At 52.6% G+C, this 56,904-nt stretch overlaps 1 protein-coding gene and 1 pseudogene across 1 annotated transcript; both read right to left on the reverse strand.

The window, feature by feature from the left end:
• Positions 1–206: 206 nt before the first annotated feature.
• Positions 207–1,353, reverse strand: LOC127491485 (glycogen synthase kinase-3 alpha pseudogene; annotated as a pseudogene).
• A 20,098-nt stretch (positions 1,354–21,451) lies between these two features.
• Positions 21,452–42,120, reverse strand: ADAMTS8 (ADAM metallopeptidase with thrombospondin type 1 motif 8). Its single transcript, XM_008259140.5, has 9 exons — positions 40,987–42,120; positions 33,082–33,321; positions 32,100–32,235; positions 31,245–31,412; positions 29,684–29,985; positions 28,177–28,360; positions 25,127–25,299; positions 24,846–25,021; positions 21,452–22,672 (listed from the first exon to the last, which is right to left on the reverse strand). The coding sequence occupies exons 1-9, from the start codon at positions 42,112–42,114 to the stop codon at positions 22,102–22,104; spliced, it is 3,078 nt and encodes a 1,025-aa protein (XP_008257362.4). The 5' UTR covers positions 42,115–42,120; the 3' UTR covers positions 21,452–22,101.
• Positions 42,121–56,904: the final 14,784 nt, after the last annotated feature.

The raw sequence follows: 56,904 nt of genomic DNA on the forward strand, positions 1-56,904 counted from the left end.
GTTTAGGGGCACAGCCAAGCCAGGAGTTTGATGGACTATGCTCTCCCCTCCCCTGCTTCAGGGCCCCACTTGGGGGTCCCAAATGGAAGTGGAAAGCTGGCTGGAGGGGCTCTCGGGAAGAGTTCACGGGGGCAGGCCTGAGCTGATCTGAGCCTCTGGTAAAGCCTGGGAGGATTGGGAGAGAGTAGTAAAGTGCACCAGGAACCTCAAGTGAGGAGAGAGCTACACATAGGGCACTGGCTTGTACCAGCGTTAGAGAGCCTGGAGCCCAGCGCGATGGCCTTGGGTGGTGTTTGAGAATGGAACACCTTTGTCCAGAGATGAACTTTTGAAGTCCGTGTAGTTGGGGTTCTTCTCTCGAGTTTGTTCCCAAGTTGGAGTTCCCAGCACACTGATGATCTCCGTGAGCTGTTCCATCCCACTGTTGCCAGGGAAGATGAGCTGGCCAAGCAGGAGCCCAGTCAACATGCAGGCAGCTGACTGCACGTCAGTGGATGGAGGTGTAGTCAGTGGCTCCGAAGATGAGCCTTGGGGCCTGATAGCAGCGAGAACAGGTGTAGGAGCCATTGGCTTCCCTGGGGACCAACTGCTTTGCATGGCCAGAATTGCACACCTTGAGGGCAGTGGTATCTGGGTCCACCAGCAGGCTCTGGGGAAACACATCCTGGGAGTGGATGTAGGCCAAGCCCCGGAAGAGCATGTACTTGCACGCCTTGACATAGATGGCAGCGATGGGCCATTTGGCTTTGGTGAAAGGACAGGCCACCCATGACACTGTCTCGGGCACTGCTTCCAGCCCCAAATTTAGGTGAAGCTCATCCCTCTTCTTCCCACTGAGTAGTAACAGTATCTCAGCCTCATAGTATTGCAGTGGTCCCGTTTATGCATATGTGCAGCTCTAGGTTCTTCAACCTCTTGTCCTGGAGAAACTTCCTTGGTCTCTGCCATCCTGCCTGGTCTATAACCCGCAAAAGAACCATTGCTAATCACTTTGATGTCTGTGTGAGCCACCTCTTGGGAGCGCTCCAGGCCTTGGCCTAGGGTGCTACCATTGTGGTTACCTTTCCCTCTGTCATCACTCAGTTCCATTCTGGGTGGCAGGAAGCTAGTATCCCTGCCGCTCTGCCATTGCCTCCTCCACTGTAGCTGCTGCTTCTGGGACCACCCCCAGAATGAGGGGCTCCCATGTCCACCCTGGCCCAGGCCTCCCCACTGCTGGTGCCACCTGGGCTGGAGGCCAAACCCCCAGAGGCCACCTCTGCCTCTGCATTGGCCACCTGGCTCTGTGAAGCAGCTGGTCTGTGCCTGGCCTGAGCCTCCAGGGCTGCCTCCTGAAGGCCCACGGCAGCTCATGGCTCCAAGGTCAGGTCCAGGCCAAGGGCTTGGGCTGCCCAGGCTACCTCAGCTGCAGGCTGCTCCTTCAGGCTCTGCCTACAATACCAGACAATGCTGTTTTTCTTTTTTTTCTTTTCTTTCTTTCTTTCTTTCTTTCTTTCTTTCTTTCTTTCTTTCTTTCTTTCTTTCTTTCTTTGACAGGCAGAGTGGACAGCGAGAGAGAGACAGAGAGAAAGGTCTTCCTTTTCCGTTGGTGCTGTTTTAAGTCCTGGCTGCTCCACTTCCCATCCAGCTCCTTTCTAATGCACCTGGGAAGCAATGGATTTGACCCAAGTGTTTGGGTCCCAGCATCCACTTGGGGGACCCTAATGGAGTTATAGACTCCTGGCTTTGGCCTAACCCAGCCCTGGTCATTGTGGCAATTTGGGGAGTGAACCAGCAGATGGAAGACTCTCTGTCTCTGTCTCTCTGTCTCTGTCTCCCCCCTAATCCCCGCCGCCTTTCTGTAACCCTGCCTTAAAAAAAAAAAAAAAAAAAAAAAAAAAAAAGGATATCCTAAAGCAGACTCTAAATGCCATTTCCTTGGGTGAAATGCTGATTCCAGGTTTGGGGCAAGAAATTCATGAATCAATTTTAATGACTTGTTTTGCCAGGAAGCAAGGAATTGGCAAGACAATTTGAGTCATGTCTCAATGACACAAGAAACACTTTGAAAGGGTATCCACTGGTCAAATGGAGTAATTAAGATAGTAGTATGATGGATTATGCCCTACCAAATATATAAAACTCATGAGTGCACGATGATACTGTAAACACCCCCAAACAATCTTCCTGGTTTATCATGGGAGATTGCTAGGGTGAGAATTTATTGTTATGAAAATGGAAAAAATAATGAGAAAGCATTCATTTTACCTTTCCTATACTGACTATATTTTAGGATAATTAAGTAGTAGAAGAATTCCAACTAATAAATGTAGACAGAATGATAGAACTTTTAAAAACTCTCCATTTTAAATCTCTAGTAATTGGTCTGTGTAGCATACATTAGTGAGGCTAAAACTGTTGGGTGGAATATCAATGGGGAATATTATAATAGCTCAATCTTGGCCTCACTACATGCAGGACTACCTAATACTACGTGTCTCGTAGCTTGATGCAATGGAAAGTGTCACTTATAATATCTTCTTGCCTAGAAATTGCACCTTAGAACTTGCTTCTGGTTTACAAGAAGTATGAAGGATAGAAGATCAGCTTAAATGGCAAGGATTCAGGGCCGGGATTGTGACACAGCCAGTTAGGCTGCTCCATGTAACTCCCAGGATCACATATGGACGCTGGGTTGGGTCCTGACAGTTCTGATTCCAATCCAGCTCCCTGCTAATGTGCCTGGGAAGTCAGAGGAAGATGGCCCAGGTGCTTGTGCCCCTGCCATCCATGTGGGGGACTCGGATGGAATCTCTGACTCCTGGCTTCGACCTGGCCCAGCTTTGGACTTTGCAACCATTTGGGGAGAGAACAAGGGGATGGAAAATTCTCTCTCTCTCTCTCTCTCTCTCTAACTCTGCCTTTCAAATAAGTAAGTAAACAAATAAATCTTTTTAAAAATGACAAAGACACAAATTAGCTAGATCCAAAAAGGTAGGACATTCTATAGGAAAAGATAATTCAGTTTCTCCATCAAATATGCATTATCCTCCAATCAAAATGCTAGTAGAGAAAAAGGGAGGGTGAATTATTATAAAATAAGAAATTGAGAAGATATAGCAAGTAAATGCGATGTGAAACCTTTGCTTGGACCTGATTCAGACAAATTAATAATAAAAAGATGTTTGAGGGCCCAGTGTCATGCACAGTGGGTTAAGCCACTCCCTGTGACACTGGCATCCCATATGGGTGCCAGTTTCAAGTCCTGGCTGCTCCACCTCTGATCCAGTTCCCTGCTAGTGTGCCTGGGAGGGCAGTGGAGCATGGCCCAGGTGTTTGGGCCCCTGCACCCACATGGGAGGCCCTGAAGAAGCTCCTGCATCCTTTGGGCTGGCCCAGCTCTGGCCATTGCAACCATCTGGGGAGTGAGCCAAAGGATGGAAGATCTCTCTCTTCCTCTGTCTCTCTGTCTCTCCTTCCCTCTCTGTAATGCTGCCTTTCAATAAATAAATAAATCTTAAAATTAAAAAAGACATTTGAGAAAATCAAGAAAGTATATATAGGATTGGTATTTGAGGACATCGATGAATTATGATTACTTCTGGTTAATAAGATTAGTGCATGGTGATTGTTTTTTAAAATGCCTTCCTTAGGACATTATCCTTGAGACGGAGTGCAACATGGAAAATTGCTGTTTGAATGGTCTTATGCCAACCTTTCAGCAAAGCTTAATGATCTACAGGAATCAATCAGAACCCTCACTCAAGGTCTAATATGAGTTCCTACTCCAAACCCTAGGAACAGAATGCCTCACAAACTGGGAGGAGCAGATTTCCTGCGCTGAAATGAGGTCTAGCAGCATACCAGGGCCCAGGGTAGGGGCAGCACTAGGTCAGTGCAGCCAGGAGGAGAGCACAGTGTCTGGGGGGGCATTTGGGGAGGGTTCTCACAGAGCTTCCAGAACCCCCAGTGGATGCAAAGGGGCTCCTGCAACCTGCAAGGCAGGCCATGGGTCAGGTACCTACCAGTGAGGACTGAGTCTCAGGTTAGGGTCCCCCTTCCAGGCTGATGTGGCCTGAGAACATTTGGTCTACACTTGTAAAAAGGATAGTTTATACACAAACACAACGGCCCTCACACTGGAGAAGCCCCTGCTTCACAGTCAGCAAAACAGAGGCACAAAGCCATTTAGCTTTTTACCTCCTAAAAAGGCAGGGGGAAAACGACCTGTCACCAGCCTGCACCTCTTTCTGAGTTTCTGCACACCTCTGTCTAACAGGCAGGGAGGCTGTCCAAAGAACTGCAGGGCTCAGCCCCAGAGGTGTTAATAGCTCCTATCTTCTTCCTGAGCTGCTATCAGGAACTGCTGTTCTCACAAGTCCAGTTGTGAAAACATTTGCTAGAGATTCCCCTGGGGCAGGCCTCCAACTCTCCCTGCTGGATCAGAATTAGCCTGGTTAGTGGTGGTCATTGCTCTGCTGGGGGCCTGGGCCACCACCCAGGCTGGGTCCTCTCTGTCCCTAGATGCTGCCAATCTGTTCTTCCCATCTGATGTCTGCTTCTCCAGTGCAGCCCAGGAGGTTATAATACGTCCTTGGCAGTCGACCAGCAGCCGGAAGATAAAGCTTGCCTTGAGACTTTTCTGTTTGTAGGCTCCAAACCATGTGCCAAGGAGGCCCTGGTGTTGTGGCTAAAGGAGATAGGAACCCTTGCAGGCGGCTGTTTTCCTGGCCCTGCCTGTTGATGAGGCCTTGGGATGGATAGATGTCTCACATGCCTTACAGTTCAAGTGTTTCTTTCTTTCGACAAGAGTTCCTTTCTTGCGACGCCCAAAGACTCTGATCTGGGAGTTAATGTGTTAAAAGATGCATTTTACTTATTTGAAAGGTAGAGCTATCCTCCATCTGTTGGTTCAGTCCCCCAAATGGCCACAATAGCCAGGGTTGGGCCAGGCTGAAGCCAGGAGCCTGGAACTCCATCTGGGTAACAGGGACCCAAGTAATTGAACCATCTTCTGCTGCCTTCCCAGGTGCATTAGCAGGGAGCTGAATTGGAATTGAAGCAGCCAGGACGCGAACCAATGCTCCTACACGCACGCAGTAGCTTATCCCGCTGTCCCACGATGGCGCCCCCTGGGAATTATTCTTGATCTTGAGAAACATTTGCTTTCTTGACCTATTTAGACCATGCCTGCCTTGTATATAATGAGCTGGACATCTTCCTGTTATTATAGAGCTCATCTGCACCTTCTATGAAGGCACGGAATTAAGAAGGGGTTAATAAGAAGAGAATGAGAAGAAGTAGGGTATTTATTCCTGGCCTTCCTGAAGGCAATCCCGTGACATATGTGCATGACATTTGAAAAAAGCAAAACAAACCACAAAGCAAAAACCTAAGGCCAGCACGGAGCAGAATGGTAAGGACTGATGAGTTCTCCCTGGGAGTCCTGCGTGTCACTTGAAGGCAGCATTCTGCCTGCTTTTGCCTCTGTTGCTTCGTCTGTGAAATGAGGTGAGAGGTTCAGTGCCTAGACTGATCACCTTCTTTCTTAAATCCGGGTAATGTTCCCAGCCTCCAACGACTCAGGATTGCTGTGTCCTCTCGTTGCACAAATACTCACTGAGGATATATTACAGGAAAGCTAACAATGAATGATACTCAGAGGGAGAAGGTGACAGCTGCTGCCCTCAGGAATTTCCATTTTAACGGGAGCAAGAAGACAGGTGAACAGAAATCTGGGATGCAGAGTATGCTGACTGTAGTAAGAAAGGCACTGAGCGCTATGAGAGTTCAGGAAAAGAGACATTTATTCCAGAAGGGAGTTTCAGGAAAGACCCAATGAAGCTGGGTTTGGGAGAATTAAATAGAACTTAGCCAGGCAGATATGGGGAAAAAAACTTCCACTGGCAGAGGAGGCGCCTGGAACAGAGACCTGGAGGTGGAACTGTAGGAGCTACAATTGGAAACCTGTAACACATCTGGACAAAAAGTGAAACTGCTGAAATTTTTGTGAGGAAGACTAATCAATCAAGAGGCACCCACTACAGTCCAAGGGACATGTGGTGAGCATCTGAACACCAGGGTGGGACAGGCGGGAGAGTGAGGCTTGGCCGGAAGTGGCTCGGGGAGAGCACAGGAAGGGATGTGGGGGAGGAAGCTGGGGGGAGACGCCTCACACTTGGCTCTTCCTTAAGGTGAGTGTTGGCCTCCCCCAGGCCCGCTGCTGCTCCCCTTTTTATTTGAATAGCGTTGGTTTTAGTACCCAGTCATTTCTTCAGAGAGAGTCAGAGTGTGGCCAAAAAAATGACACTACCATACTCTCCCTGTGTTTGCTATTTCACTTTTTCTTTATATATATATATACATATATATATGTGTATATATATAATCATATATATATTTTATATTTACTTGAGGAGTAGAGTTACAGACAGATAGAAAGTTCTTCCAACCACTGGTTCACTCACCAAATGGTGCAAGGTCCGGAGCTAGGCTGATCTGAAGCCAGCAGCCAGGATCTTCTAGGTCTCCCACGCGAAAGCAGGGACCCAAGCAGTTGGGCCATCCTCTGCTCCTTTCCCAGGCCATATTGGAGAGCTGGATCGGAAGTGGAGCAGCTGGGACTACAACTGGCACCCATATGGGATGCTGGCATTGCAGGTGGCGTCCTTACAGGCTAAGCCAAGGCACAGGGCCCAGCTATTTCACTTTTTGCAGTTCCAGTTGCCCATAGTCAACCGCCGTCTGGAAATATTTAATAGAAACTTCCAGAAATTTGTAACTTTTGACTAACATGCTGTTCTGGTACCATGAAGAAATCCTGCGCTGTCCTGTTGTGTCCTGCCTGGGACATGAATCATCCCCTTGTCTAGTGTATTCACGATGTATACACTACCCACCCGTTAGTCACTTAGCAGGTACCTCAGTTGCCAGATTGACATCCATGGTGTCCCAGTGTCCCAGTGCTTATGTCCAGTGGACCCTTACAGGGTAGCCTAATGCTACATTACAATGTCTATGTCACTCACCTCAGCTTACCTCATCTCATCCCAGGAATTGTACCTTGGCACATCATCACAAGAAGAAGGTTGAGTACAGTACAACAAGATATTTTGGGAGAGAGGGAGAGGAAGAGGAGGGGAGAGAGGGAGAACAGAGAGAGAGAGAGAGACAGAGAATAATCACATAACTTTTATTGCAATGTATTGTTGTGATTGTTCTATTTTATTATTAGTTATTGGCATTAATCTCTTAGTGTGCTAATTTATAAATTAAACTGTCATAGGTATGGATGTGTAGGAAAAACAGCATATACAGGGTTTGGTACTATCCACAATTCCAGGCATCCACTGGGGGCTCTTAGAATGTGCCCACAGCACATGGTGGGGACTCCTGTATTTGCATCATGAAATTCTCTTTGTGTGATGTCTGTGTTTTGCCGAAGTATGCCGTCTTGCTGTAAGACTCAGAGAGTGAGTTAACAACATTTATTGAAAACCCATGGAGGTTCTACAATTTGCATGCATTTTCAATGAGTCTACTGGGCTGTGTGTGATGTCTGAGGTCATATGGGAGGAGGGATGTGATGAGTGGGGGAAAGCTGTGTATGGGAATTGTTAGAGAAAACGGCAAATGTGAAAAGTACCCTTTGACGAGGAAAAGTTCAAAAGACGAAGCATTCTGTTCTTTAAAAACAAACTTATTAATGTTCTCTATTTGGGAGAAGTTGGGGAGGACTCTCCCATTTGCTGGTTCATTCCCCAAATGCCCACCAGAGGCAGGGCCAGGCTAAAGCCAGGAACTGGGAACTTGATCCAGGTCTCCCACGATGGAGGCAGGGAGCCGTCACCTGCTGTTCCTAGGGTTATGCATTAGCAGGAAGCTGGAACCAGGAGTGGAGTTGGGACTTGAACCCAGGCACTCTGATACGAGATGTGGGTGTCCCAAACAGCATCTTAACCACTTCGCTAAATACCAGCCCTGGAAATACTCAAGTCTAGTAACATGGGAAAGCAGTGGGAAGGAGGTGGCCAAGGTAAGAAGGTGTAGGTTTGTGTAGAACTGCTCAAGAGCATGGCAAAGCAGGAGGCACCAGAGGTTGGTGCTGTGAGCTACAGATCTATGTAGCAGGGAAAAGCTGCCCACCAGTTGTCCCTGTGCAACATTTTAAACTTAGCAAGTTGCCATACAACCAACCAGGTTGATTTCTGCAGACTGCTTTCCTTTGGGTAGAAACTGGCTTCGTCTCCCAAAAAGGACCACTGTAGGATGTGCCCAGTGAATTGGGGAATGAAGTGAGTTTAAACTTGGTGGTCTCCCAAGGGCAAGATTTTGGACACGATTGAAGTTTGACGATGATGCTAATATGAAGGCAGGCAGGTGGTGCCCGATGCCTTCCTGTCCTTTAAGATTGGTGTAGCCTGTTCAACATTCCACCTACCAGGTTTACCAGGACTAGCCCTGCACACACTGGGAACAGATTTCTCTCTGTGGTCTGTTCGGCCACGGCGTGGCTTCCCCTACTGGATTCCTTCTTGTGGTTGGAGGTCAAACCCTTTCTTGCCTGCTGCTTCCAGGAATGCACGGCGTGTGTCTCAGCACGCCGCACAGGAGGGTTTTATTTTACCTCCCTTGAATGGAGTGGCAGTCGTCCAGCAGGCCTGGGTGCGTGTATAAATAGAGGGACATGTAAGCCTGCATTTAATATCTAGAACATAAACCAGCCACCCTGTGTGCTACACTGTCATGTTTTGATTAAAGGCTGCTGACAGCACCACAGACCACGCCATGGGGCCCAGCAAACCACCTAATCCCACTGCTTTATCCTAGGCCTAGATGTGGTAGGGTTCACTGCCAGGAGTGCTTGCTTTCCAGCCACCAGCAGCTCTGCCGTTCCTCCTCCTTTCCCTCCCTCAGCTGCCCGTTGCTGATGACCTGTGGTCAGAGGCCAGGGTGGACACGGGAGACTGAAGTGCACAGCTAATCCCCGAGTCGTCATCTTTTTCCTCCTCCCGCCTCTTTGTCTTCTTCCAAAAGGCTCAAGATGTAGATGTGCTGCCCTGCGAATCCCTTTGCCCACGGAACTGATGTCGACGAGACCCGTTGAAAGGTCAGCATTACTGTGTCCCTTGCCCAGCTTCCCATGGTGTGCCACACTTCCTGCCCTACACAGGATAAAGTAGAATAAAGTCTGTTATTCAGAAGCTTCACCATCTGGTCCCAAACTACCTCTCTGATCTAATAGCCACTACACCCCTGCTTCAGCTTCTGTGTCGCTGACTTGGCCCACTTCTGTTCTCCAAGACTACTGTACCAAATGCTGTCATTGTCGTGGTCGCTCCTAGAATGGCTGCTTCCTCCTCTGCCTAGTGGAAGACTTTACATCCATTAAGGCTGAGTTTAGTTCCAGGCCTCCATAACCACTCCCATTCACAGGTGTCTTACTGTCTGAAGCCCCTGTCATTTCTGCTGTCTAATCAATGAGTGATTGTAGTACTTATGATATTCTTTTAAAAAATTATTTCAGAGAGAGAGAGAGAGAGAGAAAGAATCTTCTGTCCACTGGTTCATTCCCCAAATGCCCACAGCAGCTAGGCCTGGGCCAGGTTGAAGCCAGGAACCTGGAAGTCAATCTGGGTCTCCCACATGGGTGGCAGAAATCTAGCTACTTGAGCCATCATCTGCCACCCCCTAGAGCGCATATCAATAGGAAGTTGGAATCAAGAGTGAAGCTAGGATTTGAACCCAGAAAGTCCAATATGGGATTGGGGGTCCCTAGTGGTGTCTTAACCACTATTACAAACACCCACCCTACTAGATTCTTTCTTTTCTTTTCTTTTTTAAAAAAAGATTTATTGATTTATTTGAAAGGCAGAGTTAGAGAGAGAGAGAGAGAGAAAGAGAGAGAGATTTCATCTGCTGGTTCACTCCCCAAATGGCTGCAACAGCCAAGACAGATCAAAGGTGAAGCCAGAAGCCTGTGGCTTCCTCCAGGTCCCCCACGTCAGTGCAGGGCCCCAAGGACTTGGGCCATCCTCCATTGCTTTCCCAGGCACAGTAGCAGGGAGCTGGACTGGAAGTGGAGCAGCAGGGACCTGAACCAGTGCCCATATGGGATGCTGGTGCTGCAGGCCAGGGCTTTAACTTGCTGAGCCACAGCACCAGCCCTGATATGTTCTTTCTTATCTTGATTTCAACCTACAGATTTTAGATTAGAATCCGAGTCTAGTCTTCCCTGGACCGTTGATCATCTTCGTAACTCCTGTAGGGTTGGGTACTATGTGCTGTACGTGACAGGGGCCTGAAAGTGCTTGTTGATTAAATGAATAATCCATGCTTGAAAAAGCACGGAGTTGGCAGCATTTATTAGTGAATCCGATGACCTTTCAAGGACATTCTTTGGTTAAGACTGGAAAATTGGAATGAAGTAATAATCCAAGTTATTCTCAAGTCCAGAAAGGAGACCAGAGAACATCATGCCACTGAAATCCCCTGAAGCCATCCACAGTGTCAGCTTTACTGAGCGCCCAGCTTGAGTTGTTTCCAAAGTCCCAGGTTTCTTGTGATTCTGTCACAGACTCAGAAGATCTGATCTTTACAATCTGCAGCCCTCAACGGCTTTTATATTCAACAAGTACTTGACAGTTTGAATTAAATAAACAATAATGTGCCTAACTTTTTATAATTAGAGATTTGGGAATATCTGGGATATGCACGTAAGTTATAAATGCTTTTTACACAAAATTTAATTTTTGGACAATGCCCTTGGAATTCTCTGATTAGTCAGTGGTCACAAACCTTTTTTCTTTAAACAATAGGTTTGACTTTTAGAAGCATTGAAATTCATTTTTAGCCACATCTGATTAGTCAAATGGAGACACAAGTCTGCTAATATGACTTCAGCACGAAACAAGGGATTACAAAAAGAAAAAAAAAAAAGACAAACTGTCTCCCACTGCATAATTTTTATGTGTGGCTTATAAAAGAGCTGTGAAAGTAATTCCACAAGAGAACTTTCAGAAATGGATTAAACTTTAGAAGCGTTCCGGTAATCTCTGACCAAGAATTTCTTGTGAGTCATGAAGTATGTGATATTCAGAATATCATTTAGTTTCCTAGAAGCAAACTTGGGGCAGCCCATCGCACAACCCTGGGGACTGTCACTTACCTTCTGTTCACAGCAAGTTTAAGTTTAAACAGTTTTTAATGACAGATTTCTAGCAGTTGTCAGTAATGTATCATGAGGAAGGGGGTCTTTTTCGAATTTACAGTGACTCGAACTCTGGTCCAATGCTCTGTGGTCACAGGTATAAAATAGGGTTCCTGGACTGGAGAAACTGAGAATCTTGGGAAGCTTCTAGATGAGCCGTGTTGGAACTGACACATGAGAGTACTTAGGGTCTGACATGATACATCGGTTGCCTGTCATCACGGCACTGCCTTTCTTCTGTCTGTGGAGTATTCTCTCCCCGACTCCTTAGGTGTTGGTTTAATGGAGCAATGACTGGTGTCTGTGGGAGGCGCTCTGATAGGCAGCAGACCGAGGAGCAAGGATGGGGAATAGGAGCCGGAGGATAGAGGGGCATGGAGTGACCTGGGGGCGGAATTCAGCAGGGGACACGGACATGAGTAAGAGCTGGCCTTGACCTCAATTTACAAACTGTGAGTATTCCGTGGTGGGATGGGAGAAGGATGTAAACAGAATCCTGCGGGTAAACACAGGACAGTTCCCCATGTCTGGGCAAGCTGAAGAAGCCTTCCTGGAGGAGGTGACATTTAAGCTAAGGCTTGAAGCATTGTCAGGCCCTGACACACGGAGAAGGGGGAAGTCATGAGATGAAAGTGGCCTAAGGGCTGTCATGAGAGAGGTGACCCCTTGCTCCGGGCTTCCTCCAGTCCTCAGCCACTGCCCGCGTTTCCTGGGATGCTTTGGGTAAGGGGGAGCTCATGCTGTTGGTTCTCCCCATGGACGTCTGGGTCAGGTGTTTTGTTCATATTCTACCACGTGATCAGGGAGTAAATTGTTGTCACGGTCCATGGATCGAAAACTCCAGAAAGCTCAGGAATCACAGAGTTGGGGTAGGAAGCCTATAGAAGGAGCGATGGGACATGTGTCACAGCTCAGGACAGCATGCCGTGGATGGGGACAGATCTCAAAATAGAAAGGCGCTTCTCTTGGGATTCACACCAGGGCTTGGCAGTCAGCCCACCTTTATCCCCATTAATTTCCAGGGTTCAGAATGGGGCACCACACCCTGGTGTTAAGCTGTTAACCTCCAGCATCAAGGCCCCAGCCGCTGGAGAGAATTCCTCTCCCTCTCAAGCTGTGGCCTGGTCAGAGTCTTTCATCTGGAGAATGTTCCATTCAGTCCCACGATCCTGGGATTACTGAGGATATACTTGGGTACCACCCACTCCTGTATTCCAGGACACGTACACAGGGCAGAATCTTCCTGTAGTGGGCCTTGCCACGTACGTTATGTTTGTGTGTACATGTGTAAAAACAGAAGTGTGTGTTTGGTGTGGCGTATGTGTGCGTACAGACGCATATGTGCATACGGAAGCATGAAGTCTTCAATGCACAGGGTGGGAACCTCCTCCAGACTTTTTTCTTCTCTTGCCCAAAAGAATAAAACCTGAAGTCATGTGGGTAGTTGGAGGAAGTCAAGGACATATCTGGAGCCTTGGCTTCTCGCAGCAGAAGCCTGCACTAGATCTCCTAGCGACAGTCATGTCTCAAGCTGACAGCTCTCCAATTTGGGAGTTCTTGAGACGTCATCTCGTTTTCCTTGCTACGTGCCGTGAAGTTACAGCCAAGCCATCAGCAGAGGGCTCCCTCAACCTTCGAAGCTGGCAGGAATGCTTGGAAGGCCAGGCAACGTAAATGGGAGAAGAATTGCAGATCTGCCTGCGAAATTTAAAATCCAATGCCCCGAAGTACTTTCGTAGAGAAGAAACCTTTACCCACGCTGAAAACAGACCGCTTCAGCAAGAAGGTATTTGTTAGCGTTTACATTAAATGACACTGTTTAAATTCCTGGATCAAGGTCAGCATAATGTTTATGCTCAGAGTAACACATGGTGAAGAGATCCTTCAGAGAAACCGAGACATAGGGCAACTCTTGGTTTAATGGTTTCTGGACGGGTGGCTCTATCGAATCACAGAACCATCCATCACCAGCGGGCCCGGGACTGGACCAGAGCTTTGCAGATGCCAGGTCTGCATTGAGCAATTTCCCTGCTCACGCCAGCTGGACGAGAAGCACTCAATTAATGCAAGCGTCACGCCAGCGTGTGCACTGTCCACTTGTCTGCCGGGCAATCGCAGCCGGCCTCCTGCTCGAAACAAAGGCGGGATGGTGGAAAAGCAACGAGGACAAAGGAACTGGACAAACAATTATCCATCTGAAGTTGCTGTACCTGGGGGTATTGTCATTTTCCATCCAGAGGGTGGGTGAGTCTAGGATCCAACCTCAAGTATGAGAATCAGGTTGCAATTTCCCTTGGCATTTGCGAGACCACCACTGTTCCTATAGCTTTCCTATTTAACTCGCTCTTTCTTCAGCTCCAGGCAGAGAGTTCTTTACGAGACATCATCCGGAACGTGTGTGAAGCAATGAATAATGCCACCACCCGTTGGACATCAGGTTTCATTGCAGAGGAAACCGAAGGAGAGTGCCCCAAATTCTTTGACTGCATTGGGAGGAATCATGGTCTTCTACATGGGAGGTGGGGAGTTCACACCTGGTCAAGTGAGTCAGGTTTTCTGATCTTCTCAAACTCCAGGGGAAAAAAACAGGCACCATCCATGACCAAAATCTACCTAGAACCTGCCCCTGTCAGCCTGAACCCAACAGAGCAACGAGGCCCAGTAACCCCGGGGCAGACTGCGGCACGCATGTGCAGAGGGGACAGGCAGGAGAGTGGGCTTTGTGAGGTCAGGGCCCACCACAGGGTCTGCACGGGCTTCCCAGAAGGAGCCCATGTCTTTCTTGCGAGTGCAAAGCCTCGCTCCGAGCAGAAACCTTGGGGAAGGCACTCCGGCCTTCCGCAGTGGGCAACGCACCGATCTCCGGGAGTCCTGGCTTCTCTGCCTCAGATGTTTCTCATCAGCTGCGTGCAGATGGATTCCATTTGCAAAGCTCTCTCCTGGCAGTCTCCGTGGAGGAGGCTCGGTGGCAAAGGCGCTGGCATTTTCTGATCCTGCCCAGGCTGCTGCTCCTCTTGTGTGTAGTTTCTTGGCGCTTTGGCCCCTCTGCAGAGACTGGCTGAGCAGAGGCTGCCACTGAACAAAGCCAAATGGAAACCAGAACACTGGTGGCTTTTCTAAACGTGGGGGGCGGGAATGTGGCAGAGGACCTGCAAGGGCTTCCTCAGAACACGGCTGAATCAGGCTCTGGTGAGGTCCGTCCTTGTCCCAGCTCGGGCAGGTCGCTGGATCGCTGGGTCCATTTTTTGGGCCCTGTGACCTACAAAACTCCAACACCGTATATTTCTTCTCATCAGCCGTCCATTCAGCCCTGCCTTGTCTTCCCTCCTGGCTTCCAACTCCTCAGCGCCATTGTCCCGCACGTGTGCCCCAGCTCTCACTCCTCCCCTGCATGCTGAGTTTTCCAGCCCAGGTCTGGAGGGTGCTCGTGGTCCCCATCCTCAACTCTGCCACAGTGAGGGAGGAAGCCAGGGGGAGAAACCGCCAGCCCCTCTCCTCCCACTCTTTCCTGCTGTGGGAAACAGGTGCGGCTGTCGGCGGCCCCTGTGTTCCATATCTCGGGGACGGACAGTGTGTGTGCTGGGGCTCTGGTCCTCCATGTGGCTGTCTCGATTTTACTTCCTTACATGCGGGTCATGGCATCTGACCTTCTGGGAGAAAGCTGGGTGGTGGGACTTAGGGAGCCCGTTGGTTCTAGGTCTGAGATGCTTCTAAAGTCCGATTGTGCTGACGACACAACTCAAACAATAGTGCTGTGCCAGTGACGTGGCGCAAAGCTCAAAAGGTACAAAAGTGCAGAGAGTGACAAGTCTCTCCAATCTCGTCTCCAGGCTTCCTAGTTTTCCTCCCATTTCCACAGGGAGGCAGCCATGTTGAAGCAGCCCCACTGTGCTACCACACATGTTTTATACAGATGCCAACATAGGTACACTAAGGTATTTTGCCCACCGGCCATAGTGCACTATTTAGACTGCTCACCATCTTGCTCTCTTTTCAGTTTTTTTTTTAGTGTTATGCAGGATTTTTAAATGGATTTTCAGAATGTATTTAGCGACATACTTATGGGCATTGGTTTGTTTTTAGTCTTTTTTTTTAAAGTTTTTTTAAAAAGATTTATTTGAAAGGTAGAGTTACAGAGGCATGGAAAGAGAGAGAGAGAGAGAGAGAAAGAGAGAGAGGGAGAGAGGTCTTCTATGCGCTGGTTCACTCCCCAAATGGCCACAATAGCAGGAGCTGGACCAATCTGAAGCAGGAGTTTCTTCTGGGTCTCCCACGAGGGTGCAGGGGCCCAAGGACTTGGGCCATCTTCTGCTGCTTTCCCAGGCCATAGCAGAGAACTGGATCAGAAGTGGAGCAGCCAGGACTCGAACCAGGGACCATATGGGATGCTGGCACTGTAGATGGTAGCTTTACCCACTATGTCACAGCGCTGGTCCTGGTTTTAGTCTTTTGCAGTTATAAAAAATAAAGTTGATATTTTCAGCCCAAACTGTGTTTATTTCCCCAGGGCTCAGCACTCCGAGGACAGACGAGTGTGGTACACATTGCACATCTCTGCCAAGGCCGACTCTGGATTCCAGGGTTCCACACCACTGAGTCACATACATCCAGGTTTGATTTCTGTTGCCCCAAATCTCTCTTATTTGCCAGCATGCACAGAACTTATACCACCCATTCTGGTGTTCACTGAGTTAAGTAATTTTTTGCTTTTCTCTCTCCTTCTTTACCTACACCTATCTCTGACCCAGAGATTTGGTTGTAACCAAAATGCTGTTCCAGTGAGTGATGTCCCCAATTGCCTAAGGACATAAGGTATTGCATTCCTACCCACTGTCATTTGCAAAGCACCTACTTATAACGTTTTCCCATTTGAAGTCAATAAGTCATTTTCTAGAAGACACTGAAATTCACAGGGACTGTGGCTTACTCAGGGCCACCTGTAGATACTTGATAAAGAGCAGAGACAAAACTTGAACCAGAACATCTAACTCTGTATCTGATGCTCTTTGAATATACACGCTAATCCCCTTTGACATGTGTGTGACATCGAAGTCATGTTGAAATGGTTGGAAGCTGAAGTTCTTTGTTTTTAGATTTATTTATTTGAAAGACAGAGTGGGAGTGAGAGAGAGAGACAGACAGACAGACATTCCACACGCTGGTTTCTCCCCTAAATGGCTGCAATGGCCAGGGCCAGGCTGAAGCCTGGAGCCTGGAACTCCATTGGTCTCCCACATGGGTGGCTGGGGCCCAAGGACTTGGGCCATCTTCTATCGCCTTCCCTGGTGCAATAGATGGGAGCTGAATCAGAAGCAGAGCAGCCAAGACTCAAACAGGTATTTTCCCATATTGGATGCCAGCTATGCAAATGGTGGTCTCGTGTGCTGTACTACAACGCTGGTCCCAGGAAGCTGAAGTTCTAGCAAATTCTTCCTCAGATTTCATTTCTAGCTGGGGTGAGGCTATCCAGACCAGTGGAGTACTGAATCAGTTTTTCTACATTGATCCCCTGAGATAGCACCCATAACTGTGAGAAATAGATTTCTGTTGCTGAAGCCTTGTAGTTGGTTTGGTTATGGCAGCCGGAGCTGACTGGAACTGTGCACTGCTGTGTGACCAGCATGAACTTGGCCTCCACACATGAAGCCATCAGCAAAGAATCCTTGCCCTCTAGTCGGAAAGAGGGGCAGGCACTAAATGAACAATGGACATGCAGTGTATAGAATGGCTAAATATGAAAAAAAATGAGTCACAGGGCCTCATTTAGGTTGGAGAAGGTGGAGAGAACCACCTGAGGCTATGCCTTCCCGCCCGAAACTCAAAGGAATAATTGGGGATGCCCGGCAGTGAGCAGAGGAGAGAGCCTGGGCTGGGGCAGGCAGGTGCGGAGGCCTGCTGTGACAAAGGGCCTGAGAAACTGATGGGGGAAAACGTCACCGGAGGGGCGCATTCAGACTGCGCAATAGGACTGGGAGCCTGCAGGCAACCTTCAGGTGGGACCTTGTTAGGAGGTTTGGATTTTTATTCTTTGTGCACACTGACAGTGACAGGGTGTCCCCTCTCCTTCTACTGGGGTGAGAGATACACTGTTGGGTTCCATGGAGTGGCACCTGCGTTCAGTGAAATGTGGCGGTGTGGTGAGGCTGAGGATACTGCGGAGTGGAAGGCAGTTTCTGTGGAGGACTGGAGATGGAGCTGAGTGGGGGAGCCTGCTGGGGTCGCTGGACAGAGTTCACACCATAACTGTAGAGTTCAGTGGTTCTCCAGTGGTGTGGATGTTGCTTGTTGGCACGAAGGAGGTGGGTGTGAGGGGAGAGCTGAATGGGTCCGGAGTGAAGGTTTGCACATCACAGATGGTTGGTGGGACAAGGAATGTCGGCAAGATCAAGGTTGAGGTGCTGGAGCTTGGAGTCCCAGGAGTAGAGGCAGAAGCAAAGACATCTGGGGAAAGTACATTTAAATGGCGATAGTCAGGGCTGGAGGCCCCATGATGAACAAGGATAAGTTTAGTGGGGACTGATGAGCATTCTAGAAGCATGGGAAGTTGTGATTGGCGAGTAGGATTTTTTTTTAGTAAGACATTCTTCAAACTTTTCTTTAAAGATTTATTTTATTTATTTGAAAGTCAGAGTTACAGAGAGAGAGATAGGGAGATACACACCGAGAGAGAGAGAGAGAGAGAGAGAGAGAGAGATCTTCTATCCATTGGTTCATTCTCCAGATGGCTGCAACAGCCAGGGCTGGGCCAGGCCAAAGTCAGGAGCTAAGAGCTTGCTCCCAGTCTCCCACTTGGGCCATCTTCCGCTGCTTTCCCAGGCGTATTAGCAAGGAGATGGATTGGAAGTGGAACAGCTGGGACTTGAACCAGCACCCATATGGGATGCCAGCAGGTTACGGGCTATGCCTCAATGCCGGGTCCAGGAGTAGGATATCTGAATTTACAATTTCAGAGGTGGAGAAGTTCTGAGTAATCAGAAGTCAGGATGTGACCTCGGGAGGGGCGTCATTGGCCCTTGTCATCCCTGGGACCCTCTCTGATCTGGCGTTCATGTGGCCTTTCCGTCTCCTTTCAGCATCTAATGGGTCCCCTCTTCCAGCTCCCTTTCCCACATTCTGTCCAGCAGAAGCAACTCAGTCTGTCTTCTTACTTCCGGAGAGATTTCTTCCACATGTGTCTGATTCATCCGCATTTACAGAAACTTGAGATCGCCAGTGTCCAAAACCCTTTCAACTATTTTTTTCTTCTCTTTCTTAGAAACAGGAAGTTGTGTTTGGCGGAGGACAAACTCTTTCCGTGCCCTTGGGACTTACAAGTTGTTTGGAAGGAGGGCCGGTGAGGGCTGGGGAAGGCTTCTTCACTTCTGCTTTCCTGGGGCAATGGCGCACCTGCCAGGGGTGGGCTGGGCAGCTTATGGGGAAAACTAGCCAGCATGTTCCTGCCTCTCTTCACTGAGCCCAAGGCCTGAGGGGAAGAATGTTCTGAAAGAGACAGGTGGCTTTCTCTCTCCTTGCCTTAACATCACAGCTCGAAATGTACTGGTGCATTGGGTGTCCTCTCTCTTCCCAGTCCTTGTGCAGTGGCTGTGCCAAGCCCCCTTTTCTTTTCTTTTCTTTTTTTTTTTTTGGTTGGGATGGGGTGGGTTGGCTGGCACTCAATTTTAAGCAAGGCCAGCTGTTTCCTAGGGGGATGTCAGAGAAGCTCTCTGTCTGAAGAAGAGTGGACCAAGGAAACATGGCACATGTTATGAAGAGGTACACTATTTTGTTCTGAGGGGTTGATCTGGAAGCACCCAGGGGCCTGGGAGGGGGCAGTTGCGCTGCAGGCAAAGCAAGGGAGTTGCACCCCAACCACTCTGCTCCCTTGGCACTGCAGCTTTGACTTCTCATGGTGTTACCTTGTGTTTTCACATGCAGGGTCGAAGCGACCACTGCACCAGGATGCTTCAAAGAATCACGGGAAACTCCTATTTCTCTCTTAATTCCATTTTCCCCACATGCTTTCTGAAGTCCCCTTGTATTTGTCCCCTTAACAATCGCCTACGCTAGGCCAGCAAAAAATGTCAGCCAAGATGGGTGCCGTCTCTCCCTTTCACATTCCGCATGTAGCTTTCTCAGCACTGCAAGCCCAGCCTGAGGACTGCAGGACCACACGCCAGGCTAGAAGAGCATGTTCCTTGTAAAGACACACTGTCCTCAGTCACAGGCCACCAAAAAGGACGGCAACCCCCTGCTTCTCCTTCTCAAGGGCAGGAATGCGGTTGTGCCTCTGCTTCTGTTTTCTGTCTTAGCACCCATGGGCAGTGCATGCTCGGGGCCTGAGAGCAGCAGCTGATGGTTTAATCTGTGGTGGAGCCGGGGTAGCAGATACTGGCCGGAAGATGCTGCTCTGACTTGGGGAGCTCCCTCCCCAAAGTCATAAAAACCTCTGGTCAACTAAAGGGGAATACAGGGCAGAGGATAAACCCCAGACAAAGGTTCACTTATCTTAAGGATGAACGCTTGGCAATGAGCTTTGACACTAATGAACCACCTTTGCAATACTGCTGGCAGGTGCTCAGAGGATCCGGATTCATGACCACATTATCTGCTGAGTCAGGGCCCCAGGGCTCCCATCAGAAGACACCAGTACCAGTGTGCATCAGAACCCCAGCTGACAAATGTGAACTCTCAGCGGGGAGCAAACAGTCTTTGCTTCTTTGGGCTAAAAGGGTGGTCATGGTTGTCTGGGACAAAGAATGGTGTGGTCTCCCTCTGCAGATCTGTTTTCTGAGTCCCTGAGCTGCAGCTGTTGAATTTCCAGACACAAACAAGTATGTATTCTGTGAGCCTTGCCGAGCCCACACAGCAAGGGAGAGCCAAGCTGGATTCCATTCTGCTTTGCACATCGGCAGCACTGCTGCCAGCTGAACTCCAGGACAGGAGCTGTGCCTGCTCACGATGCAAGCGCTGGGGATGGCACAGCTGGCCAGGCCTGGCCAGTTAAGAGGGGGACACATTTGTCCTTGATTATTTGGGGTGGGGGGGTGAGTGTGTGGGTGGGGGGAGAGTGGGAGAATGAGAAACACACAGAGAGAAAAAGTTGCAGAAATATACATCAACCCCAAGAGAACCAGCGCACAGCAAGGGAAAATCTGGTTTCACCAGTCCACAACATTGCCTGTGTGTGTGTGTGCTTGTTTATGCTTAGGTAAACCTGGCCTCCCACTCACTGCAAAGAGTGAGCAGACAGAAAACGTGGTCAACTCTATGTCCAGCACCACCGTGAAGAGGTGGCTGCGGGGCACTGTCGGGGCTGAAATCCCACTGGCCTTGCTCTGTGCCCCAAGGGTCTGAGTCCTTGTTGACACCAGGGCCACACCGTCATGTCTTGATGTCATTCATTCCTTCTCATGCCTTTTGTGACCAAGAACTAAGCTGCATTTCCACCAGGCCAAATGGAAGACAGAGCCGGAGAGTTCCTCCAAGCCATGGGAGAGAGGAGGAAATACGGGGTGGACGCAGGGATTTTGGAGGGTCTCAGGTAGACCGCAGGTGCCTGGCGGGGGGAGGTCATGCTGGGGAAAAGGGCTCATTGTGACAGCTGAAGTTGCCTGGGCCAAAAGCGTTGTCAAGTGTGGGTGAAATCTGTTGTGGGCTGGGTGGAGAGCAGGTGCTGAGCTCATGGGATGATGTCACTTAGATCCGGGTTTAGATTTCTTCAGATCTTAGGAGAATCTTGCGCCTCCAGCTACAATGAAACAAGGTAGGCCAGCACGCAAGGGCCATGATGGAGCAGCTCCCAGAGTGCGACGGGGTATTCTTTCTCAAGAGTAACAAGCCCGGAAGGCACCAGATAACCATGGTGACCTCCGAGCTGGAAATTTCTTTTAGCAAAGGGGTTCTCCAAGTGTGATTCCCCTCCCTGCCCCCACCAGCAGCTTCTGTACCCCACCCCGGGAACTTGCTAGAACCACATATGCTCAGACCTCTAGGGCCTTGGGTTCAGCAATCTGGGTTTGCCTCTAGATGCCCCTGATGCCCCTAAGAGCTCCAGAGCCAGAGGCCCACATCATGCAAACAAGAGGCTACTGCTGAGTGAGTGGAGCCTCCAGGCTTGTTAGAACCCAATGTAGCTGCCTCATTGACTCAAGGAGAGGCCGGGAAACTCATGAGATCGGCTGCCCCATGCCTGCACTCAGGGGGAGCAGAGCGCGCGTTAGCCTCTGTCCTCGGACTCTGGGCCTCCAGTCTTTGTCATCTAACGGACTAGACCAGACCACTGCATTGGCACAAGATCACACTTTAGTTCAGAGACACATTGGCATAAATACTTGAAAGGGACCCACCCCTGCCGGGGCAGCCTGAGAGCACGTGGCTCTCCACAGCGCTGTGACGCTGGGCCCTCAGGCGGTGCGTTTTAACACTGAAGACAGTCCTGGGCATTTTCGAAAACAGTTCTGGGTCGAAAACAGTTCTGGGTACGGCTGTGGCGTCTGCTTTGACAATTGCCACTGACTCCCGGCCCCACACTCTCTTGTACTAATATTTTTTCCCCTCTGAGGTAGATTATTTATCGGGGAAACCAAAATAGAAACTTTTTTTTTTTGTCTTGTCATTTACCTTAGCAAGTCCTTTGCAAACAGGCTGACCCTGAGTCTCCTGTTTGGGTCAGTTAAGTGCCCTTTTTCCTTTTAACCTATGCCCGCTATTCGAACCTGAGCAAGGTCCAGTCCACTAGACAGCTGACTTTGGGTTATATCACTCCGATTCCCTCTTCTCCTCCCCCTTGTGGATTGAGGCAGTGCCCAAGGCGCTGCTGCAATGGGAGGCCTGAGCAGGCCATGCCACCTGGACACCAGGGTCACCATGGCAGGGACTCTCGTCTGCATCCCAGGCACCCCTGTCTAGAGCACAAGACCGGGCCCCCGGGCAGGTCACAGGGGGCACGGCTGGCTTCCGCAGGGCTTGGCATCCTCAGGTTTCAGAGCCTTGTTGCAGGTGGTGGAGGCCTGGCCGGAGGGGTCCCTGCACTCCACCGTCCGCCGCTGCCAGCCAGCTCCACAGGTGGTAGAGCACTCGGACCAGTCCCCCAGGACCCACTGCGCATGCAGCAGCGGCTGGATGACGTTGGTGGTTGCTCTCTCTTTGCCGTTCTGCATGCTGAAGTCCACGTCGTTGGGAACAAAGAAGGTGTATTTGACCTTGGGGGGGAAGACCTCACCAGGGACTGTCAGGAGCTGCACGGTGAGGGGCTCAGGGAGGGGCCGGAAGCTCTGCAGCCGCTCGAGGGTGGCGATGGAGCCGCTGTACTTGAGAATGGTCCCCTTCACCAAGATGTCCTGCTCAATGGCGGAGATGGCCAGGTTGCCGTTGAGTAGGTACCGCCCGTCAGCCGTCTTCAGGGCCAGGTAGTTGCCGTCATTCTGGACCCCTGGGTGGCTCCTCTGTTTCACATCAATGTTTGTGGCCCCAGCTGGGATGGTGATGATGTCATTGTAGCCATAACTAGGACAGGAAGAGAGAAAGATGCCCTTAGGACCAGTGGCAATGCCGCCGGGGGGGTCCCTGGGGGCGGCTGCGGCTCAGAGATTGAAGCTAGCATCCCCGAAGACTGGGGGAGAGCAGATGGAAGCAACTTGCAAAGAATGAAGCCGCTGCTCTACATTCTAAACCCAGCTGTTCAGGCCGAGAGGAATGTCTTGTATGTCGGAATTTTCAAGGCTTGGAGCTTCATCTGCCAACTTGATTTCAAATGTTTGGGCTGGGGAGTTCGGATGTGTGGATTTTGACAATTGCAGAGAGAGGGGAGGAGAGCCCGAGGGGTTTGGAAAGCTGCATTGGTGCAGTCAAACCTGGCGCCTCCCGGCTCAAATGAGATCTCAGTACACTTCCTTCCTTGCACTGATATAACATGGTGTGTTGGGCTGTGTGTTTGGCCTAATGGTTAGGATGCCGGTGGAGACACCTGCATCCCATATTTGAGTGCCTGGGTTTGATATCCACCCCCAGCTCCTGATCGCAGCTTCCTGCGGCTGCAGACCCTGGGAAGCAGTGGTGATGGCTCAAAGAACTGGGTTCTTATCACCCACATGGGAGCCTGGCTCCTGGCTTTGTCCCCAGCCTCGTCCTGGCCATCGCAGGCATTTGGGAAGTGAATCAGCAGTTGAGACGTCTCTCTTTCTGTCAGTCTCTGTTTCTCTGCCTCTCAAAGAAATAAATGAATCATTTTTTTAAAAAGATCCAACATGTGTGGTCACCTCTATACTCAGAGTTCAAACTCACATGGGAAAAAATCTGGTCCACACAGCCTGTCCAGAACCCATCCAAGGTAGAAGCCTTGTGTTACTCTTTAAGACAATCAGCTCTTAGTATTTGGCTGATTGGTCCCAGGGCAGGATGGAGGCAGGGGTGGGGCGGGGTAAACTGAGCTTCTTTGGAGCCAGACACCATGAGCACCCTGCTTCTACAGGGACTGGGTGCTGTTGGGGGAAATGTTTCAAGTCCATTATAGGCGTGGGGCTCCACGCGGGATGGAGAAAGCTTGGCTGTTTGTTCTCTTCTGGTCATCGGGGTTACAAAGGCAGGGGAGAAAGTCAAATGTATTGAATGAGAAAGCTAGCTGGCTCCTTCCTATTCTTGCTGTACCCCAGCTGGCCTACCATATTTAGGGACTTGGGGAAAGCAGCTAAGGGATCCCATATCTGAACCATCCAAGCTTCTTTTTCCTGTGTGCTTTGGGTTTAAATCTGAAAAGCCTGCCGCGTTGTCGGCTAGAGGGTGATTCCGTTCTCTGAGACTGGTGGGATGAGACAGAGACAGAGAAGGAGTGAGAGAATGAAGAGCAAGAGAGAGAGGCAGGGTGGGGCACACTGCACCATGTGGAATGCTACAGAGTAACACTTTTCAAAAACTCTGAGGAACTGAGGGTGAGAGAGGTGGTGGACACCCGGGTGGCTTCTGGAAGGGGAGATACCTGCACAGACGGCGCAGTGGTGGAGGCGTGGGAGTGGAGCATATGCAACCCTTGCCCTTCCTCCCCAGGAAGTGCATGGAAAGAAAGCTGGCCCAGGACATGAGAGACCTGGGTTCCCTTTGCCGCTCTCATGAACTGCCACTGTCACCTCTAAAGAGTCGACTTCGTCGTGTCTTTGCTTCTACAACCGTGGCAGGGAGAATAACAGTATCTGTCTTGCCCACTTCATAGCCTGATCCAGGAATTGAATGAGAGCAGGGAAGTGCAGGCTGTTTGGAAAATCTGAGGAGCTTCACGAATATGGGGAATTAGGACGCCAGGAAAGTGCCTGGAGCCATGAAAGCACCGAGAGAGCGGCCAAGGCCTGCCCCCTGCTGTGCAGATCCATTGCGGAAGTGGACAGGGCTCCCCGGGCGATTGTCTCAGACACCCTCAGCAGGCGGCCTCTGCCCTGGGTTCCATCCTCTAAGGAGGGCTGCATGCATGCTGTGCCGAGTGCCACACACGTCCCACGTCATAGCGGCTCTGAGACAGATGTGACTGTTGCCATCAGGTAACGACACTGCAGCTCCTAGCGTGCAAGAGAGCTGCGCCGTCGCCACCGCTGCAGAGCAGGGGCCACCACTCAAACCCAAGCCTACCACTGTCTGAAGCCCACCGTGCTGACTCTTTATACCCAGGGACCCAAGTCCCTGGGAGCCTCACCTGGAGGGGGTGAGAGAGCCGGAGACCTTCCTGCACGAGTTGCCTTTGCCCCCACACACCCCACATTTGTCCAGCTTCCTAGGCGAGTCCACCACGTGGTCACAGCCAGCTTTGACGCACTGGCCACGCACGCAGATGGCCAGCGTCTCTGGCCCGCAGAGGGTGCCATCGATCACCTGCAGCAAGGAAAGGTAAGAGGGGCTGTGTTGAGCGAGGACACAGCCCGCAGGTCGGGTAGGGACGGGTGACCTTCCTCCCCGTCGCTGGCTCCGGACTCTCACCTTGGCCTCGAACACTTTGAACTCGCTTCTCCCCCGGGCTCGGCAGAACAACTTGCAGCGATCCCGGGGGGACACCCCTGCGTACTTGGGGACCCACTGCAGCAGGTTCCCCTCCAGGTCGGTGTAATTGTAGGCATTGTATTTCTCACACTGCTGCTCCCGGAAGCTTTTCCCTACAAAGTAAGGAACGGGGCGGAGGTTAATGGAGGAACACGCCTGCATTCGCGACACCTTTCTTCCTATTGGCTTTCAACTCAAGCCAAGGACAAGGTGCAGTGTCACCTGGGCTGACACACTCTAACCCTTCCTCAAAGGGGCAAGGAAAGGAGCCATCCAGTCCCGCGCCAGGCTTCCTGGAATAAGTGTCCTTTCCATCTGGGAATGGTGCTGACTCCCTGTGTCAGGTGAACAATCTTAGGGAAGAACTTGGCACCACTCAGCCAGCTTGGAAGGCACAGAGTGTGCACGGAACCGTATTTCAGGGTCTCTGCTGGCCACACCCTATCTTGACATCCTCGGTGACACGGGACATTTCCCCAGAGCTCCCCAACCTACATTTCTAGCTGGATCTTGACCTTGACCTTGTACCGCACCTTCTGTAATTCTGGCTGACCACCGGGGAGCTCCACTGTCTATCCTGTGACAACCTCCAAGTCAGCAGGCCGACCCCGTATGTCCGTCCACTAACTGCCTTCATTTTCACTTGCTGGCACTGCTGGACACCTGTGTGAGCTTGGCATCTGGTGCCTCCTGGGTGTTTGAGCTTCCCTGTTTGCAATCCATCACAAGATCATACGCCAGATTCAGCCTCTGGGATCCACAGGATTGGTTCCGGAATCCCTGCTGATACCAAATCCACAGAGGCTCAAGTCCCTTCTAGAGAACGGTGTAGCATTTGCATATATCCTATGCACATTCTCCTGTATGCTTTCCTTCAGTGCCTAACACCATGTAAAGAGTTGCTATCCTGGATTTCTTAGGGCATGATAATGAGAAGAATAGCTGGAACATGTTCAGTACAGTTGCATTTTTCCCCCAAATATTTTCAGTCTTTGGGTGGCTGAATCCTCAGATGTGGATATGGGAGAATGAGTGCAAACTCAGGACCATTTAGGAGTTAAAATGGCCGGCGCCGTGGCTCACTAGGCTAATCCTCCGCCTTGCGGCACCGGCACACCGGGTTCTAGTCCCGGTCGGGGCGCCGGATTCTGTCCTGGTTGCCCCTCTTCCAGGCCAGCTCTCTGCTGTGGCCCGGGAGTGCAGTGGAGGATGGCCCAAGTGCTTGGGCCCTGCACCCCATGGGAGACCAGGAGAAGCACCTGGCTCCTGGCTTTGGATCAGCGTGGTGCGCCTGCCGCAGCGCGCCGGCTGTGGCAGCCATTGGAGGGTGAACCAACGGCAAAGGAAGACCTTTCTCTCTGTCTCTCTCTCTCTCTCACTGTCCACTCTGCCTGTCAAAAAAAAAAAAAAAAAAAAAAAAGGAAGAAAGAAAAGGAAAAAAGAGTTAAAATGCCTGCATCCCACGTGTGGCTTCCCCGGGGGAGCCAGCACGCAGCCTCCTAAATGCGCCCGCCTCCTCTCCCCACTGGCTGCACGCTGCTTCCAGGTCATTCTGTCTGAAACAAGAGGTGGGTGTTTACACCCCACCCCCCCAGACAATCCTGAAATTCAACCTGTTCTCTGCCCTCACTGTGCGCTGCAAGGCCGGTGGGGACGTTCTCACGCATTGCCGTCTGGCTGTACACCTGACCCTCCCAGTCGGCCCCCGAGGGAGTCCGCTTTGCAGAAGCTCCCAGGGGACCCGGCGGAATGGTGGGCACAGACAACCCTCGATGTGGTTTCAGCCATTAAGGCCCTTTGAGGTCTGGCCTTGGTGTTGCTGCATTCTGCTTGACTGCAGCCGAGCTGAGGAACGCCCCCCTCTCCTGCCAGTGCCAGTCCTGGCTCAGCCCCTCACACCTTGCCGCCATCTCCGCCCCAGGCCCTCCCTGCTCTGAACTCCTCACACACCTGCGCCCCGTGTCTCCTGGGTTAAGTCTTAATTGCCGCATATAGGAGTTTGGGTCTCTAATTGGACTGCGAGCTCCTTGGGGCCATGCCTTGGGCACTTTTCATGTTGTTGATACCATCTGTTAGGGTTCTAGACACAGAGCACTTGATTGAAATGGCTGACATTGGTGCATCTGAAATCAAGACACCACCTATCGCCTGCCTGGTACCTTATATCCTGTTCCTGCTACCCCTTCCTGGCAACGTGTCACTCCATACGCCAGGCAAACTGTCACGTAGCTTCTAGACCCTGATGCCATGGCTGATTCTTCCCAGCCTGCAAAGCTGCAGCGTCCACACATTCCCCCGTTAGACATCAGCCCCGGGCCAGTGTGCCTTTGCCCTTGGATAAGTCTCTTTGCATGCCTGCCAGTGCTTCCCGGAGCTGCACAAAGCGGAGCTGGATGAGAAGTGGGGAAAAAACTCCTAAGGCCTCCCTCTCACACGTTTGCTGCTGCCCCTGACTGCCTCCTGGTATGCTTCCTAGCACGTACTAGGGGATCGGATTATGCAAGGTGAGGCAGAGGTAGTGTTGCTTCCTGGGAAGGTTCCATCAGGCCTACGCCACGGCCCCCCAGGGAAGATGAATGTGCACAGGAATCAGATTCAGAAGCCCGCCCCCTCCCTGGGCGAACGCTGGCTGGAAAGACCTTGGAGGTCTGGCTCCAAGACGTACTTTGGAAAAGCTTTTTTTTTTTTTCTGCACAAGACAGGGCTTCGGCTGCCTCCAGGACTAGTTTCCTTGCCACCAGTGCTGTGCAAACGCCCCCCCCCCCCCCCAGAAGCCGGGAGCAACACCCTCTGTCTCCGCATCCTGGAGGACAAGGGCAATTTCTCTCCTTGACCTTGGCAGCTCTCCCCACACAGCGAGAGCTGCCCTGGGAAAACCGAGGGCTGCCCCAGAGCTGGCTGAGTGCACAGTCCACTCAAGTCTGGAACTCTGCACGCAGGGAGATGGCCCCATGCCTCCTCGGGGAGGGGGCAGCCGAAGTGGCGCTCACCATCAGGGGGGCACTCCTCCGTGTGGCACGACTGGTACTTGGCTCTCCGGCCCAGGCAGTATCTTCCTCCATTCTGAGGCTCGGGATCCTTGCACTCACGGTGGGAAAACTGCACGCCTCCTCCACAGGTGCGGGAACACTCTCCCCACGGTCCCCACGGGGCCCAGCCTCCGTCCACCACAGCCTGCAACACACAGCACCACGCTGCTCAGGGCACAGGGGACAGGGCTCCGCCATCAGCATAACCAGGGGCCGTGGCCCCGAATTCCTTATCGGGTTCTTCTCATCTAGGGGCGTGGAGCTCCAAGAACTGTCTCCATCATTGAGTGGCTTTGGGAAGACAGAGGCTACACTGGGCACCCTGTGCGGTCTAACACAGGGCCTTGACCTCATGCAGGTGCTTGATAGGATACTTGGTGGGTGGATGGATGAGACTTGCATGGGAACAAGGCTGGATCTAACCCAGCTGTTCTCCAGGAGGCAACTGGCGGTGTTGACAGACCTGGTGGTTGTCACACCTGGGAGCAGGGGAGTTACTGGCAGCCACTGGACAGATACCAGGAATGCAGCTAAGCTCCCAACAATGCACAGGCCCTGCAGCGAAGACTTCACCCAAGCGTGGGAGGAGAATGGGAGGTGAGTGAGGACGAATACGGGAATCCTGTGCTAGCTCAGGCTTGGAGCAAGAGCGTGTGGTTGACCCAGCCTGGCCCGTGCAGGCTCCTGAGGCTTAGTACCGAAGATGCACCATGAGGACAGCCCCCTAGGCGTGCTCTGGGGCCACCCTGGCGATTGGGCACTGGGCTGGGACCAGGCTGTGAAACCCAGCGGATGCTGTTTCAAAGCAATGGCTCCGGGACTCGCAGTCGGAGAAATGCGATCGGCCTCGCAGTCTGGATGTATTAAGAGCAGGGCAGAGAAGTGAATCATTTAAAAACCCTCACTGGCACTGCCTTGGTTGTTCGTGCAAGTTTCCTCTGCACTGGGCCAAGTTGTGTCTGCCTGGTCGGAGGCGGCTCGGATTCTGTCTCCCCTCATTATTCCCCGACCTCTAGTTATGAATCAGCTCAAACACGGGGTAGGTAGGCTGTGAGCCCCGCGCCCAACCCCATCCGGCTCAGTCTTGATAGACTATTCCTCCTTCACACCACTTGGTTCACAGTGCATTGAGAATGGCTCCTGTTTGGCGAGTGCCCGCCCACTTCTCAGCCGCGTCACCCCTCGCCAATCAGCAGGGGTCTCAAGTCAAAGCGCCAATGCAGCTACAAGGACCCCGTGGCGGGGGGAGGGGAGGTCTCCCCTACACCTGGAGCTACGAGGTGTCCTTCCACTGGCTCCCAGTGCAGCCTCCAAGGGCCCCCCTCCTGGGGGAGCAACACGCTCAAGCCTGTTTGCCAAGAGCCCAGGGATATTACTTAGGAGGCCTAGGCTGCAGCCTGACCCGAACAGCTTTCCCCACCCCCTCCCTCCTCCCTTCCCCACCTCCTCCCCAGTGGCCGTCCCTCACCTTGGGCCGCTCCACATCCTCCTCAGGCAGACAGCTGCCATCCCAGCAGAGCCGCCCTGGCCCGCAGGGTGTGCCGTCGGCCCAGGGCAGGCTGCCGTTCTTCGTGTGGCAGAGGGGCTCGGCACTGTCGGTGTGGCACCACAGCTGGGCGCAGACGTCTTGCGCGGAAGTGTTGGGGCAGTGGCGGAAGCCTGGCCCAAATATCTGCTTGCACTGCTGGTCCAGTTCATAGAGGGCCTTGCGGCCCGGGAGGTCCGTGGGGAGGGGCAGGGCCGAGGTGGGGGCATCCAGGAGACAGTCTCCTGAGAAAGGGAGGAAGCAGAGGGACTAGAACAAGCGCACGGGGCAGGAGCTGCCTCCTAGGTCTCCGTGGCCTCCCACGGGCCCCTCGGATTCTGAGCCACAGGGTGTGAGGTCGGGGCATCCCCAGTGTCCTTGCCCCTGGACGCAGGAGCTGTCACCCCGTCGCACAGAGCTGATCTGATCGGTGACGCTCAGCTGCGAAAGTTGTTTCCCTAGGACCCACTTTCTCTGCCTATCCAGCTATCCAGGACATCTAGGATGCATCTCTGGCATTCTGTGTGTACTTAGTAGATGCCAGTTGGCTGCGGTACTGAGTCACATCCCAGCGGCACTGGGGACGGCAATGCGCTCTTAAGAAACACATCTGGTAGTGAGTAAATCATGCTATCATGCTACTGAGGTCTGCGTGCTCTACTGTTTTTTTTTTTTTTTTTTTTTTTTGACAGGCAGAGTGGACAGTGAGAGGAGAGAGACAGAGAGAAAGGTCTTCCTTTGCCGTTGGTTCACCCTCCAATGGCTGCCGCGGCTGGTGCGCTGCGGCCGGCACACCGCGCTGATCCGATGGCAGGAGCCAGGTACTTCTCCTGGTCTCCCATGGGGTGCAGGGCCCAAGCACTTGGGCCATCCTCCACTGCACTCCCTGGCCACAGCAGAGAGCTGGCCTGGAAGAGGGGCAACCGGGACAGAATCTGGCACCCCGACCGGGACTAGAACCCGGTGTGCCGGTGCTGCAAGGCGGAGGATTAGCCTAGTGAGCTGCAGCACCGGCCTGTTTTTGCCTTTTCAGTGAGAAGTGTCTTGAATGCATTGAATCACTGTTCTACTCACTGGTTCAGTTTTGACCAGACACTCCCATCTCCTGCCCCCTACTTCGTGCTCCCATATGACACGGTCACCGCCTCTTTGCCATTTCTGAACTATCGTAGGATCTATCGCTCCAGCCGGGAACGCTGTCTTCTCTCCCCTGGACTACCTTCTTCCGTTCCTTCCAGCTCCGCTCAAACCCACCTCCTCCAGACAACCCTTCCAGACTAATTCCACTTGCTGTGTCACTAACAAGGCTATGTTATTAGCACAGTACTCCGGCTGCAGGGGGACAGGCAAGGCAGAGCGGACGGGCTTGGAGGATGGTGTGATGGCCCTCTTGTCTCGCCCCTAGCTGAGGGCTCCATGAGCCAGCACAGGTTCCCACAGCCATGGAAGGTGGCCTCCAGGGCAGCTGGACGGGAGAAGCAGGAGGAGGCCATGCGGTGCCTACCGTGGCCGCCGTCCAGGAGCTCGGTGAGGTACATGGCGCTGCAGGGGGACCAGGGCAGCGTCTTGTTCAGGTGGACGAACAGTGGCGCCATCATGTGGTGCTTGCCCACGGGCCCGAAGAGCCGTGTGCAGGGCTTCGAGTCGTCATGTGGCATGCTGAGCACATGTCCTGGGGAGGAGGGAGAGCCTGGTCACTCCTCCCGACGCCCACCATCCCATCCCCAGCCTGCCCTGTCCTGCAGAGGGCTCCCCAAGTGGCCCAGCAGGGGAATGCAACCCTCACGTCTCAGGGCTCACCCTGGCTTTCCTCTCCTGGGGAGTTCTCTCAGGTGACTGAGAAACATTGAGACTCCTTTATCTTCTGGCCTAAACTCACGTTCACCTGTTCCTTGCTCTCTCCCTCGACACTCTCTTTACAACTCCGTTTCCTTCACATCCCTAGTGCTCAGCTCGTGTGCAGCACCACGATTCGTACGTGAGCTTGTGTCACGTGCTGGCCTTTCTCTGCTGACGGTCCAGGCCACTGTCATAGTGTTTGGGCCTTCCATAAAGTGTGGGAATGGAACTGCACACATCATCAAATGTGGTATCTGCATATGAGGGGACTTGAAAAGTTCACGGAAAATGGAATTAAAAGATTAAGTTTATTTTAGAGCAAAAACTTTTTTGAAATTTTCATAAGACACATTTTCCATGAGCTTTCTGCAGGCCCTTCAAAGAACAGCTCTGTCAACATTATGAGGAGATCATGGCTAAGAGTAAGGGCTGCCTGTCCCGTAGGATCTGGGCTCCCCGGGACCCGGAAGAGGCGGTTCCCTCGACACAGTGAAGGAGGCATTGGCGGAGTCCATCTTACCCAGCTCATGGGCCAGTGTGTAGGCTGCCTGCAGGCCCTCGTCCTCAATCACAGAACAGCTCTTGTTAGGGTCACAGATAGTGCCGATGTCCGCCACGCCCAGGGTGTCACACAGCCCTTCCTTTCCGCAGAAGTTCTGCTCGGCAGAGAGAGAGACAGAGAGAGAGAGAGAGAGAGAGAGAGAGAGAGAGAAAAGCAAGTGTATGTTAGCAGGGTGTGCAGGCCGTGGGCACGGTGGGAAGTACCAGCGTGCACGGGGCATTGTGACCACTGAGCAGTCTGTGAGATACCCCCTGCTGGCCTGAGTGTCCCCTGGGTCAGTGGGGACAAACGCCTGCTCCTCTCTTGGGACTGGCAGTGTCCAGACTTCTGATACTTGTTTTGCGAAGGCAGCAAGACTGCCTAGTCTTGGCTGGGGATGCTGCTGCTACACGGCCTCTTTGTGCCTTAACTTCCCCAGCTGTAAAATGGGGCTGACACCAGTACTTGCCTGGTGGCACTGCGGGGAGGACTGAAGGCGAGGACCGGGGCCTGGCACATTTCAGGAATCTGTCCATGTGCATCACGCCAGGAATCTGGGTGGGGGTGGGGGCAGCCCTGCTGCCGTGGGGAGACCCCCAAGGCACCCCTTCCCACCCCGTTACCTGCCCCTGTTTAACATCCGCCAAAAACACAGCTCCTCTCTTGATTCCACTCCAGCCTCTGCCTGGAGAGGTCAGTCCATTTCCTCTGGTTACGACCTCGGCAGACAGCTGGTGACAAACTTTCCCAGAGCAGCCCCCGCCAGATTCTTCTTCTTCCCTTGCACATGGCTCGCACACTTGTCCTCATGACCCCTCCCCGTCACTCCCGGCAAGAGGCTTCTGGCGTCCAGCTGGGGCCAGCAGGGAGACCAGACCGTTCCCATTTTTGGCCAGGCCCAGTGGTCCCCGCTTTGATCTGCCCAGCCGGCCTCCCAGGACTTCCGCGCCCGCCCGCTGACCTGTCTGGTGAGCAGGATGGCCGTGTCGAAATGCTCTGGGTGGCGATCGCTGGGGTGGTTGAAACGGCGCTGCCAGCTGCAGAAATTGCGCAGGGTGAGGCCGCCATTGTCCGAGACCTCCGGCCCCCATTTCTCGTCCTCCACAATCAGCACCTTGACCACCATCAGGTTGATGGAGTTCCTGATACTCGGGTGCTTGTAGATGCGGGCGGCCACCGACATCAGTGTCAGGATGTGGTTCTGTCGGGAGGGAGGGAACAGAGCGCAGAGCAAAGGGTTCAACCTCTCGGCCCCCGCTCCACTGCGGCCCAGCTCGTTCCGGGCCGTGGCCGGTGTACCGAGCCGTGCGGGGTGCTCATGTGGAGTACGGCAGCTGGCTGAGACTCGCAAGTTTTCGGTGTGATTTCCCCTTGGTTTGACATCAGTGATTGATCGACCCAAGGTCCCAAAGCCAGTGGGTACAGGGCCACACTGAAACCCGCACCGCCTGGCTCCAAAGCTTGTGCCCGTGTGGCTCTCTAAATCCAAACGACTGAAAACTCAACAGAATTAGGATGACAGCAACTCAGTCGCGCTGGGCGCATTTCAAGTGTCTCTGTGGCTTGTGGCAACTGCATTGGAGTCGCAGAAAGTCGTAGTGGGCTGCATGGCTTTTCCCACCTTGGCCTGGACAACTACTTACCCCTACCCTCCCTGGCCTCTGCCAGAAACAATTATCTGAGTGCACAGTGTTGGTAAAAATCCTGCCCCAACCACCACCTTGGAATCTAGCCGAGGAGTTCCCCATGTCTGTTGGGAGCAACCTCCGCTCCTCACCATGGGAACTGTTACCCCCCCCAAAAAACATAGCTCTTCTAAACATGCAAAACGATACAAGGGCCCTTCAAAAAGTTCATGGAAAATACATATCACGAATAAACTATGCATGGACTTACATTGTTTTTTTAGGCGCCAAAATAAACGTACCTTGTAATTCCATTTTTTTTTTCCCATCAACTTTTTCACGTGCTCTGGTTAGCCACGCCGCACCAGCCCCTGGGGCACACTGGCCACAGGTTTCCTCCTTACAGTTTCATAACAGCTCTACGGGGTGGGCCTAGCGAGCCCTGTTTCACCAGTGAAGAAGTGGTTCTAGAACCTAAAGGCAGGATACCAGTCCCTGTGCGTCTGTCTCTCCGAAGTCCACCCTGCTCTCTTGATAACGTTTCCCAGGGCTTGGCTCCCTGGTTTCTGCCCTCACAGCCCCCTGAAGAGTTGATTCCCTTCTGCCTGGGGCTGGGGAGAATCCAGCAAGCCCAACACAGCCAGCCCATGTGCCTAGGAGCCCACCTACTTGCAGCAGGAGGAGCGGACATCAGGGCTTGGCCTCTGGTCTGTCCTTGGCCTGCTCATGGCTCCCCTACTGGATCCCAAGGCTTTGAAAGGAAGCCAGACGGGAGCTGGCTCTCCTGCCCCAGCGGCCTCTAGAAATGGCCCCCTCGCCTCATTTTGTGGCAGGGGCCACAAAGCGACAGCGGCAGACAAGCGTGGTCCGTTCCGCTAAGCCTCTCTTTCTCTCCTGTGATCTGGAAGGTGGGTGTGGAAGGAGAGGGAAGGCTAGAGCGGGACATTCCTTCGGGGGAGGAAGCCCACTATTTGTGAATGGGATCTGTCTGTTCACCTCGCAGGCAACACGCCAGGTATTTTGCTAGTCCTACAAACGGGTTGGCAGGTTACTAGGCACAGGTTACTTAGCGCGTCAAGCACTCCAGCTATGTTTAGGCTGATGTAAACACCTTATCAGCAGAGCTGAAACTTGGCACCTGCTTCTGGAGCTGGATTCCTGGGGCGGCGGGGGGGGGGGGCAATCATATCATTACGCAACTGGGATGTGTGCCGAGGACTGGTAGCTTGCCGGGGCTAACTCCTGGCTGCCTGGGGGAGGGAGGGGACAGATGGAGTCTCCCAGTCTCTTTAAGAAGGGCCAGTGTCTGATGGGTTCAGGACCAGCCCTGGAATTTCTTCTGTGGCAATCTGTAACCATCCTCACTAGACTGCTTCCTGTTGAGTCTGAAAATCGGGCATGATGAAGTTGTACAAAAAGGTGTGAAAGCCAAGAGATGCCAGGAGCTAAACTAAGCTGGATAAAGGCAGCTGCGCCCAAGGAGCTGAAGACTTGACATTGACAACGGTCTCTATGCACGGGCTGCAGCTGAGTGACCCGTGATGTCATGGGCATGACCGCTGGGAAAAACCACAGAGATCTGCTGCTTGGAGGGCGGGGCGGGGGGGGGGCAGGCACAGCAGGAGGAGCTTCCGGCACTAAGGTTTCCAGGGATCGTCTCTGGTGGGCTGCACGGTGAGCACCTTCTCCAGGCCCTGCCTAGCTGTCAGGCTGAGCTGGCCCCAGGGCGCTCTTCCTGGCCGCTGACCATCACAGGAGATAACCTGCATTGCAACCGGGCCAGCACGGTTCCACGGTCCAATGTTCCCTTCCAAACCTCAAATTTGGGCTGTGTTGACTTCCCTCGTCTCTCATGTCCCTAAGAAGCGCTGCCTCCTCTGTGGTCTCCCCCTCTCAGTTCTCTCTGCTGAGAAACAACGCATCACAGCTCTCTGGCGGGGAAGGACCCCTGGGCCTGGGCACCTCTGACTCCCTGCAGATCCCCAAGGCCCCCGGGGCAGGTCTGCCTTCCAGTCCCGCCTGGAGCTGGTCAAGGACAAGATCGCACGGCTTGTCCCATCACCTGGTGTCTATTTATACCTCCCCACGCTCTGCATAAGTGCAGGCATCCACTGAAGAACCTGAATGAGATCCTGCCCGCTGTGGACTGGATGCCCAGGCCAGCTAGCTGGGGGCATAGCCCTCGTAATTCTCAGACACAGAGAAGGAGATTCCTCCCCCAGAGCTCCCGTGGCAGCCAGAGCCAACTGTGGTGGGCGTGTAAGGGGGCTGGGCCTGGGTCACGTGCACTTCCAGCGGCGGCTTCTCCTGCCCAGCAGGCCACCCGTTATATTTTGCTCACCTGCAGCCACAGCACCTGGCAGCCCATACAGTTTCCCCTGTGCCGTGCCCAGGGAGGCCAAAGGAGGGGTGGCGACGGGAAAAACTGCAACCCCAGCGCCAGGCACCACTGCTCTTCCCTGCTGGCATCTCTCCAGGGCCAAGACTGTCCTGGGGAGGAGGCGAAGGAGGGGCCAGGGAAGAGGAAAGAAGAGCAGAAGAGACGGACCTGCGCAGCTACCCTCATCTCTCCTTGTTCTCCAAACAGCAGAGAGCGATGTCAGCTCAGCAAAGCACACACTTACTGGCTCGAATACTCAAAGCAGGGCTGGTGACCGCACCGTCCTCCCCACACTGCCAAATGGTTTCCATCACTGGCGGCAACTCTAGTGAGAGCTATGCTTTGCTGAGCACCTACTATGTTCCGGCCACCGACACAGGTGCTTTCCGTATTTTGTTACATCCTCGAGGCTAGCACTGCTCCTGCTTTGCTGGTGAAGGAATTGAGGTACAGAGAAACAGGTTTGCTTGATCTAAGACACAGTCATTTCTAGTTTCTTCCAAAGCCTACGCTCTTGCTCACTACCTGACTACCATCGGGGCTGCCTATAAGGAAATTACAGCCTGGCCCAAAGGAGCTCCAAGCATGCAAACAAGCAAGCTGGTCCCAGTCACAACCTGGGCACAGCCCACCCCCCAGCCCACCCTGGGGGATGGGGAAGGGAAGGGGAGGGGGAGAGAGAGGTGGCAACTTTTGGGTATTAAGACCTTTCTCTTCTCTATTTTTTTTTTTTTTGACAGGCCGAGTTAGACAATGAGAGAGAGACAGAGAGAAAGGTCTTCCTTTTCCATTGGTTCACGCCCTCCCCCTCCAAATGGCCTCTATGGCCAGCGTGCTTCTTCCTGGTCTCCCATGTGGGTGCAGGGCCCAAGCACTTGGGTCATCCTCCACTGCCTTCCCGGGCCACAGCAGAGAGCTGGACTGGAAGAGGAGCAACCGGGACAGAATCCGGTGCCCCAACCAGGACTAGAACCCAGGGTACCGGTGCCACAGGCAGAGGATTAGCCTAGTGAGCTGGCCAAGACCTTTTTCTTACAGAAATACCCCTCTCCTATCTTTGAGCATTTTGACTGCAGCTAGTAGAAGGGATGGGGAAGACTTAGTCTTTAGACAGTGGGAAGAATACAATCCGTGCATTTTGAGGGGGTCTTTCAAAAGTTGATGGAAAAATGCATATATTTTTAAAAAAATATGCATGGATCTCAAATGTTTTTGCACCAAAATGAACTTAGCTTTTAATCCATCTTCTCATTAACTTCTGGAGGCATCCCCATAGAGCACACATCTTTCACCCATGAAGACTTGGGAAGCGACAAGGCAAGTGTCTGTTTCTATTAGCTTCTAAATCGGGATACTCTTGCCCATGAAAGATGGTATGCTCCTACTCACACCAGAGCACGTATCAGCTGGGACTGTGTGGGGCAAACTAGGCTATAGGGCCACTCTAGTATCTTGTGGGAGACATCTTTCCCAGGGGACCCGGGTAAGAGGGAGATGGCTAGGACACCAGCCCCAGGAGCTGGCGTCCTAGCAATCAATGCTCTCATGTGCTCTGGGGAAGAAGAGCACCGCTCCACACCTCCTCTCTGCTAAGAGACTTTGGGAGCTCTGCTCGCTGCTGAGGCGCGCTGGTGCGGCGGGGCTCCCCAGCCCAAGTGTGGGGCACTGCTCAGCGGGACACTTAACTCTGGCTCTCCAATTCCACCCAGGGGACAATCAGGAGCAGGTGGATGTACTCAGACATAATGGACTCTTCCAAGGTGGTCCCTCCTTTCGGGAAGCCCCTTTTGTCTGAGCTCCTTAACTCTGAAAACAGATAAGAAGGTGGGCGGCAAGGGTCCCTTTTGTCAAGGGATTAAGCGAACTCCGTTGAACAGATTTCTGGTACACTTCACTGTTGCCCAGCAGTGAGACCAGCCTCTGGCACAGCTAACTCTTTCTCTCAGCCTGGAGGGCGGTTTCTACTTTGGGGTAGGGCCTTAGGACCTCACACTTTGGCCGGATGTCTTGGGATCGCCAGATTTAAAGATTCGCCCCACAGCATGGACAAGTGCCTGTGGGTAAACAGAGTCACGGACCCTCAACGCGTGAAGAGGGCAGCACGGCGCATTAGCAGAGGGCCCTGGACTCGGGCCGGTGCAGATCCAGCCCTGTCTCTTACTAGCTTTGTGACCCTGGGGTGTCCTCTGTGAGCTGTGCACTCCTCCTCTGCCCCCTCTCACATCTCTGTTTCCTTTGAGGGGCTGCCTGCAGAACCACTCTGTAAATTGAACACACTCAGAGGGAGGCTGCCCCTTCCAGAAGACTAGCTTGCCCTGAAGCAGCCTTCCAGACACTTAAGAGTAGAAGGGGTTACCTGGTGCAGGCATCCTGCTTCAGAAATGAAGAAATCTAAACCTTGCAGGGCTCTGTTCATTACAGGGTCATACCCCCCACCCCGGCCGATTGCTAAGACACCCCAAGCACTTTCCACCTGTAAGAACTGAGTCTCAAGCCACAGGCTGGGGAGAACTGGCTTCTCTCTGGGAGGCGGCAGGGGACGGGTCGGGGCAGGTCAGATCTTCAGACATCAGCACTTGGTTTTCATTCTCTTGGCTGAGCGCAGGAACCTGCTTTAGGAAGCCTAGGGCATTGAACTAAGTTCAAGCCTCTCCTGCAGCATCTTGCTCCGCAGGGGTGGGGGTGGGGGTGGGGGTGGGGGTGGGATCAGTCCCTCCCCTACCCCAGCAGGTGGCAGCAGACTTGCAGGTGGTAGGGCTGGTCCAGCTGAGGGAAGACTTAGAAGTAGACCCCCTGCCCCTCCCGAGGGAGGAACTCAGCCCTCACAGGTGCCCAGCACCTGTTCTGATGAACCCTTCAAGTTGGCTGGTTGTGACAGATCCAGACACGGGCTGGGTGGGGACGGGGCAAGCATGAGCCAGGTGGTCCAGCCAGGAGTCCCATGAGGATGGAAGGCCTCCAAGTGGCTCTGCCAACTTGTTGGGGACAGCCAGACCTGGATCTCAAACTGCAGCGAACAAAACCTCTCTACAACAGCCAGCTCGACCTCCTGCCTTCGGTGTCCCAGGGCCCTGGAGCCTGGCACCGTGGATGTGTGCCTCTGCACAGCCCTGAGTTCTGGAGATGCTGAGTGTCTCCTTGAGGCAAACGCTCAGCTCTCTCCGGGTCAAAGTGATGAGTTTAGGGAATGAGACGATGGCAGAGCATTAGTAGTGACAGTTTGGCTCCGAGGCTGAGAAGCTAAATTTTCCTGCTGCCTCCCCCTTGCCCTGGTTGCCCTTCCTAGTCCTGCTTCCTAGGTAGACGCTAGAAACTGGCCTGCCAGTGGAGGGGGTGGCACACAGCGTCCCAGCTCCGGGTATGCAACCAACGTGATCTCAGCCTCTTTTTGTGGAGGACCCTAGGAGCCACGCATGGTGGTCCCGAGGGCCTAAGGAGACAGGAGAAGCCCTCTCCTCACCTGTTTCCTGCCACCTTCTCAAGTACTTCTTGGAGGGAAAGGAGGCCGAGCAGTCAGCCAGCACCTCTCCCTGCTCTCAGGGTAGGTAGGAAACAAATATTAAACCAGCATGGATCCAAAACCCACGTGGCACTCTGCTCCAATGGCTCCGAGCTGCCTCTCGGTGCCCAGGGACAAGCACATCTACAAGGCTATGCAGGGGGAAACTTCTGGCCTCTGATACCCTGCCAGGGTACCCAGAGCATCCATACAGACCCCCTCATCAGCAAAACCCTCCCATCTTTTCCACCCTGCACTTTGGTAGGCTAGCGAGTAGGAGAGAACTGGAATGGTCTAGACAGGTGAGCATGTTTCCCTTGGTGCTCCCAGCAGCTGGCCACAGGCTGAGCCTGGGAATGGAATCCTGGACCAGAGATGCCATCAAAGTGTTAACGGACCTGCTGCTGCACTGTTTCAGGAAACCCTGACCTCCGGGCAGGTCATTCTTGTTCTGACCAGCACAGCATCCCGGGTTCTCTGTCCCCTGGGAGATGGGCACGTGCAGCTCTCTCCTGGCCGTCTCAGCATCCTCTCTGCATCTCGTCAGAAACGGGCCGGCTAGGGCAGGTATCCCCGGATGCCGTTTCTCTGTACCAGCTGGGCTGAGAACTGTGAACAGCTGCTGGACCAAGGTCAGTAGAGCTCTGGCTCCTCTAGAGACGGGAATGGAGAGAGCTCATCCCACTGCCCTGCTCTCTCCTTTTCCACTGCTCCCAGGCAGAAATCCTGTTCCCCTCCCTGCCTGTGCTGGATGCTGGCACTGCCAAGTTCTGCCGGGGCTGAGTGCCAGGTTGGCAAGGTAGCCCCTGCCCCTTGATCAGAACCAGCTGGGAACACAGGCGTTGGGCAGCCCCTTTCCAGGTTCAGCTCCCTCGGAACAATGTCTCCTACTTAATGGCAACCTCAGTTCTGGACCGGCAGCCACTTCTTTCCATCTCAGCTGCCTTCCCTGGGGGGAACCTCGAGGGTTTGGAGCAGCAAAAGGCTGGGGAAGCGGGGTGGGTGCTCTTCCAGTAGGTGCCTGGGGCACATGTTCAGTCCCACCTTGCAGCTCCATGTGCCCAGTGCTGCAAGGGATTCAGGAAGAGAGAACCCTGGGGAGGAGCAGGGAATGGGAAGCCACATGGGGGCTGGGCCAGTCGCAAGCCAAGGTGGCAGAAACTAAGACAAGCCATGCCCCTGCGAGGGGATCTTGATTGGGGTCCGGCTTGGAACGTGAAAAGTTTTTTTTTTTTTTTTTTTTTTTTTTTTTTTTTTTTTTTTTTTTTTTTAAGAGGGGTTGGGAAAAGAAGAATTTAGAGACAAGAGAGGCATGTGGGGACCTCCAGGCGAGGTGCTAGGGGAGCGCTCACGGAGTCCTACCTGCAGGTCGGCCCCATAGAAGGCGGCCATGGATGCGTCGGCCACCAGCAGCGTTTCCACGAAGCGAGCCTCAGACACAAACCGCTTGGTCCTACTCGTGGCTCCCAGGGGTGGGGGCAGCTCGCTGGCGCCTTCTGCCTCTTCTTCGTTGGCCCCCTCCTCCTCCTCGTCCTCCTCTTCCTCCTCTTCCCTTCTCTGTCCCGGACCCTCTAGGGTGTCCACCTCCCACTCGGGCTCTCGAGGGAGCGGGCGGGCTTCCGCGGTCGCGGCGAGCCCGGGGTCCCCGCGGTGCGCCCCGGGCCCCCAGCGCTGCAGGCGGTGCGGCTGGCCCAGCGAGCTCCCCGCGCCCTGCGGCTGGATGGTGAACTCCTCGCCGTCCAGCAGGAAAGAACCGCTCAGCCCGCGGCACAGGCTGACGGCCGCCAGCGACTCGGGCTCCCCATTCACCGTGCCGGAGAAGAAGCAGCCGCGCAGCCCCGGCTCGGCCCCGGCCACCCCGCCGGAGCCCCCGAGGCGCTCGATCTTGAACTCCGGCGCCAGGAAGCTGGCGTCGGGCGCCAGGCGCAGCACGAAGCCCTTGCCGAAGGCGGACAGGTGGAGCGCGAGCTCGCCCGCGCTGCCGGGCAACCGCGTGGGCACCACCAGCTCCGAGGCCTGACCCCCGGCCCCGAGGCGGGCCGGGGCGCCGCGGGCGAGCGGCGGCGGCAGCAGCGGCAGCAGCAGCAGCAGCAGGAGCGGCGGCCACCGGGGGGCGGCGGCGGGGGCGGGGAGCATGGGGGCTGCGGCTGCGGCGCGCGGGAGAGGGAAGAAGCCGGCCGGGCGCGGGCAGGTGCTGGCGGCGCGGCCGCTCTCTCCAGGCTGCAAGGCCGACTCGGCGGCGGGGCCCCGCGCGGGAGGCGGCCGCAGCGCGCGGCGGCGGCGGTCCCCTGGCGGCCCCTCTCGCTCGCGCACCCGCTCCGCCCGCCCCGCCGAGTGCGAGCAGCTGGCGCCCCGGCCCGCGTGCGCCCGTCCTCCGCCCCGGGTCGCGCCGGCCCCGCGCAGCAGCCTCCTGCCTCCTCCCCCGCCCTGGGAAGCACCGAGTGGGCTGCCGAGCCCTTCGTATTTATACTTCCTTCCCGGCTTTGACATAAGAGGTTTATTTTTGATCTCTCACTATTCCCGTTTCCCCTCCCCTGGGATCAGAGAGAAGCTGAAAAGAGGGAGAGACGGAGGAGGGGAAAAAAAAATTTGGATGAAATGTAAAACCAATCAGGAGCCGGCGAGACCCGCCCCGGTTAAGTGTCAACTTCAGCTTTCCCCTTCCCTTTCTACCGACCCACGTTAACTCATGCGGTGCTGGACCGGCCCTGCCCCCAGGGCCCTTGGGGAGGTCGCTGCCTCCTCCGGGGGAGCCCCAGGGCGCAAAGCCACATCCATCCTAGGAGCTCCTGCGTGGTGGCCTCAGCGGCACTAGTGGGACTCCCCCGCAGTCTCCCCGGCGGTGCCCCCCGGGTCGGACGAGCGGGCTCAGGAGGAGGTTCCATAGCTTCTCATTGAAAAGTGCAAAAAGGGAGGTGAGAAAAAGTACTGAATCTGCGCTCTGAGCGGCTGAGCATTGCAAACTGGGGATCAGGAAAAGCAAACAAAAAACAAAAAGCAATGCCATGTGGTTAAGACCCCCAAGGGAGGAGGTGGCCTAGAGCCCCAGCAGTGGTGCTACTCCTGCGTGAAGGGCTGGCGGCAGGTGGATCTCCCCCCCCCCCGGGGGGGGGGAAGAGGCAGCCTTTGCCCCAGCGGCCAGCATATCTTCAGCCCCTGAAAGCTCTCTCTTCCCCTGCAGATATTGCTTAATTGCCTGAGGGCTCCCATGGAGGTCCCCTTTGCACTCAGTGCCACAGCTGCAGGGACCCACGTACACACGCCTGGCTTGTCCCTTTTCCCCCCGAGGCCACCACCTTTCCCCCAGGAAGTGAGGCATGTCTGAGTGTCTAGGCCTCAAGCATTTGCATCCCACTCCAGTCTGGGCTGCATGAAGGGGGTCCTGTTCCCTAGAGGGCGGGCTCTAGACACGCCTCCCTCAGCCTCCTCTCTGAGCTGTCAGTCTAAGGGGAGCCCTGGGATGCTCAGCCTTGAGTCTGTGGCCAACTCTCTGCTGAAAGCTGTGGGTACTGGCAGAGGGAAGGTCATCCCGCTTCTTTCCCGCCCACCTGGCCCCTCTCTGCCGCTATGGAGGTTTAGCACAGGCGGGAAGCGCTCAGGGCTTGTTGCCTCCGTGGGAACTGGGAATCCCTGGGTTCCCTCCTGGCATCTCGTCTGTCTTCTCACGGCAGCACGGCTGTGGGTTAGATGATGACTCCCAGCCCAGCACGGCCAGCCTTCTCCTTTCCTGCCCAACTTGCAGGAGAGCAGACGCTTGGAGGAAGTACTTCTGGAGGCAGGGGAGTGGGAGGAATCACCCCGCCAACTCTTCTCCAAAAATGAGCAAAGCCCTTCGTCTCAGCACAGGGACGGGCTGACCTGGGCAGGCAGTGCATACTCCCAGCTGGCCTCAGAGATGTTGTGATGTCCTCATCACGGCTCTCTGCTTTCTGGAAGCCCCCCGTTTGCCATGTTTGGGGCTGACTCCTGCTCTTCATCAGGGGTTAGGTGCTCCAGCAGTGGCACGCTCAGCTCCAATCCTCTGCTCTGGGGTGTACATTAATGGCTGGAAGTGGGAGATTTAGCCAAAGTCTTGAATGTCTGCAGAGCCCTCAATTGGGAGAGGCTATCAAACTTGCTGCTTTTGTTTTTAAAAATTAGAATGATACACACACACACACACACACACACATACACACCTCGGGCCATGACAGCCTTTGGGCAGTTGCCTTTTGAAGACAGATCGGGAACCCTGGATTCCATCCTGTCTCCTTTCAACAATGACAATGACAGTACCAGCAAGCTGCCTGCTGGTTGACTGTCCCACGAGCTGGCACAGGCGCCTCTCTCTGGATTTCATCCTTGCTGGCAAGTTATCTTGCTGGTTGCTTGCCGCGTGGTGCCTGCCATTTGCAATGCGGCCACAAGGTGTCAGGCTTACCTTAGCTTTGCTGATTCCTGGGGTCTCCCCATCCTAGTCTCTGCCACAGGGACTGAGCAAGAGAGAGTGGCCGGTGTGCAAGTGGGAGCCCTTAGGGGAATGGCATATGAAAACAGTAAGGCAAAACAAACAGCAGCGAACCAACCAAATCCCACAAGGGCGTTCTGCCAATCCCAGATTTCCTACATGACCACTTTCTTTCCCCAAGTAGATAATTACAGCAAGAGTTGGCAAATGATGGCCCAGGGACTAAATCCTGCACACAGCCTGCCTGTTTTTGTACAGTCTTCATGCTTGTTTTTTTTATATATTTTAAAATTAAAAAATGATGGAGAGGATGAATACTTCAAGACAGTTGGAAACAATGTGGAATTCGCATTTCAGTGTCTATCAGTAAAAAGCACTGGGAATGCAGCCCCAGCCACTGGTTCCTTGCAGCTTCTGAGCTGCAAGGGCAGGGTTGGGTGAGCCTAAAATATTTACTCCATGGCTCTGTGCAAAAAAAGTTTGCAGACTCTTGAATGTAAAGCAGCATTAGTTTAGAGTCCTCCTATTTGGGGTGTGAGATTTACAATCAGTACGAGTACATGAGGGCACCTCACAAAGTTTGTGGATAGATGGTAAAAGCTGTTTCCTTTGGTGCAACAAATTTTGAAGTCCTTGCAGCATTCTTTCACAATTTGCATTTTCCACGAACTTTTTGAATATCATTTGTTATTTTTTAAAAAAGATTTATTTTATTTATTTGAAAGAGTTACAGAGAGAGAGAGAGAGAGACAGACAGACAGACAGAGACAGAGAAGGGGGGAGAGAGAGAGAGAGAGAGAGAGAGAGAGAGAGAGAGAATCTTCTATATTCTGGTTCACTCCCCAGATGGCTGCAGCCACTCGGGCTGGGCCAGGCTGAAGCCGGGAGCCCACAACTCCATCTGAGTCTCCCATGTGGGTGACAGGGTCCCAGGCTCTGGGGTCATCTGCTGCTGCTTTTCCAGGTGCAGTAGCAAGGAGCTGGATCAGAAGTGGAGCAGCCAGGACTTGAACTGGTGTTCATATAGGATGTTGGTAGTAGCTTAGCCCTCTGCACCCCAGCGCTGACCTGTATGTGATTCCAATGAAATAAGAGGATTAATAATTATTTTATTGCTCTGAATATTACAGGGAAATGCTATAAAAGTTATGTATCTTTATTTTGTCTTTAATAATCACAAGACTATTGTGAATTCTATTGTGAGTTCTATTGTGAATTTTAAGTTTGTAATTAAATCACATTCTTAGTGACCGGCTACCTGTTAGTTTATAGAGTTTTATATAGTTTATAGGCTTTTGGTGTATACTAAGTTCTGACATCCTCTAGGATTTCATCCTCTTTGGAAGAAATGCAGGTGGGCATCTCACTGAATTCCACTGACATTTTTTAGGGAAGCGGCAGAAGTGCAGATGTTTCAATGCCTTCTGCAAAGTCCAGCCCGACTAGCAGTGGATTGTCCTCCTACACTACCGTGGGGAACCCCATACGTGGTGATCAAATGGTCTTGCTTTAGAATATCCTTTGTAACTCATACTTTTATTTATTTGGTGACAACCGAGTGCTTACTATGGGCTGGGCACTGTTCTAAGCCTTCATCTTTTAAATTTAATTTTCACCTAATCCTCTGTAATGGTAGCTTCCATCTTCAGTGCCGGCCAGGCGCTGGGCTGACCAGCAGGCAAACTTACCTAAGGGAATTATCATGACAACTCCCTTAGGGGCGAGGAAGCAGAAGGAGGTTAGGTAACTCGCTTGGGTCACCTAGCTAATACGTGCTAGAGGCAGGCTTCTCCACCCAGCTTGAATTCCTAAGCTGCTCATCAAATGCGACAGTTTTCTGGTAACAATGCCCCACACTTAGTGTCGTGTTGAGTAACATCAAGGATCACACGTTAGTGACACAGAGCTGAAGGGACGGCAGGAGGTCGTCGGGCCAGTCTCTTCTCCAAAGGACACGGCCTTCTTTAAAGACTTCAAACAAGGGAATAAGCAGATTCTCTCAAAAGTCTGTTCCAGCACTAAAATACAGACACAGCTCTTTGTTCATCAACAAACTAATGTCCTTTTCTTGGGACCACAATTCACATCCATTTTTCTCTAGTTTTGGCCATTGTGCAATGGCCAGGACCACACGTAGCCTAAGACACAGAAGGGATTCCCTGCTTCTCATCTCTCTGGTTTCCACGCACGCTCCCCAGGTGGGCCAGGCTGGGTTTCTGACATCCCTTTGATTTGCAGTGTTCCCTGTGCCATGCAGGTTTTGTGTCTAGGCAAGCGTTCCTGTGTGTCTACATCTGCTTGATTCTGTCTTAGTCTTCAAGATTCTATCTGGGGCCGGCGCTGTGGTGTAGCAGGTAAAGCCGCCTACTGCAGTGCGGCATCCTATATGGGCGCCGGTTCAAGTACCGGCTACTCCAATTCTGATCTAGCTCTCTGCTGTGGCCTGGGGAAGCAGTGGAAGATGGCCCAAATCTTTGGACCCCTGCACCCATGTGGGAGACCCAGAAGAAGCTCCTGGCTCTTGGCTTTGGATCAGTATAGCTCTGGCTGTTGCGGCCATCTGGGAAGTGAACCAGTGGATGGAAGACCTCTCTCTCTTCTTTGCCTCTACCTCTCTGTAACCCTGCCTTTCAAATAAATCTTAAAAAAAGGATTCTATTTTGTGGAACCTGGGGAGCTCCACTCAGTATTTGGGAACCATGAATTCCGATTCCTGGGGCACTATCAGGAGCTGGCCACTGCAGCTGTTTTTTCTGCCTTTGTCAGCTCCAGTGTTCAGACACACATCTCCTAAGTGTGTCTCTGTGATATTGACATCAATCTACTTGTTTACGAGATTGAGCTTTTAACACAGTGAGAACCCAACAACCAGCTCCTTTTGCTCCTGCTCTTCGTATTTCAAGTCTCTACCAGCCAAATATCAGGCATCCAAAGCTGCACTGATGTCTCTGCCCTTCCAAGGTACCGTCTAACGGAGGAGTGTGCAGGCAAAGGCACACGTAAAGGGTTGCCCAGGATCCCATGTGGAATGAATGAATGCATCCAGGATTACAGCCGCTAAATTGTAACTGCGATCCCAATGCGAAGAGCCTTACGTCATGCTTGCCTTACCACATTACGGCCAGAAGGTGGCACTGTTGGAGCTTGGTATTTCTCTCTTATTTTCAAAGCAACTTTCTCAAAATTAGAAAAACGCTGTCGTGTCGTGCAAGTCTAAGACAGCAGTCCGCCAAAAACGTACACATAAAAAAAGCCGAGTATTCATCAGATTCCTCACAGCTGATCACTGGGGCAGGGTGCAGGAGGTACTGTGCCGTTGTCTTGTTAGTACAACTTGCGCTTCTCTCCTATCCAACTACCCTTTATCCACCTTGATTTCTGGTCTCCATTAGACCTATGTCTCTCAATACACATTATCAGGCAGTCTGGGCGAGCTGACTGAGGTCTCCATGGTATGGGACTACCTGAATCATGAGGACTGGTCTGCACCCGTGGGTTAATTATGAATGCAAGAAATGCATTTCCTCCAAATAATCACTGTTGAGTCCAGCCACCAGATGGGAGTCTCATCACATTTACTCTCTATAGTTGATCCGAGAAGAAGGTCTGAAATCTCCTTGAACAGTGAGTCTCCTTAACCAGTTAACTACTTCTGAGTTTATGATACCTTGCATGTGTTATAAGTAAAAACCAACCTGCAAAGCGGTGCCTATGTATTTGTTGTAGAAGGGAAGAGAAGAGAGGTGAAGGAAAAGAGCCAGGTCTTCAGGTGGAGAGAGTTTGCTCAGAGCACATAAGATGCTTATCAAGGTCATCAAGGGACTTGATATAACAACGATCAAACTGTCCAGCTTTTTCTTTTTTAAAAAATAATATATTTTTATTTATTTGAAAGCCAGAGGTACAGAGGGAGGGAGACACATACGCACATGCTCACTCACACACACACACACACACACATACACACAGATCTTCCATCTGTTGGCTCACTCCCCAGATGGCTGCTAGGGCTGGGCCAGACTGAAGCCAGGAGCCAGGCGCTTCCTCTGGGTCTCCCATGTGGGTGCAGGGGTCCAAGCACTTGAGCCATCCTCTGTGCATGGGGTCACCAGGTGCATCAGCACAGAGCTGGATCAGAAGAAGAGCAACTGGGAGTTGAGATGGTGCTCATGTGGGATGCTGAGGTCCCAGGCGGTGGCTTTACCTACTATGCCACAACACTGGCCCCAAACTGTCCAGTTTTAGAAATGTACTTAAAACGGGTTAGAATGTGAAGAACTAAGAAGAGCACTTGGCACATAGCAGGCATTTTATAAGCTTTTGTTGTTTTCTGTCATTGTTACCAACACCATCATCACCACCACCATGGCCATCATCATTGTCATCATCACCAACACCATCATCACCACCACCATGGCCATCATCATTGTCATCATCACCAACACCATCATCACCACCACCATGGCCATCACCATTGTCATCATCACCAACACCATCATCACCACCAGCACCAGTACCAGTGCCGTCATCATGGTAAACACTTCTCCCTGATGCGTACAATAGTTGTAAAGTATCTGGAGTTGTGTTGCCACTTTCCCTACATCCTCAGGGTTGCCTTTTTTTCAGACCTGCCCAGAATCTTGTCTGACCTTGTATTCCTGAGCGGAAGAGAATCCAAAAAGTCTCGAGTACTTTGGTCGGATAGCAGGTACTACTAGGAATGCTTGCATCCAAAGAGTCCCGAGGAAGGGGAGCCAAAAGAAATAAACAACAAGCAGTAGAATTTCAGATACTGTGGCTTTAGCACAAGGGAGAAATTTGGGTCCATATGACAGGATCCCTAATTAACTGTGCTACCCATTCTTGGTTGACCTCTGCAAAACCTTGCCTAGCTAGCGCTTCCTGCCATCACAAGTGTGCAGCAATGATAGGGACTTCTGCAGGGCTGTTAGTTGGGGCTGACACTGTGGCGTAGTGAGTAAAGCCGCCGCCTGCAGTGCCGGCATCCCATATGGGTGCTGGTTCGAGTCCTGGCTGCTCCACTTCTGATCCCGCTCTCTGCTATGGCCTGGGAAAGTCCTTGGGCCCCTGCACCTGTGTGGGAGTGCTGGAAGAAACTCCTGGCTCCTGGCTTCAGATCAGCTCAACTCTGACCTTTGCAGTCATTTGGGAAGTGAACCAGAGGATGGAAGACCTCTTTCTCTCTCTCTCTGCCTCTCCTCTCTCTTTGTAACTCTGACTTTCAAACAAATAAATAAATCTTAAAAAAAAAAAAAGGAAGATGGAGGAAGATGGTTGGATTGGGTGGGAGATGACCTTGTGAACTCTTTAAGGGTACATCTTTCTAATTTCCAGGTATTCCTGAGTAGTGGAGGATTCCTTTCAGTCCAGAAAAGAAGCCCAGTTTCCCATTTTGGCTTCTAGATGGCTGTGCCTAGTGCAAAAGATGCAGCTGCCCGTTGGTATCAGTTCCTGAGGTTATGGGAGTTCTTTCTTTTCTTTTTCCAGAAACTACCTGGAAGCGCACTCTGCCTGGAGTCTTATCTTGCTCCTTGGCATGAATGAAACTTAAAGAACGTAGACACCTAAAGAATGCAGGGGGTACCTAAGACTTCCTTTTTCCTTAACCCTTCATTTCACGCTTGGGGGAAGTATGACCCTGGAGGATGACACCTGGCCAGAGTCACAGAGCTGGGTGGCAGGAGCTTTGGGCTGGCACGTGGGCTCTCTCTGGAGCTATCGAATCCCACTGTCTCCTGCAGAGCAGGAGCCAAGCAGGACATGAGTAGGAACTGTCAGAGGCAGAGCTGACAGCAGCACCTGAGTCCACGCCTGCAGCGGGATGTGCCGATAAACCGCAGCATCCTCCGAGAAACCAGGGACCGCGCCGTCCCCAGTCGCTTCCCTCCCCTTTGTGTGTTTGCTCTTCTTCGGGAAATGAACCATGTGTTACGGAGGAATCCACAGTATTTAGGGTGTAGCCTGTTTAGTAATGTGCAAAGCACTGTTTTGCCCTGGATGAAACTATCTACGAACATGGAGGTACCTCCTGATTGCTTCCAAGGTGATGGAGAGAAAAGAACTCAGGCAGAGATTGGGATTTGGAGCAGCTGGGTGGCAGGAGAGGGTGGGGAGAGTGGTGGCGACCGTCATGGCCGGTTGTACTCAATTGGGAGGCATTTGAGTTAGTCTTGAAGCTTTAGTGTGGAAGGCTTGCTTGCCCCGAGATGCTGCCTTACAGACCTATATGTGCTCCCCTCACACCTGGCACACCTGGAGTCACTCTCCCCAACTGAAACACATTTTGCTGGTGGTGGGAGTCCTACCATTCTCTGCATCTCCTCTTTCTTTTCTTTCTTTTTTTTTTTTTTAAGATTTATTTACTTATTTGAAAGTCAGAGTTACACACAGAGAGAAGGAGAGGCGGAGCGGGGGGGCTCCCATCTGCTGGTTCACTCCCCAAATGACCGCAAAGGTCAGAGCTGTGCTGATCTGAAGCCAGGAGTCAGGAATTCCTTCCAGGTCTCCCACGTGGGTGCAAGGGCCCAAATAGAGCAGCCGGGTCTCGAACCAGCGCCCATATGGGATCGGCACTTTAGGTCAGGGCGTTAACCTGCTGTGCCACAGCACCAGCCCCATCTCCTCTTTCTTAACTGTCTTCACTTGCTTCCATCTCTGTGGCTCCCAACCCAGGCTTTGCTCATCTCCTTCGACCTGACTCCATTTCTCCTCTTTCTGAATTTTCTTCTTTCCTCAACCGCCCTCACCTCTCCCCCCATTTTCTGGATCTTCACTCCAATAAATAATTCCATAAACCTACCGTGTGCTGGAAGCCGTCCTGGACATCAGTGGCAAAGAAATGCAAAAGGCAATCCCCGTGCTCTCATTGCCCATTTCATCAAGCCAGTTCCAGGTCTGGCCAGAGAGAAATGTTACAAAGCCAAATAGCAAGAGAGAACATTGCAACTACAAGAACAAAGCTGCTGTGGTGTAGTGGGTAAAGCTACCTCCACCAGTACCAGCATCCCATATGGGTGCCGGTTTTGAGTCCCGGCTGCTCCTTTTCTGATCCAGCTCTCTGCTGTGGCCTGGGAAACCAGTACAAGATGGCCCAAGTCCTTGGGCCCCTGCACCCACATGGGAGACCAGGAAGACCTGGCTCCTGGCTTCAGATCGGCGCAGCTCCAGCCGTTGCTGCCAATTGGGGAGTGAACCAGCGGATGGAGGACCTCTCTCTCTCTCTTTCTGCCTCTCCTCTCTCTGTGTAACTCTGACTTTCAAATAAATACTAAATAAATCTTTAAAAAAATGCTTACAGGGTTTGGGATTTCCAATTGCGGAACATTTGCATATACATAATGAGAGACCTTGAGACTGGGATTCAAGTCTAAAACACAAAATTCACTTCTGTTCCACGTCCATCTCATCACATAGCCTGGGTATCGCTCTATACAATATGTTTTGTGTGCCTGTAGTTTGACTGCAACCTGTCCCATGAGGTCAGGCGTGGGGCCTTTACCCAATGTGGCATCACGCCAGTGCTCACAAAGGTTTTGGATTTGGGATTTGGGATTTTTGGGTTAGAGATGCTGAACATGTACTTGCAAAAAGCTGGCCACACAATGTAGGAGTTCAGTAAACGAGGGCTGGTGGACATCACGCACAAGCTATGAGAGACCAGGGAAAGCAGTGATGGGTGTGTTTTGATGGGCAGGCAGTGGGCCGGGGAGGATTCCATTGGAGTGATGTTTCTGTTGGAATTTAATGAATGAGGAGGAGTTCACCTGGCACCAGAGGGAGAAAAGCCATTGTAGAGAGGCAGAGATGCGCTCACACGAAGACATTAATGAGTCTGGCTATTTGAGAAGGGGAAGGAGTTCGGTGAGTTTGCGGGTCTGCAGTGTAGGGGGCTTTTGAGGAGCGGTGGGCCAGGAAGCCGAAGGCAGTCAGCTGGGTGGTATGCAAAGGCTCTGCGAGACCGGCCGGGACTCGGAGCTTTTTCCAGAGGGCAAGGCAGACCCACAAACGACGTTTAAGCAGGGAATTGACAAGATTGTATTTGTCTTTTAGAAAGGCCACGCTAGCAATTACACAGAGTGAGGATTGCATTAGGGAAGGGTTGGAGCCCTGAGAGCTGTTGGGACTTGACTCGGGGAGATGACGTGAGCCTATGCTTAGGACATGGTGGGGAGGATGGGAGGAACCCCAGGCGGGCGCTGCGAGTTAGCACTCTGGCGACCTGGTGATGGAAGTGGGGCCCTGGGGGCGAGGCGAGGTGGCTGGCAGAAGCCAGTGCCTGTGTACCTGCGTGCGGCTCTGCATGCGTGCCTGGGGGAGTGCAGAGTGTGGTGTTGGGCTACTCTGGTGGAGGTGTGCACGTGTGCGGAGCTGGGCTGTGGTGACGCCAGGAGTGTGAATTCGGGAACCAAATACTGATACGGGATAAAGTGCAATTGCATTCTGCTCTAGCGACGGCTGTGAGATTAGGGCTCCCCTTCGTTTCCTGTTAGAATTCTACCCATCTGTTCAGCTCTCCCCATCACTCTGCTTTTCTCTTTCTTCACCTTTCCAAAGCACAGGTGAACCTGCCAATCATCATCATTCTTCCTGTTGCTTTCTCCCTGACACTTGGGTTCCTTTCCAGAAGCTGTGAGCACCCAGGGTTTTCCTTCACTGACTCCCGCCCCTCTGTGGCCTGTGCTCTACAGTATCTTCCGGTGTTGGTCGGCTGAGCCACGGTGTCAGGGTGGGATGCACTGTTGCGAAGGCAGAGATTCCTGGTTGGGTCAGAGAGAAAAAGGGGGAGGCAGGAAGGGGTCTTTCCTTGGAGTGACTTGGCTTTTGGAGAGGCTGAAAGCCTTGGACAAGTTGCTGGGCTGCTCCTGCCGGGTTGGCTTAGGAAGGGACATCACTAACATTACTGTCACCTCGGGGCTGCTGGCAGTGACAAGGGAGACAGTGCAGAGGTGCAGGGAACAGGAAGTGGGGGAAGGCAGAATGTACAACCTCTGCGAAGGAGATGGCATGGGAGCTCTCAGCAGGGCACCGGGGAGCCCAAGTAAGAAGCACAAGGCATGCTGGGTGCCTTGGGGACTGCGCAGGTCGGGTGGGCTGCAGCCAGGGCAGCCAGAGCAGCCAGAGCAGCCAGAGCAGCCTGGCTCCGGCAGCGGGAGCCACACCCAGGAGGATGTTGTCCTTTTTCAGCACTCCAGTAGCATGGTTGTCCTGCATTTCCCGTGTCCTTAAAGACCAGAGTCAGCCGTGGTCTGCAGCCGCACGCATCCTGGGTCACAGATGCATAAATTTCGTTGCCCTTTTCGGCCCATGCACGAGGCTCGCTCTGGTGGCCCACTCACTTCCCCACCTCCAGGGTGAAGCAGGAAGCCCACAGGTCGGCCACGAGCATGGATTGGATTAATAAAGGAGAGGGTGAGGGAGGCTGGCATTCTGTGAACCATCTGTAAGGGAGATGCCAGCCTAAGAATTTGAGGCATAGCTCACCCCATGGTACCCTCTCATCACGGCCTTATGGGGTTCAGGAAGAAGCCTTATGGAGAACAGCAGGGCAAACAGGTGGACTCAGTTGCTGTGCCTGCACTCCGGGGGGTGACCTTTGTTGATGAGGTTGCTCCCCCAGGGTTGCATTGTGCACAACCTGTGCAACTGTTAAAGGCAACTCTGCCTGGGAAGGTCTTTTCTCTGCCTACTTTCTCCCTCCTCCCCTCTTTTTTTTTTTTTAAGATTTATTTGCAATAAGCAAATTATTTTAAAGGCAGAGTGACAGAGAGGGAGAGAGGGAGAGAGAGAGAGAGACAGAGAGAGAATATTCCATCTATTGCTATACTCCCCAAATGGCTGCAACAACCAGGTCTGGGCCAGGAACTCCATCTGGGTTTCCCACAGGGGTAGCAGGGGTCCAAGCACTCAGGCTATCTTCTGCTGCCTTCCTAGGCATGTGAGCAGAAAGTGGAGCCACTAGGACTCGAACCAGCAGATGCTGATCCTTTTAAGTGTAAGTATAGACCAATGGGAAACATGTTAAAGCTGTCATCAATTTTTTTTTTTCCATCGGAGTGCAAATAAAGATGCTGGCAGCCGTTTTGAGAAAGGACACTGAGGATTCTTGAGGAGTCAGTCTGAGAGCAGCAGATGGCAGTGCGGTGGGCAGGTGGGGAGGAGCGGGGTGCAGGCAGGGAGGGCTTGCGCCCTGGGCGTCCACCAGCTGGATGCCTACCCCCAAATCTCACCTCAATGAAGAAGCAAGCTTCTGCAGCTCACCTTGGTTTTTCTTGGCAGAGCAAATCAAATGCATTGCAAATTGCTGAAGTGAGCACTGTGTCATTCTAATTACAGGAGTCCCGAGTCCTGCTATTCCCTCTGCGGACTCAACGTGTCGCTCCTAGTGACCACAAGGACATCCTTCCTTCTTCCTAAGTCAGGAAGTCCAAATTCCAGCAGGCTGGGTCATTGAGCTTGCACCCCCGTACAATCTGGCCTCAAGCAGAGCTGGGCTGGGCCCTGGCTCGCCAGTCCGGGTTGGGTGGTGAGTGAAACGGCTCCTTGCTCCCGACTTCTTGGCCACAGCACGGCTGATGCTGTAGGTTTGGGGTCTGGCACAGTCCTTACTGATTTTCAGATATTTTGGCAACTCCTTGCTAAACCTTTACGAGCTGAAGAACGGGGTTCTGAAGGGTTACTGGTCTCCCAGATATGGGGAAGACTCCCTGCAGGCATGAGCCTGGGTGTTTTTTAGGAAGGAGGTTCCGCAGTGTTTATGGCATCTCCAAGGTCTCCTTATGGACTATGCCAACCTCCAATGAGACACCTTTAGTGTCATAGCCCCAGAGGGAGGGAAGTAAAAATAGAGACAATGCAAGACCTGCTCTTTCAATTAAAGACAAATTAAGCAATACCCGCTGTGCATGTTTCCTGCGGCTTCTTGTAGAAGTTCCAAAGACCACAGGCCAAGTCATTTTAGGGCTATTGAGTGAATTGTTGACCCAGAGTAGGCTCAGCTTAAGGGCCATCACTGGGTTTTTATTTGAACGATCTCAAGAGAACATGTTCAAGGAGAGTGAGGGGTGCGTGGATGGAAGGGAAATGGGAGAGAGCCTTTTGTGATGGGGACTGTATAACGGGACACGATGGGGTGTATCCTTGGTGTGAAGGAGAATGGGAAAATGGAAGTGGGAATGGGGTGGTCTTCCAGGAGGTCGCAGGAGTCCCTGGGGCTGGAACTTATCCCAGGGTGAAAGCTCTGGTCTTAACGTCCACTGCTCACTAAACGACTCTCGTCAGTTACCCAGGCTCTTTAAGCCTCAGTTCCCACCTGGAGTGGAGATGCTAGCAATTTTTGTCCCGCCTCTCTCCCCACCCCAAGGGTTTTGGTGACAATACCGCAAGATGATATACATACATACATATATATATCTGAGCTTATTTATAAAGCATATGATCGCTTGCGTGTGTCAAGCATTTTATCAGGCTGCAGAATGGGCTGCCAGGAGAAACTGTGGCACTCGGGAGCAGTCACGAGTTTTATCCTGGAGCCTGGTCTGACCCTATGAAGCAGGAGTCTGGAGGCGGGCCCTCGCCCCTGCTGGGTGCAGGTTCAAGCTCAACCTTGAAGCTACTGTTGCAGATGTTGGTGCTAATCAGGGAAGGGGCAACTCAGAGGAGCAGAGGAGATGGAAGACTGTGTGGTAGAAGAAAAAACTTGCGTTTTAAATCCCTAGACAAGCGTTGACGATTTAATACTTACTTCCTTTCCATTGTAGGTGTTCACCCTGAAGTAGCTGGAGTACCAGGCATCTCACAGTGGGTGTGTGTATGTAAATCTATAACATACATGGTGCGGTGAGGGAGCCTGAGATAAGGTGGTGGCTGATATTATGATGGTGGGAGAAGGAGATAGCATGGAATCATCTGTTTTGTACTTGCTCAAGCTGGATCAGAACCTTTGTCCCAACCTCCCAGCGTGCAAGAGACCAGGTACAGGAGCCCAATGCAGAGGGACTGCTACAGAAATTCTTAGCCTCAGAGAAAAATCAGCAGGTGGCTGGGAGGCAAGAAACACAGGCAAGTATTTCTGCTCAGCAGTGAAGAATGGACCTGGGCTCAGAGCTGTAACGATGGGACCTTTGGTGCCTGAGCCGCCTCCAGAGCTGAGAGGAGACTGACCATGACCTTCAGTGGCTGAATGGCGGCAGCTCAGCACTTAATGCTCCGTGAGCCTCCAAGGTCTCTGCTTTGCTCACTTCTGTGGTGCAGGTCACGCTTAGAGCAGATTAAACACATTTGGAACTTTGAGGGATCTTTGACAAAGCACGATAAAGGCATAGAAATGATAAAGGTACGATAAGGCATAAAAAATGATAAAGCATAAGAATGATAAAGCTGTTTTGGTGATGCTGGGCAAAACCCGATTTAAATCCCAATGTGGTGAGCCAGCAACTTAGAAGATCCGATCTGAGGAGTTGGGCGACTTCTTTCAGTTAATCCCTCCTCGTTAAATCTTGCCTAGCCCATAGGGCTTGTTCACCCTCTCCTCCTGTGTTTCTCTCTAATTCTTTGCCCGCATTGTGGGGGAGACTCTTCAAGGTGCTTGATTTTACAGAGAGGCAGAAGCTGTCTTCGGCCCTGGTGATGGTGAGTAAGCAAGATCTGGACACGAGGACCACCGAGGTTGCCAGGGCACCCCCACGGGGAAGTGACTTACACCTGCAGAAACACTGGCTTCTGAGCAGAGGCAGCCAAGCTGATTCAAGTAGCCAGAGTCGGCTTTTAGAGAAAGAGGGAAGGGAGAGGCGTAAACTTCTGGCCAGGTAGCCTTA

The sequence above is a fragment of the Oryctolagus cuniculus genome, chromosome 1 (assembly GCF_051225735.1).
Source record: "Oryctolagus cuniculus isolate XC-2025 breed Fujian yellow rabbit chromosome 1, ASM5122573v1, whole genome shotgun sequence".
NCBI lineage: Eukaryota > Metazoa > Chordata > Mammalia > Lagomorpha > Leporidae > Oryctolagus > Oryctolagus cuniculus.

Coding starts and splice junctions, on each gene's coding strand:
- ADAMTS8 (XM_008259140.5), bottom strand. CDS start 42,114: ATGTCAAAGCCGGGAAGGAAGTATAAATACGAAGGGCTCGGCAGCCCA. Junction 32,236..33,081: donor CCATCCTGCTCACCAGACAG/GTCAGCGGGCGG, acceptor TCTGCCGAGCAG/AACTTCTGCGGAAAGGAAGG. Junction 25,022..25,126: donor TCAAAGTGTTCGAGGCCAAG/GTGAGAGTCCGG, acceptor TCCTTGCTGCAG/GTGATCGATGGCACCCTCTG.